Source organism: Humulus lupulus, chromosome 4 (genome assembly GCF_963169125.1).
Source record: "Humulus lupulus chromosome 4, drHumLupu1.1, whole genome shotgun sequence".
In the NCBI taxonomy this organism is placed as follows: Eukaryota; Viridiplantae; Streptophyta; class Magnoliopsida; order Rosales; family Cannabaceae; genus Humulus; species Humulus lupulus.
The window spans coordinates 18571328-18643416 of NC_084796.1; the positions used below are offsets into that span (position 1 = coordinate 18571328).

At 36.3% G+C, this 72089-nt stretch overlaps 4 protein-coding genes and 1 non-coding gene across 7 annotated transcripts; 2 read left to right on the forward strand and 3 right to left on the reverse strand.

Annotated features, from left to right (window-relative positions):
- Positions 1-27099: 27099 nt before the first annotated feature.
- LOC133830108 (adenylate kinase 4) lies at positions 27100-29734 on the forward strand. Its single transcript, XM_062260021.1, has 6 exons — positions 27100-27315; positions 28011-28156; positions 28267-28386; positions 28471-28638; positions 28859-28948; positions 29398-29734. Exons 1-6 carry the CDS (start codon positions 27210-27212, stop codon positions 29503-29505), a joined length of 738 nt encoding a protein of 245 aa, XP_062116005.1. The 5' UTR covers positions 27100-27209; the 3' UTR covers positions 29506-29734.
- Positions 29735-30678: 944 nt separating this feature from the next.
- LOC133830109 (beta-glucosidase 24-like) lies at positions 30679-36312 on the reverse strand. 3 transcript variants are annotated; one of them, XM_062260023.1, is made up of 14 exons: positions 34617-36312; positions 34332-34414; positions 34115-34181; positions 33965-34023; positions 33789-33864; positions 33421-33498; positions 33228-33315; positions 32882-33137; positions 32675-32793; positions 32145-32356; positions 32003-32034; positions 31815-31920; positions 31613-31721; positions 30679-31181 (listed from the first exon to the last, which is right to left on the reverse strand). In XM_062260023.1, the coding sequence occupies exons 1-14, from the start codon at positions 34702-34704 to the stop codon at positions 30803-30805; spliced, it is 1752 nt and encodes a 583-aa protein (XP_062116007.1). In that variant the 5' UTR covers positions 34705-36312; the 3' UTR covers positions 30679-30802. The 3 variants fall into 3 exon arrangements, with proteins under 3 accessions (XP_062116007.1, XP_062116006.1, XP_062116008.1); XM_062260022.1 differs by having other exon boundaries at positions 34332-34733; XM_062260024.1 differs by having other exon boundaries at positions 31058-31198; positions 34332-34733.
- LOC133833340 (U5 spliceosomal RNA) lies at positions 35123-35239 on the reverse strand. The gene has a single exon (XR_009892722.1). It is a non-coding gene; the product is annotated as a U5 spliceosomal RNA (small nuclear RNA).
- Positions 36313-36453: 141 nt separating the features above from the next.
- LOC133830110 (probable aspartyl aminopeptidase) lies at positions 36454-40747 on the reverse strand. Its single transcript, XM_062260026.1, has 11 exons — positions 40566-40747; positions 40240-40375; positions 39761-39839; positions 39427-39629; positions 39194-39260; positions 38659-38781; positions 38275-38430; positions 37629-37802; positions 37299-37373; positions 37080-37220; positions 36454-36864 (listed from the first exon to the last, which is right to left on the reverse strand). Exons 1-11 carry the CDS (start codon positions 40645-40647, stop codon positions 36643-36645), a joined length of 1458 nt encoding a protein of 485 aa, XP_062116010.1. The 5' UTR covers positions 40648-40747; the 3' UTR covers positions 36454-36642.
- A 3040-nt stretch (positions 40748-43787) lies between these two features.
- Positions 43788-44423, forward strand: LOC133831957 (uncharacterized). Its single transcript, XM_062262358.1, has 2 exons — positions 43788-44194; positions 44282-44423. Exons 1-2 carry the CDS (start codon positions 43860-43862, stop codon positions 44421-44423), a joined length of 477 nt encoding a protein of 158 aa, XP_062118342.1. The 5' UTR covers positions 43788-43859.
- The last annotated feature ends 27666 nt before the right edge of the window (positions 44424-72089 follow it).

Sequence of the window (72089 nt, forward strand, 5' to 3'; positions counted from 1 at the left end):
TCAATATTTACTATTTATTTTTCATTTATTACAATATTTAGTTATTAAGGGTCTGATTGGTTCGCGATTAGAAAACTGTATTTTTTAAAAATGAGATTGTAAAATGAAAATATGAATTTAGTGACTAAAATCATGTTTCTGAAAATGTGATTGGTTCAATGTCAGTAAGTTGTTTTTGAGTTTTAAAAAAATGAATCTGTGATTGGTATTAAATTTGAAAATATAACATAAACTGAATATGTGATTGGAACAACTGAATTTGAATATTATTTTAATTTTATATACATAGGTTGTATAATATTAAATTTTGATTTATCAATAATTTAATTAAGTAAAATTTAATTATATTAATAAATTAAAATTTAATAATAATTATTGATTAAATTCATAACAATATTGCATTGTCATCTATAAAAATACGCACAACTTATTTTTGAATTGTGCATAAATGTCATAAAATGTTCCATAAACACCTTATTACTAGTGGGAACATACTCAAGTCATAAAAATTGGCAAAAAATAAATAAATAAATACAAGCAATTATACAAAGAATAGGAGTAGAGAGAACAAACAAATCCTGATTTTGATTTTAAGTTTTTGGAGAAAAAATCACAAAACAGAGAAAACGCAAAATTATTGTTTTCTAAATTACAACACAAAATTAGAATTCTGATTAGGATATAGTTTTCAAAAACAATTTACCAATCAAATATTTTGGTAGGTCCCACAAATTTTAAGTTTTCAAAATCATAAAATCATTTCCAAATCAACTACCAATCACACCCTAAGTAACTAAACTCAAACCTAACGCGTGCCTTGCACACGCCTTTCTTTTACTAGTTTATTTATAAATAACAGTGGATCTATAATCAAGCACTCGTGGCATCTTAGGCATGGAGAATCCTTACTTTCCCTGACTCTTTACCTGCTCGAATCTTCAAAGCCAAATATTTTATTCATACACATTTCTTGAATGCTTCAGGTACTAATGTTGTCTTATATTTCTCATTTATATTATCTTATGCTTTTTTAGGTTCATAATTTGACTGTAATGTTATTGTGGGATCATTTTTTCAACTTTCTTTGTTAGGAATATGTAATATATTTATTTTGCCTATTTTATTCTCTATAACCTTACGATTGGAAGCGGAATATAATTACCTATGCGTGTTTGTTATTAGTATCTTCTCTATGATCAATTATGCCTTTATTTTTTGGTTTGTTTTTGTCTGTAGTTGGGCCATCTCTGAGCTATATTTGTGAAGTATCACTTGGGGAAGGACACTACTTATTAAGGGGTTGCGGAAGAAAATTGGCAATGGTGGAGACATATTGGTGTATAAGGATCCATGATTATGTAGGAGTTTTATGCCCTAATTAAAACCAAAATTCTTTGTAATCTCATTTTATTATCAACAAAAGAATAGAAATCATTTTTTAACTTGGTCAATCACTTTGCTCACATGTTTTATTTTCATGATTATTTAAATAATATAAACTTCTATTAAATCCCGAGCATATAGCTAATCTTATTTATAGTGACGGAATCACAATATAATATAAATATGATTATATGTTCAAAATACGTTAGTCCTGTGATTAGCCAGTGCACCAGATTTACACTGACTTGCCAATCTATGATATGATCTACTTACACATTACAGTATTATGTTATTTCCAGAACATTAGCAAAGTAGATAAGATCGGATGTATTTGTTACATCGGACTGGACCGATATTGACAGTTGATAAGATAAGTAAACATACCGTTATTATCTATTCTAGTCATATCATATAGTTGACCATAGGTCAATTCAATCTCAATTCTGAGTAGTTAGTATTCTAACTGATTGTATTATTTGAGTTCCTTGACTTGTTCGTTACCAGCTTACCTTACGGACGCCCATACTTACATCTTGGGAACTCAATAGCTAGTATAATTGAGTGGGAGTGTTAATCATAGATATGAACATCTATAGCTTCTAATGAAGAAGTGAAACGATGGTTTCCTTTTAGTTTGGTTCAAGGTGTTAAATGATAGAGATCTCATTTCAGTAATTAAATTAGTTTACTGAAATATCATTTACAAGGAACTAAGTGTTTTAAGGATAAAATACAATGAGGGGTAAAATGGTATTTTAGTCCTATATCATTGTAGACCATCTATAGAGGATTGAGTGACAATTATGGTTGTAACAATGGATAATTAATAGCATATATATATTTGTTATAGAGCGTTCTATGAATTCAAGAGTGCAATTCCGAGTCTATAGTGGAGTCACGAGAAATTAATAAGTTAGAAAATTTATTTGTTAGATTTATGATAACTTATTGAAGTTTGATTTCATAGGCCCATGATCCCCATTGTACCTTGGATTAAATCATCTAGAAAGTCTCAATTAATTGATTTAATTATCAATTAAAATTATCGAAGTTGACCATGTCAATTTTGGATAGTTTCACAGAGTTGTGTAATTTTAAAAAGAAAAGATAAATCATGGCAGATTTATTAATTAAGATAAATTGGTATCTAAATTAATAAATAATTTTAAATCAATGTTAAAATTATAAATAATTAATTTGATGAAGGATTTAAATAATTATTTAATTAATTAAATCAATAGAAAATAATACAGGCATTGATTTAAGTCCAATGGGCTTATAATCAAATGATAAATTTCACGGGCCTAAAGCCCATGATAATTTCGACTTAGGGCTTTAAAATGACTATTATTTTATTGATTTTTTAATTAAATTAAATGACCTAATTGAGTATATAAAAGGAGTGCTTAGAGAGAAGTCAAAACATAAATTTGATAAGTCACAAATCAAATTTTCTGATAGTTTTAGATTCTCTCAAAACACAAGTCTTTTTTCTAAGCCTCTTGATTAATTTCTCTTCTTCTCTCTGTATCTATCTTATGTGTTGAGAATTACCCACACTAGTCTAGGTGATTCTAAGGTTACATTGGAAGACTGTGAAGAAATTAGAAGAACGGTTCAGTTTCTTGATAATACTCTGCGACAGAAAGGATTCAAGAGTTAGAGAAACTAAATGAATGACTATTTAATTCCGCTGTGTATACTGTAAGTATTCTATTCATTGTTTCTCTTTGAATTCAATTTTAGAAACATGTTATAGGTTATCTCATATTAATCTATTTAATATTAGATATTCATGAAAATAAATAAAAATCATGTATAAGTTTCCTACAGACTACCTCGTCCTTTTTCATTTATGATTTCTTCTCCTTGCCTAACAAATCCTAATATGATGGTGAAAGAACTTTTCCATGAAACCAGTTATGGCTGGAATGTAATACCCTAATTTCTCATAAATTATCGAGAACACAGCGTTGGATCATAAACATTGTTGAACCCAAAAGAGGGTGTTTTAATATTTATACTCGCAAGTGCACGAATCGTTTCGGAATGTAATGTTCATGTAAGTACGAGATCGAACCCATGGGAGTTGACTAACATCAAAAGAAACTATTTCAAACAAAGCAAGAATATTCTAACCTAGTTCCAAATATTTGATGAGATTTTGTTTTAGAAAGATAAAAGACAAGTAATAAAAAGATTTAAGATTAAATAGAAAAATGTTTTTCAAATGAGATATGTAAAATAAGATTATTAAGATATTAGAATCCACAAAATGCAAGTTCAATAATATTTATAAGTATATTGATTCCCAAGTTTAGATATAGTTGAAATAAATCACACTATATTTTTTTCAAAATACATTTTCTATTCAAGCACAAGTTACTTTCAAAAAGGTAGGATTTTTCTTCACTTATATAAGATATAATTTCTAAGCATTAGTTGTGTTACAACCTAATGAAACTACAAAAAATCAAAGAGATTATGTTTAGGCAAAATATGATACTTATGCTCTAAGAATTAGATGTGAACAATTTAATGAAAAACATTTAATCAAATAATATCATATTTTTGCATAATGAAGAACTAAGTGTAATATGCTTTAACAATCAATAATAGATGAAAAATGCATATTTTTTTATAGAAAAATCCATAAACAATGTTGCACAAATGGGAAATCAACATACAACAAAAATACTATCTTGTTACATTTTGCTTCATCATCATCTTAATAATCTTGAAAAAGATTAGAAGTTCATAACTAGATTGAAATAAAAATTACAAAATAACATACTTGACATGCTCTTCAAAAGATGAAAATGGCAGAGAGAAAATAGTGAAAAGAAGAGAGAAAAATATGAAGTGTAGAAGAGGTTGAAAAGATGAAGAAGAGATCCCCAAATGGTCTTACAAGACTCTATTTATAGGCAAAATATGGAGATTAAATTAATCAAATTAAAATAAATAAATTGATTAATTTAATTGTGTTGGGAAGTGGTAGGATAAATAGAGTAAGTGTAAGGGTATTGGAAAGATGAAATGTTTGGTTGGATGGAAGATTAGTGAAAAACTAGGGTAAAAAAATGAATTAGGAATGTTTATTTAGGTAATAAAAAATAGGGAATAGTGAATTGATATTTGAGTGAAAAGAAAGAAAAAAAACATTGGGAAGAAAAATATGATATGCATCAGGCGTGGAAGGGTGCTGCTGGAGGAAGGGATGTGGGCTTCTGGCTGGGGCGTGGGCCTGGAAAAATGCTTGCTGAAGGCAAGTTGGGCTCGTGGGCCTGGTGGAAGGTTGATTGGGAGTGTGGTGTTGGCTGGAGAAGCTGCTGGCACGTTGAGGCGTGAGATGGCAGGCGGGTGGCAAGGGGCAGCTGTCGTGGGCTTGCTGCTGAAGGTGGGTGAATTGGGCCTGGAGGCGAGCCCAAGAGCTGATGGAGGAGAGTGGAGGAGCTGAGTGGAGGCACGGGTTGGGTTGGGAGAGAGGCTTCTGTGGACCCGTGAAAATGGCACTTTTAGCTCTTTTCTTTTCAGATTTGCCACTTTTTTCCTTTCTTTTCTTTATTTTTCAAGAGCATAAATTCCCTACAAAATAAATATAAAATAAATCATAATACAATATTTTCAACTATAAAATAAATCAATTTAATTCTTTGAAAATATTAATTATAACTTAATTTATATTTTACATTTAAGTTCAATAATACAACATTTTTTTACTACTAACTTAACAATAATAATTCAAATAATTAACTACAAAATTTTACAACAAAATAACTATAAAAACACACAAAAGTATATAAAATCATGATAAGATTAATAAATTCAAAATTACTTAAAAACTTAATAAATTACTTAAAAACTCAAGAATTAAGCAACAATTAGCACATAAAAAGTGGTAAAATAACTCTATTTTGTAGAGTTATCAAACATAAACATTGCTATTTTATTGAATGAAAGTTAAAATAAGTAAATGGATCCATGATTTTACAAAAATAAAATAATTGTCTTTAACATACTAAAATGAGCAACATTAAATAAAACTTTAAAAGAAACATGCTTTAATAAAAATAGGCCCACTTTATCTTCCTCGACTATATGGTCCCCACGAGTACATCATGAAGCTCCTAGGTCTCACTCGCCACCGGCCTTTCTATCTTTAATTGCCTGAATCAACAACATCATAAGGGGTGAGCTTCTAAGCCCAGTAAGGATTATACAACACAAGAGTCAGTCATATAATCATATAATCAAACATATCCTAAATTTCACAAGAGTCATAACAAAACTTATTTATACTAATCATATAACATCATAAAACCCTAGGTCATAACATAACCTAAGTCATAATCATAAATCATAATCTAAACCATAATTCATAGTCATAAGTCATAATCATAGGTCATAGGTCATAGGTCATAGGTCATAATAACAAGATAGATATAACAAAAAGATAAGTGCTTATACAAGGGTGACAATTAAACCCCAGACATAAGTCTGTCATACAAGTTTGGCAACCAAGCCTACCGGACATAAACTTAGGTTCGTCATACAAGTTTGGCAACTGAGCCTACCAGACATAAGTCAGTCATACATCATTGGACACCTTAGGTCCAGCCACACCTGTAATGCCCCGAATTCTCCGATATGGTTTAATGGCGGGATTAGTAGGCCGGGAGAGCCATAACTGTTTAATTACGCCATTAAATGATAATATGCATGTTTATATGAATTATATTATAATATGATGTTTTATGCATGCATGTGGGTCCACATTTGAGTATTATGATATTTTGATAATTTGGCCCGTTAAGGGTATAATTGTATATTTGGGTGTATATTGTGATTTGTGAATGAGATCCCATTATTATGGAGATATATTCGAGCTATTCGGCATGAGACGGTCCTATATAATGGATTAGCAGTTTTGTCATAATGGGGTCAATTATTGGGTAATAGGAATGTTATTTGATGATAAATTGGGAGTATTTGAGATCAGGAGTCGGAATAAAGCGAGGATCGAGGCATAGCGATCCTAGGAAAGATTAGAAGCTTCTTGACCGAAGGATTTGACGAGAAACAACCTAATCGAAGGTAATCTAAGTTTAAAGTTTTGAGTTTTTAGAGTTTCTAAGCTTTGAATTGGACTTTGCGAATCGTTGAGTTTTTGGTCCGTTTGAACCTTGGATTTTGATGGTTTTGGACCATTGGGAAGCTTGGGAACTTTGATTTGATGATTTGGGAATGTTTAGGTATGATTTTGGAGGCCTTGGGATGTTGGAAAATGAGTTTGGGCATGTTCTGGGTTGGGCATCGCGACCCTAGCTCGAAGAAGCAGGTGGCTGAGTTTGCCTTTGCTGGGCGCCGCGACCCTTGCTTCAGTGGTGGCTGGGGGCTGTGGCCCAAGGTGCCAGGGCCGCGGCTCTTGAGCAGGGTTGAGCCTGTTTGAGTGTTTTGGCCCCGGGAACATGGTTTTAGGCCTCGGGATCATTCCTACTACTTGGATTAGTTTGGATTGATGTCCTGGAGGCTAGATATTGGTTTGGAAACCTATGTTGATAATTTTTATTGATGGTATCCTATATTTGGTTATGACTAGGTGACCGCTAAAGGATTAAAGGTTGATCGTTCTCAAGGGTCGTTCTTTTAATCATTCTAGCTCGAATCTGAGGTAAGAAAACTGCACCCTGTGTATATATGACATGCATGATTGTTATTGAGGCATGTTGATTGATAAATGTGGACGTGGATTGCATATTAAATTCTAGTGAATGTTGTTTACTTGTATATGGCACTGACTAGTCAGGGACACTGACCTAAGAGTCAGAACGGCATAAGCGTCCTGAACGCAGGGCCGAATGAAGATTAGATCTAATTGATATCATCATTGAATGGCTCTAAGGCATTAATGTTGGACCGACCCTAAGGTCGATGAAACTTATAAGCGCTTGGCTAGTCTAAGACTAGTTACTCAGAGTCAGGGCCTAAGGCCCAGGTGACCGCTTGTCACATGGCCAAGGAACGATGTTCCAGGGTTATGACTCTATGGTCATGAGGAAGGTTATGTTGGTGACCAGTCACCATGAACCTATCCTGTTTAAGCTAATGAAAGGTTCACTTACCTGTTAAGCCCCGGTGACCCTAACGTCACAAGGCTGAAGGGAGCTATTCCTAATTTTAGTGAATTTTGCGACTATCACCTATCTGTTTTGGACTGATAGTCCTGAATGATTATTATGATCATTGTTGATATTATATCATGCCATATTGTGTTTTCTTGCTGGGCCTCGGCTCATGGGTGCTATGTGGTGCAGGTAAAGGGAAAGAAAAGCTCACCCAGCCTTGAGTGGAGAGCTTAGGTGGTGATGTGTACATATGCGGCCGCTTGACCACCACGGCCAAGGAGTTCTCAGAGGAACTAGGGGGTTTACCCTATTTTTGCCGCTTAGGTCGGCGGGGTTGTAAATTTGAAATAGTAGTGACCATTTTGTACCGTAAACAACTTGTTAATGTTTTGAATAGCTCATGAGCAGTTTATATACTTAATGAAATATATCCTTTCCTTTTATTGGTTTTTCCACCTTAGCCTGCTAATAACACTTAGAGCACGTTTTTAACCAAAGGACTCGGGTAGCGGGTCAAATTTCCGGTTCACCGTAACTGTTCTGGGGTAACCAGGGCGTTACAACTTGGTATCAGAGCGTGCCAAGGTTAGGGTTCCTGCAGACTGGCTAGGCATGTACACACATCACTGAAGTCAAGCTCGACTCATGGTTTGGTAACTATTTATGTAGTTATATGTATAACTGCTTAAATGTAGTATATAAGCTTTACTTGTATGCATGAGACACCATGTTAAACCTGTGCCCTGAAATATTATATCCTCAGCAACTCTGTGCTTATTAGTACTGAGATTGCTAGAACATACTTATTAGTATGGTTGTTTATGAACTATTATGTGATACATGCTGAGTGCTAAATGCTATAGACATGTATCTGCCTGTATATTGGTATGACTGTGGAATGTGATAATTGTCTGCTTGTTCTTGGACCGTAAGGCGGCAAGAGGTTTAGTTATTACTACCTGACTGGCCGTATTGATCATTATTTCAGCAAGGTATCAGTGATAGAATTATGAATCCAGGGCAGATAGACACTTCAGCTGGCCAGAGTGATTAGGGCTAGAATAATAATAACAGTCAGGGTCAAGAAAATGACTAGTCTCAGATTCCACAGCCAGCTCCTGTGAACTGGCAACAGATAATCAGTGATCTGCAGGCAACAGTGTTAAGTCAGGGAGAAGAGCTTCGTCTCCTGAAACAGCAGCAAGCACCTGTTGTGGCTAGTGTATCAGAGGCACCTCCTGTGTCGGTGCCAGCAGCAGAGCAGCTGCCTGAGGTAGGAAATAAATGGGAGCCTCTCTATGAAAGGTTCAGGAAGCAGCAACCTCCAGTATTTGAGGGCAGTGCTGATCCTGCCAAGGCTGAACAATGGATGAGTATGATTACCACTATCCTTGACTTAATGAGGGTAACTGGTAATGAGAGGGTGGTCTGTGCCACTTATATGTTTCGGGAGGATGCCCGGATTTGGTGGGAAGTGATTACCCAGACCAAGAATGTTAACGCCCTGAGTTGGGAGGAGTTTCAAACTCTGTTTAATGAGAAATATTATAATGATGCAATCAGGGCAGCTAAAGCTGAGGAGTTCATTAGGCTACTTCAGGGGAATTTGTCAGTCACTGAGTATGCCTTAAAGTTTGATCGTTTGGCAAAGTTTGCCATGGAATTGGTACCCACTGATGGGACTAGAAGGGAGATATTCCTTCAGGGGCTACAGCCCAGATTAGCCCGAGATGTACGTATCACCACTGTGGCTGGGGTTACTACCTATGCACAGGTGGTTGAGAAGGCACTCATAGCTGAGAGTGCAGAGAACAGGATCTGGCATGATAGTGTAGCAAGAAGGGAATTCAGGAGGCCAGGTTCTCCATTTGTGGGTTCAGGTAGGGGTGTTGGCCCCAGTGATCAGAAGAGGAAGGTTCCTGAGACCTTCCCAGTTCCAGGTCCTGATAGGCGGCCCCGTGGTATTTCTATGGGTCGTCCAGGTGGTGAAGCCTGGAAGTCTTATCCTGAGTGCCCCAGATGCAAGAGGCATCACTTGGGAGAGTGTAGGGCAAGGGTCTGCTTCTCATGTGGAGCAGTGGGTCATCTTAAAAAGGATTGACCTAAGGCAAGAAAAGAAGAACCCAGAAAAGCGGATAGCTCGGCCCCAGCTCGAGTGTTCGCATTGACTCAAGCAAAAGCTGAGGCTTCTCCCTTAGTTTTTACAGGTCAGCTTCTTAGTGCTGGAACCCCTTATAATGTATTGATTGATTCTGGTGCTACACATTCTTTTGTTGCTAGTAGTGTTATTGATAGATTGTGTAGACCTTGTGATTTTTATGCTGTGGGGTTTGGAACTTTGTTACCGACAGGAGAGTTAGTGGTATCCAGGAGATGGGTCAAATCTTTGCCAGTGACAGTGGAAGGCAGAGAGTTTTAAGTGGATTTAATAGAGTAGGTTATGACTGACTTTGATATGATATTGGGTATGGATTGGTTGGCAAAGTATGGTGCAACCATTGATTGCAGAAGGAAGATGGTCACCTTTGAGCCTGAAGGTGAGGATCCTTTTGTGTTTGTTGGTGTTGTGCATGGACCTTGCATTCCTATGATTTCTGTATTGAGGGCTAGGGATTTATTGCAAGGAGGTTGCATTGGATTCTTAGCCGGTGTGGTTGATACCACCCAGGTCGTGCCAGTGAGACCAGAAGATACCAGGTTAGTTTGTGAATTTCTGGATGTGTTTCCAGAAGATTTTCCAGGGTTGCCACCGCATAGAGAAATGGAGTTCGTTATAGAACTGGCACCAGGGATGGAGCCAGTGTCTAGAGCACCTTACAGAATGGCCCCAGCTGAGTTGAAAGAATTAAAAGTACAGTTGCAAGAACTGTTGGATTTAGGTTTTATCAGACCTAGTTTCTCACCTTGGGGTGCGTCAGTTCTGTTTGTAAAGAAGAATGATGGTTCTTTGAGGATGTGTATTGATTACAGAGAACTGAATAAGTTGACAATTAAGAACAAGTATCCTTTGCCAAGGATAGATGATTTGTTCGATCAATTTCAAGGTAAAAAGGTATTCTCAAAGATCGACCTTCGTTCTGGTTATCTTCAGTTGAGGGTCAAGGAAGGAGACATACCGAAGACTGCTTTTCGTACCAGGTATGGGCATTATGAGTTCCTAGTTATGTCATTTGGATTGACTAATGCCCCTGCTGCTTTTATGGATCCGATGAACATAGTGTTCAAGGACTATCTAGACCAGTTTGTGATCGTCTTCATCGATGATATTCTGGTATATTCTCAGTCTGAGTCAGAACATGAGCAGCATTTGAGGTTGGTTCTACAGAGACTGAGGGAACACAGACTGTCTGCTAAGTTCAAGAAATGTGAGTTCTGGTTATCTCAGGTATCCTTTCTTGGGAACATTGTCGGTAAGGAGGGGATTAAAGTAGATCAGCGAAGATTGAAGCGGTCAGAGATTAGCCAAGGCCAAAGAATGCTTCTGAGGTTAGAAGTTTCCTTGGATTGACAGGTTATTATAGGCGGTTCGTGGAAGGGTTCTCAAAGATTGCTACTGCATTGACTGAGCTGACACGCAAGAGTCAGAAATTTGTGTGGTCATATAAGTGTGAGGACAACTTCCAAGAACTGAAGCAGAGGTTGATTACAGCTTCGATTCTGAGTCTTCCGACAGATCAAGAGAAGTTTGTGATTTATTGTGATGCTTCTCATCAGGGTTTGGGCTGTGTTTTGATGCAATCAGAGAAGGTAATTGCTTATGCTTCTCGGCAGTTGAAGGAGTATGAAAAGAGATATCCTACCCATTATTTGGAGTTAGCAGCTGTGGTTTTTTCTTTGAAGATATGGAGACACTATCTCTATGGAGAAAAGTGTGAGATTTATACAGACCACAAAAGCCTGAAATACTTCTTCACCCAGAAAGATTTAAATATGAGACAAAGGCGTTGGCTGGAGTTAATAAAAGATTATGATTGTGAGATTTTGTATCATCCAGGAAAAGCCAACGTGGTAGCGGATGCTTTAAGTCGGAAGGGTCCAGGACATATTCATGGTATGAGGCTGATAGCCAGAGAGTTAGCAGATGATATGACCAGAGCTGGTATAGGTTTGTTGGTGGGCCAGTTGGCTAATATTACGCTACAGTCTACGCTGTTGGAGAGAATTAAAGAGGGTCAGTTGAGTGATCCACAGCTGATCAAGATCAGAGAGGATGTTCTAGCTGGAGCATCCAGAGATTACACAGTGTCTGAGCTTGGCTTGTTGAGATACAAGGGGCGGATATCTGTTCTGCTAGACACTGCTTTGAGGCGAGAGATTCTGGATGAATCACATACTACACCTTACTCTTTTCATCCAGGCACCACGAAGATGTATCAGGATGTGAGATCTTTGTATTGGTGGCCGGGGATGAAGAGAGATGTAGTTGAATATGTGGCTAAGTGCTTGACATGTCAGCAGGTCAAGGCTGAGCATCAGAGGCCGGCAGGGTTATTGCAGCCTCTGGATATCCCAGAGTGGAAGTGGGAAGACATCACGATGGATTTCGTGGTGGGCTTACCCAGGACTGTTGGTCAGCATGATTCCATTTGGGTGATAGTGGATCGCTACACCAAGTCAGCTCACTTTCTGCCAGTGAGGACTACCTATACAGTTGACCAGTATGCATATCTCTATGTGAGAGAGATCGTGCGCCTCCATGGAGCTCCTAGGTCAATCGTGTCAGATCGGGACCCTACTTTTACTTCCAAGTTCTGGGGAAGTTTGCAGAAAGCCATGGGAACACAATTGAAGTTCAGTACTGCTTATCATTCTCAGACAGATGGGCAATCTGAGAGGACGATCCAGATATTAGAAGACATGCTGAGAGCATGTGTGCTGGACTTTGATGGGTCTTGGAGTAAGTATCTGCCTTTGATAGAGTTCTCTTACAACAACAGTTATCAGTCTACCATTGGAGTTGCACCTTATGAGATGTTGTATGGTAGGAAGTGCAGATCTCCCATTCATTGGGACGAGACAGGTGAAAGGAGATACTTAGGTCCTGAGGCAGTTCAGAGGACCAGTGAGGCCATTGAGAAGATTAGAGCTCGGATGCTCGCTTCTCAGAGTAGACAGAAGAGCTATGCAGATCCCAAGCGTAGGAACGTGGAGTTCCAAGTGGGAGACTACGTCTTCCTTAGAGTCTCGCCATGGAAAGGGGTGAGAAATTTTGGGAAGAAGGGCAAGCTGAGTCCCAGATTTGTAGGTCCATTTGAGATCCTGGAGATGATTGGTCAGGTGGCTTACAGATTGGCTTTGCCTCCGGCATTGTCTGCCGTGCATAATGTATTTCATGTTTCAGCTCTTCGGAGGTATGTATCTGATGTGAGCCATATTTTGAGTTATGAAGATCTCGAGCTTGAGCTAGATCTCTCCATTGAGGAGCAGCCAGTTTAGATACTTGATAGAAAATATAAGGTCCTCAGGAATAAGACGATACCTTTGGTTAAGGTATAGTGGAGGAACAGTAAGGTCGAGGAAGCGAACTGGGAGCTGGAGTCAGATATGCAGAGTCAGTATCCCGAGTTGTTCAGGTAAATTTCGAGAACGAAATTTCTATAAGGAGGGGATAGTTGTAATGCCCCGAATTCTCCGATATGGTTTAATGGCGGGATTAGTAGGTTGGGATGGCCATAACTGTTTAATTACGCCATTAAATGATAATATGCATGTTTATATGAATTATATTATAATATGATGTTTTATGCATGCATGTGGGTCCATATTTGAGTATTATGATATTTTGATAATTTGGCCCGTTAAGGGTATAATTGTATATTTGGGTGCATGTTGTGATTTGTGAATGAGATCCCATTATTATGGAGATATATTAGAGCTATTCGACATGAGACGGTCCTATATAATTGTAACGCCCCAACTCCAGGGACCGCTACAGTGCACATTGCAAACAGTGCTAAACTCGCTAATCGAGTCGTTTGGCCATAAACGTGTAACTAAGCATGATTAGCGGTTTAGGGGTTAAAAACTTTAGTTAAGATATAATGTTTCACTAGAACGTTTACTGTATACATTGGGATCCCAAAAATATAATTTCAGAGTTTGTTACAAGAAAATGTTTACAACAGGCCGTTCTAAGCGGCAAAACAGGGTTCAGCCCTAGTTCCACTTTCAAACCTCGCCCAAGTATTGGTCGAGCAGCTGCATATGTACACGTCATCACCTAAGCTCTCCAACTCAAGGATGGTCCAACTTCCTTTTTCCTTTACCTGCACCACAAAGGACCCGTGAGCCGAAGCCCAGCAAGAAAACTCATATGCTCATAAACAGTCATATCATGATATCAAATCATATCTGGCATGCCTAGCATTCATAGCTCTATTCAGCATGCAAATGAATTCAAACAGATGCTAGGGTATCCAGGATAAGAAATCCTGGCCTTTTGATTGGAGGACTATCAAGTCAATCCTAATAAGATGAGTGTCGCAACACTTGAGGTTCTGATAAACCATGATGAGTGACTGACAAGCGAGTCACTAATTCAAATGGAAGGGTGGCTGTTGGGTAAGCCTCTAGCCTTCAATAGGTTCTGGTAAACCATACTGAGTGACTGACAAGCAAGTCACTAATTCAAATGGAAGGGTGGCTGTTGGGTAAGCCTCTAGCCTTCAAGCGCTTATAATGTTCATCGACCCTTGAGGTCGGTCTGGCATTAATGCTCTTTGAGTCATTCAATGCTAATAGTCGATTAGATCTAATCTCTGTTGGCTTGCGTGATACACGCTAAGGCCGTTCTGACTAATGAGTCAGCGCTATGTGACCAGTGTCCAGTACCACTGCCGAACCTGACTAATGAGTCACAGCTTCACAGTTGATACTAACACCTTTGCCAATTCTGACTGATGAGTCAGTGCAACGTGACCAGTGCCCAGTACCACTGCCGAACCTGACTAATGAGTCACAGCTTCACAGTTGATACTAGCACCTTTGCCAAATCTGACTAATTAGTCAGTACCATGCACAGGTAAGCAATGCTATCAATGTGTATCATATGCCAATTATCCAAGAATAGGGCATTCAGCATACTTACTAAATTGTTGCTAGCATAATTATGATCATGCACAGACACAGAGACTCAAGCTCTGACCAATCTCATATTCATTGTTCATGGCATGCCCTAATTACATGTTTCTTGTGCATCACATGCATCACGCCTAATCATCCAGCATGCCTCAATTATAACTGTTTACCGAGTTTTTCGGAAACGAATACAAACAGAATAATAAAAAGATAAGGACTGTAGAAGTGCTGAAATATAACTAAACAAACAGTGTTTTTACGTGGTTCAGGCGTTAACAAGCCCTAGTCCACGAGTCGATGTTATTATACTTGGAAAGGACTACAGTAAGATGGCTGGTGTACAAGAACTTCACACACTCACAGTGTTTCTCTCGGGTTCTCTTGAAGAAGATGAAGCTAGAGAGATTTTTGTAGAGTTTTTGCTATGTGATCTGTTGGCCGTCCCCCTTCTTGTAAAATGAAGGGGTCTTTATAGCTAGGGTTTTTCTCTACGTACATGAGTTTTAATTACTCCAGCCATAAATAGGGAATACAATTACTGTAGTAGCATGGCTACAAAACTCTATGTGGGTATATTTACATGAAAGTATGGGGAACACACAAAGTCAGCCGTCTTTTCCAAGTTGTCAGCGGAACAGTAGGCGAAAAGGTACCCTTAGGCGTGCTGGGATGTGTGCGGCTTTGACCTGTCGGGCGTGTCAGGCGGGATCCTGTGTCAGGTGGATATCATTCCAAATATGCCTCCTCCATGACTCGACCGCTTGGTGTTGTTCTGTGCGAGGCATGGAACCGTTTCCGCGAAGAACACTCGAAGAGCTTCTCCTGGAAGGAGCTTCCCCGAAGGATACCCCTTCGGGAGTCCGAGAGGGTTGACGGGTTTCCGTGTCGTGTTTGCTTGGAAGAGTAATCCGGACACTAAACAGGAGAGGTGAAGCCTTTCTGTCCATCCGCGAGCTCTGGTCACCTACCGTGAAAGACATCGATAATTCTGCTTCCCCGAGGACATCAATCTAAACGCTATCCGGAAATCTGGATAACAATAACCATATGCAAATGGGCAAGATTGCCAAGCATTCATTATGCTATCAATGTTTACATTTAAACATCCAACATGCATCAAACATAACCATGCATGTCACATATGGGGTGCAGTTTTCTTACCTTGGGTTCGAGCAAGAATTAATAAAAGAAACGACCTTTGAGAACGATCAGTCCTTTGGTCCTTTAACGGCTACCTGGTCATAACCAATTATGAGATTCCATCAATAAAAAGAATGATAAAAGGTTCCCAAACCAAAACCTAGCCTCCGAGACATCAAACACTACCCAACCGGGTACTAGGTTCGACCCCGAGGCCTAAGGCTTGAATCCCCAAGCTAAAAACACCATTTTTCCCAAAAAGACACTAAGGGCCGCGACCCTCCACAGCTGCGCCGCGGCGCGCCCCTCAAACAGAGGCTGCCTTCCCTGACAGGCACCTTGGGCCGGGGCTCACCTATGCAATTCAGCCAAAAACCAGCAATGCACCAGCTCGACCCCCCTGTGTTTTCCCTTGGAACCAGCCCTTCAAACCAACCCAAAACACCAACCTAACACCCAATTTAACACCTAAACTTTATCTACAACTCACCCTCATCAAAACCCAAGTAAAACATCAACCTAACTCCCTTTAATTCCAACTATCCACCAAATGATTACAAGTTGAAAACTCAAAGATAAAACAGAGTGTAACCAGAAAGTTAATGGATAAAATTTACCTCCAACCTGGAATTAAACCCTCTCCAATGGCTGAACCAAGTCTACAAACTCAGCCCCTTGATTTCCTAGCTTGAAATCTCAATTTGAGCTCAAAAACTCCAAAGAGGAAATGAGAGGAATGGATGTACGGGAAGGGAATTTCTTGCTCTGTTTTTGTTCTGTTTATACAGCCATCTAAAGCTTCACATATATCCAAACCAAATGACCTAAATACCCCTAGGTCATTTAAGGCTTCCAAAACCATTTCAAGGGTAAAATTGGTACTTTCCACTCATCTCGTTAATCGTAATTAACGCTTCCCAATTCCTGCTAATCTCAATATTCTCGAACACCAATAATTCACATCCTGTTACCCTTTAATGCCCGGTAACACCCTAATTATTAAAACACCCCGAGCCCCGAGCTTAAGCCTGTTATGACCAAACCGATAATTAACATTCCATGATCGTCTCATGCCGAATGGCTCGAACAAACCCACATTATAATGTGGTCTCAAGATATATCACCAACATGCATCCAAGTAAATAATTTACCCTCAATAGGCCAAATTACCATCACACCCCTGTAATTAAAAATATGAACTCACATGCATGCATTTCACATCATATTATAATATAATCAACATAAACATGCATATAATCATTAAATACCATAATAAATCAATTATGGCCCTCCCGACCTCCTAATCAAGGTCCTAAACCTTATTAGGAAATTTGAGGCATTACAACTATCCCCTCCTTACAGAAATTTCGTCCTCGAAATTTATCTGAACAGCTCGGAATATCAATTCCGCACAACTGATTCCAATTTCCCAGGTCGTTCACTTGACCTCACTGTTTTTGCAACATACCTTAAATCAAGGTATACTTTGTTCCCAGATTCTCATAACTCAACTCATAAGTTCTTTCAACCCATGTCCACTGCATGGAAATACATAACACCATGTACAACTGTCAGAACCAAAACTATGGCCCAACAAAAGGTAATCTGACTAGTCCTATCCAGGACCCAAACTGTCATACTAATCTAGGCTCAACTTGCCTTTACTCATCACCCCTTCCATGGTGATTCTTTAGGAAGACACAACTTCCTACTTTGAATTCCATGTTCCTGCTTTTCAACTCAGTAAAACTTTTCCATTTACTCTGAGAAGTGAGCATCCAAGCTCCAACCTCTATTAATCTCAATGGTCCCCTGAACCATCTCATGATCCAGATAAAACCTCTCACCTATCTCACTCTAATGTACGGGTGACGAACATGTTCTACCATACCTTATCTCATAAGGTACCTTTTCAACTCCGGACAATTCTCTCTCCGCTTATGATCAACCTGAGAGCAATGAACTGTACTAAATTCCATCTATACATTCATCGCCTTCCCCTCACCCTTCCATAACCTGGAAGTAACAATAAAGTCTTCATCTAATAAGATAGACCTTTAATTCTCAAGAAGGCACATTATCTCTTTCACATAGAGATCTGAATACTGGTCCACAATAGTCTTAATCAATAATGCTGACCCACTTTCCTGGATAGCCCCACCGCGAAACCCATCACGATGTTTTCTTATTTCCATTATAAAACACTCAAAGGCTGCAATGACCTTACCGATTCCTGATACCTTGTCTTGACCTGCTAACAGGTTAAGAACTTTATCACGCATTCCATTATGCCCCTCTCTTTCCCAGGCCATCACCATAAAGCTTTCATACACTAGTACACTGACATGATGCCTGGATGAAGAGAAAAAGAAAGATAAGAACATGAGATTCATCCTAATCGAAGGTAATCTAAGTTTAAAGTTTTGAGTTTTTAGAGTTTCTAAGCTTTGAATTGGACTTTGCGAATCGTTGAGTTTTTGGTTCGTTTGAACCTTGGGTTTTGATGGTTTTGGACCATTGGGAAGCTTGAGAACTTTGATTTGATGATTTGTGAATGTTTAGGTATGATTTTGGAGGCCTTGGGATGCTGGAGAACGAGTTTGGGCATGTTCTGGGTTGGGCGCCGCGACCCTGTTTTTGGAGAGCCGCGGCCCTAGCTCGAAGAAGTAGGTGGCTGAGTTTGCCTTTGCTGGGCGCCGCGACCCTTGCTTCAGTGGTGGCTGGGGGCTGTGGCCCAAGGTGCCAGGGCCGCGGCTCTTGAGCAGGGTTGAGCCTGTTTGAGTGTTTTGGCCCCGGGAACATGGTTTTAGGCCTCGGGATCATTCCTACTACTTGGATTAGTTTGGATTGATGTCCTGGAGGCTAGATATTGGTTTGGAAACCTATGTTGATAATTTTTATTGATGGTATCCTATATTTGGTTATGACTAGGTGACCGCTAAAGGACTAAAGGTTGATCGTTCTCAAGGGTCGTTCTTTTAATCATTCTAGCTCGAATCTGAGGTAAGAAAACTGCACCCTGTGTATATATGACATGCGTGATTGTTATTGAGGCATGTTGATTGATAAATGTTGACGTGGATTGCATATTAAATGCTAGTGAATGTTGTTTACTTGTATATGGCACTGACTAGTCAGGGACACTGACCTAAGAGTCAGAAACGGCATAAGCGTCCTGAACGCAGGGCCGAATGAAGATTAGATCTAATCGATATCATCATTGAATGGCTCTAAGGCATTAATGTTGGACTGACCCTAAGGTCGATGAAACTTATAAGCGCTTGGCTAGTCTAAGACTAGTTACTCAGAGTCAGGGCCTAAGGCCCAGGTGACCGCTTGTCACATGGCTAAGGAACGATGTGCCAGGGTTATGACTCTATGGTCATGAGGAAGGTTATGTTGGTGACTAGTCACCATGCACCTATCCTGTTTAAGCTAATGAAAGGTTCACTTACCTGTTAAGCCCCGATGACCCTATCGTCACAAAGCTGAAGGGAGCTATTCCCAATTTTAGTGACTTTTGCGACTTTCACCTATCTATTTTGGACTGATAGTCCTGAATGATTATTATGATCATTGTTGATATTATATCATGCCATATTGTGTTTTCTTACTGGGCCTCGGCTCATGGGTGCTATGTGGTGCAGGTAAAGGGAAAGAAAAGCTCACCCAGCCTTGAGTGGAGAGCTTAGGTGGTGATGTGTACATATGCGGCCGCTTGACCACCACGGCCAAGGAGTTCTCAGAGGAACTAGGGGGTTTACCCTATTTTTGCCGCTTAGGTCAGCGGGGTTGTAAATTTGAAATAGTAGTGACCATTTTGTACCGTAAACAACTTGTAAATGTTTTGAATAGCTCATGAGCAGTTTATATATTTAATGAAATATATCATTTCCTTTTTATTGGTTTTTCCACCTTAGCCTGCTAATAACACTTAGAGCACGTTTTTAACCAAAGGACTTGGGTAGCGGGTCAAATTTCTGGTTCACCATAACTGTTCTGGGGTAACCAAGGCATTACAACACCTACTCCTTTATTGTACCTGAAATGTTAGGTCATACAAAACATAAACTGGGTCATAAACTAAACTACCTAATTTTCCTTACCTTGAGTGTGGAAAGAAAAAGAAAGCGAAGAGATTGCTTGCTATAGAAAACGTCCAATCAACCTTAAATACAACATAAGATATTTATATCAAAGCCTTATAATAAAACTATACTTTCTAGAATTTTCTAAACCTCATAAAGTCATACCTTCAACCTAGAACCAAAATGATGAAATCCTGAGTTTTCTCTCTAATGTCTATCTCCAACAACAACACCAAGAGTTTGGGTACTTGGGGTAGATTTTGGCTATATATTGGCTTGATGGGGTTCAATATTTCGGCTATAATAAGATTTAGAAAGGCAATAGTGTTTAAGGAAAAATAAAGAAAATAGAAGAAAAAGATCTCGAAGGACTAGTGTTTCGACTATGGCTATGTAGAGTGTTTATGGCAAAATGGAGAGAGCTTTTGCGATTATGGGTTTCAAAATTATGAGAGGTTTTTGAGAGATTTTGAGTGTGAGAAAAATGGTGAAGGGTAAGTCTCTATTTATAGGCTTCAAACCCCAACTCCCTTCCTTGATTTTCTCCACACTATTCAACTTAAATTTTAAAAATCAAACCTTCCATCCACTATATGGTTTTGTCCAGCCTAGTCTTACTCCCTTCTTGTTGCTACATCATCTCCAAGTATGCCACATAGTCTCTATTTGGTTCAAACTTTAGTCAAAGTCCAAACTACTATCCTATATCTCGTAACTCTGGACCCTTCTATAGTAAAATTAAGGTAACTAGAGTGGTAGGAGTTAGATTTAAACTATTTTTATACCGTTGGAAAGCTAATTCAATTATCTACAACTTTTTAGAAGTATTATTTTTTCTAAAATCATAATATAATTGGGTCAAAAATAGGTCCGAAGTTACAGCACCCTTAAGTTACGAAAACTTCATTTACTTATCTAACTCCTAGTTCAACCATCACACTACTATCTCTACTTAGTCATTTGACTGCTTAAATTAAATCTTTTAAATCCCCATTTATCTAACTCTTCTTGACACATAGTCACTTAATTCAAATAGATCTAATCTTGCCTGTCTTTAAAATTTAAAAAGAATCAAATCCTTCTTATTTTTGTGCCAAACCTAAGACTAAGCTATTTTGGTTTTCATTTTAATTCCAATACTTGGACTTAGTTTAATGCCACATGTTCACTTCTTAATCCATCAAATAACATGTGCATTTAATACTTAATAAAACTATACACTAATTTAATCATATGCTAAAATAATTATAATTACCTGATTAGTGCTCAAAAATGCAAATTTATTGGTTTTAAAGTGTAAAATAAATTAAGTTTTAATTAATATTTTTATGAATTTATTGTAATATATTTTACAATTGAAAATATTAATTTTAAATTTAATTTGTATTTAATTTTCAGGAGATAAATTGTATTTGGACACTAATAAAAAGGGAGAATAGAGAAATAGTTAAAACTGAAAAAGAAAATGAAGAAAGTGGCATTTTTGAAGAAATGAAGCTCAGGCCTGTTGGCCTAAGCCCAGCAACCCAAAGCTGCCAGCCCTCCACAGCCAGGTGTCGCCCTCCCCTTGCGCCGCGCGTCCTAACTCCTTACCCGCCACCTGTCCACAGCCATTCCCATCTCCCTTCAGCTCCTCCTTTCAGTCGTTCCACCACGTGACTAGTTCTACCCCAGCAAAGCATCAATATCATCTGCCACCAGCCCAACCTCTCACGCCCAAGTAGCCAGCTTCTCCCCAACAAAGGCCCAGCAGGCCCAAACGTGAACACGCTTCAACCTCCCCAGCTCCACGGCTCCAGCAAGCCCAATCCGAAACCTTCCCAGTAGCTTGCCTACGTGGCACTCCCTCATTGGCTGAAAATTGGTCAAAACCCTCTTGTGTCACCAGCCATGTTTTGTGGGTATTGGGCTTTGTAAATTGCTATTTTGAGCTTTAAAGATCATGTTTTTGTGGTATTTTAGAAAATGAGCATTTTGACTATACACAAAAATAGCTAGGGTAATATTAATAATAAGATTTGATTTTTCAAAATCATATTTTATTATTAATATTTCAGATTTATTTTGTAAACTTCATTTTGTTGTTTAATTTCTTTTTAGTCATTTTCTCCTTCTATAAATAGAGACTCTTTCTTCACAATAGGTATGTAATTTTTAGAGTAAATAAACTATAGCAAAATTTCTACTCACTTTCTTCTTATATTTTCTTCTTAGAATTTTGTGAGAATCACGAGCATAATGACCTAATCTTCCTAGGAAGGTTAGGGATGATTCATATGCTAGTGATGTTATTTTGCTACTTCGATTTACTATGTTCTTAATGTAAAATATTTGAGTTATTTATGTTCTTTCATCTCCATCTCTATTTTGTTATCTTTATTTACTTATGCTAATAGTATATAGGATTAGTCTTGCTCTTTCTATGTGCTTCTAATTAGTAAAAGTAATATTGATACATAATTTTATGTCTAATCTTTTATTGCATTATTGCCCTTGGGTATTTTGTCATTTTTAGATTTTTCATAAGATTAACATTGTGCTTTTAAAGTAAAGAACTTTATAACTCAAATGGACTTTTGTTAGAAAATATATATGGACTTTAATGTTAGATTTTCCAAGTAAATGTTGGGATGTGAACTATTTACTTGTGTATTTTTGTAAATCAAGTAACCAAGTAACTAAACAAGCATATGGATGATTCTTGAAACCTTTCCTTTTCTCAAACTCTTGATTACATCTTACATTTATTTCACTTATCTCATTTTATCACTTTATCAAAAAGACAATACCAAAATATCAAACCTCTTTTCACTTACAATTTTATTTATTTCTTGTTACTAACTTTTTGCGTTATTTTCTACTAATCTTTTGATTTTAGGTTACCTCCTTGTGGATCGACCGCCCGATTATACTACAACCACCGCTTAATGGTTGTCACGATTTGGGCGTTAAACATTACCCAAACTATAATTATTTATAAGTCATAAAATCATAACTTAAATAATTTAAACTTAAAGCAATCTTTATTCCACAACTCAAGTCATAACTAAACCTAGCCTAAGATCATATTTAAGGAGCTTATAAGAAAGTAATAAACTTCATTATTACATGGAATGTAACTCTTTTGCAAGAACTGTTCAATATGGCGGATCAACAATGTATCTTATCTATTCCATTACGAAGGGAACCTTGTGTTGATTTTTGGATGTGGCACTTTACTGATAACAGAATTTACTCGGTAAAGAGTGGCTATTTCTTAGCTACTCAATTGGATTATTTCTATCATGCCCCTTCGAAGGAAGTATTTTTGGTATGGAGGAAAAAGTTTTGGAAGTTAAATTTACCCAAAAAGGTTTTGAGCGTCATTTGGAGGGGTTTCCATGAATTGCTCCTAACCAGTGTAGGATTGCAGAAGAGGAAAGTGTTAAAGCATTCCAACTGTCCAGTATATGGCTACTCTTTGGACTCTAACAGTCATGCTATTTTTTGGTGTCGTGGGGTGAAAAAGATTTGGAAATTGTTGAATTTCTCACTCTTGCGTAATCTCTACATGGATGTCTCCTTTAAGAAAATTATTTTAAAGCCTTTTGAGGTACTTTCTCAAGCATAATTTGAACTCTTCCTTTATTCTACTTGGTATGTCTGGGGGAACGAAATCAAATAACTCATGGTCGTGCTCCTTGCCCTCCTTATGTGGTTGTTTTGCGAATCCATTCACTCTTTGAAGATTATAAATAGTGTTCAAAATCTAATTCCATCATCGCTACAAAATCTTGTAACTCTGCTACTAGTTGGATAAATCCTCCTTTGGGACTTTCTAAATTGAATATTGATGCATCCTTAGATGAACAATCTAATACTATTGGTACTGGAGCAATCATTCGAAATTCAAATGGAGAAGTTGTCGCATGTTTATCCAAATCTCTATTTGGTATGCGTGTTTTTTCTAATAGTTCTACTTTGCTATTAACAACTGTAATAATTAGTATAGATAGAATTTTTCCAATATCATCATATTTCATTATAACTATCGCTAGCTTCGCATTATGACTGGTTATTGACTTAGTTACAACATACATATTCAGTAGATTTTTGTATGTCTTGAGTCTTCAATTTTCTTTTCTTGTTTATGGACGGTTAATTTTATTATACTGAAGGGATGTATATCCCTTCAGTATAGGATCAAGTTTTATGTTATTTACATTTCATTTTTATTTTTTGTCTATTTTTTTTTTATTATTACTTCTTTGGCTATAATTTTGCATGCTCTTATGGAGTGCTATAATGTTTTTTTGTAGGAATTTTTTCTATCATCCTGGCAGAAACAGTAGCAGTGACAATGACTTTGGATTGGTCTTTTCTGCTTGGGTTACCTTTACACTTCATAGAGACTGATTGTTTAGCTTTAGTCTCTGCTTACCTTAAGAGATCCTTGTATGCTAATGAGTTATGATCTTTGTTAGAGGATATAACAAGTCTATTATCTAGTGTTCATGAGGCATCCATAATTCATGTTCGTCGTTCGGCTAATAAGGCTGCTCATGAATTAGCTGCACATACACTCAGAGTTGATGGTGAACTTGCATGGTTTGATGATTTTCCATCATTACTATTTGATGTATTGTGTAACGTCCCAAATTACCTAATAAGGGTTAGGGCCTTGATTAGGGGGTCGAGATGACAAATTATGGAAATTATGTGATATATATGTGCATCATTATATGATTATGTGAGTTATATTATAATATGACTTAATATGCATGTTTAGGTGTATTAAATATGCATGTGATCCCATTTATGATTAAAAGGGCAATTTTCGTAATTTGGCTTGTTATGGGTATATTTAGCATATATGTGATATATGTGTGGGACCACATCATTATGTGGATGTATTTGGGCTACTTGGCACAAGATGATCCTAGGGAGCAAGCTAGTGGGAAAGTCACAACAGGACCCATACTTGACTCGGTGTGAGTCAAGGGGTATATTGGGTATTTAGTACATTACCGGGCTATTGGGTAATGTGAATAAATATTTGATGATATATTGGGAGTTAGTGAGATTAGGAGGGAATTATAAGGATTTTGACTATTTGGCCCCCAGGGACGTTTTGGGTACCCCAAGCATTGAGATTTACTTGAGGTTACTTAAGCTTGAAGTAACCTGACAGAATAAATAAAAGAACGTACAATTCTCTCTGTCTCTCTCTCTCCCGTTCTCTTATTTGGTGTTCGTGAGCATTTTTGAAGGAAAGTCAAGTTTTATGACTCGGATTCAAGCAAGGTTAGAGTCTTAACGATTCTAGGAAAGATTAGAAGCTTGTTAGCCAGAAGATTTAGTTGGGAAACGTCTTAATTGGAGGTAATCTAAGTTTTAAGTTTTAACTTTTTGAGCTTTGATTGGATTTTACGTTTTGATGAGTTTTTGAATTGATTGGAACTTGGGTTTTGATGGTTTTGGGCCATGGAGTTGATTGGGAACTTTGTTTTTGGGATTTGGATATGTTTGGATAGGTTTATGGAAGATTTTGAAATGAGGAAAACGAGAAAAATTGCAGGGTTCGAGGTTGGACTACGACCCTGTTCTTGGGGCGACGCAGCCCAAGCTTGATGAAGGAGAAGACCTGGTTGTGGGGCATTTAGGGCCGCATCACTTGATGGTCGCGCCGCGACATGAGGTGCAGGCAGAGAAGGGGCTGAGCCTCTGACTTGAGCCGGCCGCGGCTCAAAATGGGAAAAATGGCCAAAATGGGTTTTTAGTGATGGGAACTTAAACCTAAGGACTCAGGATCGATCCTACTACTCAATTTAGTGGGATTCGACGTCCTGGAGGCTAGGACTTGGTCGGGAAGCCTTTATTTACTCGTTTTTGACGAGATTCTATAATATGGTTGTGACTAGGTTATCGCTATGGGCTCGAAACTGGGATCGTGCTCGAGGGTCGTTCATTGGTAACCTGTGCTTGGGCTAAAGGTAAGAAAACTGCACCCAGTATATGATGCATGTGATACATGTGATTATGGCTTGGCCTGAATGTTGAATATAAAATTGATCAGAGCTTGGATCTTTGTAAATGTGCATGATTATGATTATGCTTGTGATTCTCGAATTGTTGAACAGGAACATGAATAGGGCATGAACGCCTGAGTATGTGCATGATTATGATGGTGCTTGTGATTGTTGATTAAGCATGTTGAATACTTTATATATGGATATTTGTTATATGATGAATGCCTGTTAGCATTATACAATTGAGAAAAACATTGACTTATGAGTCAAGGACAACAATAGCGCGTTGAGCGCTGGTCGATATGGTTTAGTTTAACCAGGAGCGCATCATACGCTTGACCGATCTATTGGTCGGAGAAAACTCAGCGCTAGGTACGTTGGGCAGCTCCAAGGCTGGTTATACAGAGGATAGGGCAGCGGGCCCCGGGGTGACTTATTAGTCTCATATCCTAGGGTTGGGCCCCAACATTGACTTATTAGTCAAGGACGACCTTAACACGCTGAGTGCTGGTCATAAAGCATTGACTTATTAGTCAAGGACGACATTAACACAGTGAGTGCTAGTTGTAAAGCATTAACCTATTAGTCAAGGACGACATTAACATGCTGAGTGCTAGTCGAAAAGCATTGACTTATCAGTCAATGACGACAATAGCGCACTGAGCGCTGGTCGATATGGTTTAGTCTAACTAGGAGCGCATCATACGCTTGACCGATTGATTGGTCGGGGAAAACTAAAGCGCCAGGTACGCTGGGCCAGCTCCATGGTGTAGGTAAAGAGAAAAGAGAGTTGGACCGTGCTTGAGTTGAAGAGCTTAGGTGACAATGTGTACATATGCGGCTGTTCGACTGCCACGACCGAGGGTTTAAAGAGGAACTATGGTCAAACCTTATTTTGCCGCTTAGATCGGCAAGTTGTAACTCTTTTATTGTAATTAACTTTTTAAATATATTTTAGGATCCTATGTATACGGTAAATAATTTAGTGAAATTTTTGTATCTTTGACCAAAATTTTAACCCTAAATCGTTAATCCCGTTTAGTTATACAGTTATGACCAAATTACTTATTTAACGAGTTTAACATTATTTAAAATACACAGTGTAACGATTCAAAAGTAGTAGAGCGTTATGAGCGGATGAGTAACCCAACCCCCTCTCCCAAAAATAATATTAATATAAAAAAAATTATTCGTACCTAAATACCCTTGAGTTACGACAGCAAATGAGGGTAAAATCGTCAATTTAATGAAATCTGGTAAATGCCGCTGCTTTGGTTAATTGGTTTGAAGCATTGGAGCCTCCGAACAAAGTAAAGAACCTTACCTTTCTCTCCTTCTGCCATACCCATAATAAACCCTAACTCTTTACCAGAGGCAGACCAGATATGGCGGCACAAGGCTTGGAAGACGTCCCTTCAGTCGATCTCATGACCGAGCTACTTCGACGTATGAAGTGCTCTACCAAACCCGACAAGCGCCTCATTCTTATCGGTAACAAAATGCCCCTTTTATGTTTATCTTCTGTTACTTCTCTTTAAGGGTTCATGTTTTGTTTTTGGAGTTTATAATGCATTCAGATCCGAAAATTCGCTGTGTTAGAGGTTTTAAGTTCGATTTTTTTTTGGTTTTTAATGCTTTTTCTTTGGTGTGATAGTTTTTTTGTTTTGACTTAGTTTTTTCTGTTTTAGTTGCATTTACGAAATTTTGCGAGAACTCAGAAAAATTTAGTACTAGAGAACATGGAAATTCAAAAGGATGTGTTTGGATCATGTATTTAGCTGAAGAAAATATGAGGGAGGGAAAATGCAAGTGAAAAAGACGAAGAAATCATTATTTTCCAAAATTCTTGTGATAATTCTAAGTCCTCCAAGCTTACACTAATGCTTTTCTTATAATGTCTCTACACTTTTTTTTCCCCAAAAGAAAATGAATTCCTCAGATTTGTCAATATTTGCCTCAAAATCTGGGTTTTAAACAGAGGGTAAGGGAAAAGCAGAAAAGGTTTGGACAATGATTTTCAATTGGGTGTTTGATCTTTTTAACGTTCATGCATGGAATTTGTAAGGTTGAATGCTGGTAACAGATGTCTTTGCCAGGTCCAAAGAATTGAAGTAGGTTTTTTTTTCTTTAGCAAAATGGTTCATACTGGTTTGCTATGCTTGATGGTGAAAAAATGTGCGTTGCAGGTCCACCTGGATCGGGAAAAGGTACTCAATCACCAATTATTAAGGACGAGTACTGTTTATGTCACTTGGCTACTGGTGATATGTTGAGAGCCGCAGTGGCTGCAAAGACTCCTCTTGGGGTGAAGGCTAAAGAGGCCATGGATAAGGTACATAAATATATATGCTGTTTTGCTTGCTTTATATTTATAGTTTGATTGTCTTTTTGTTTCTCTGTACTTTATTTTAATAATAGAAATATTGCTAAACTGTGCTTCAGGGAGAGCTTGTTTCTGATGACTTGGTTGTTGGCATCATCGATGATGCAATGAAGAAGCCTTCGTGCCAGAAAGGTTTCATTTTGGATGGATTTCCTAGGACTGTAGTCCAAGCGCAGAAGGTTCTACATTGTTTTGTATGAATGTTGTATGATTTTGTAAGTTTATGTGCTTCTGACTATGCATTGGTTTCTTTTTGTATTCAGCTCGATGAGATGCTGGAAAAGCAGGGCTCCAAAGTGGATAAGGTTCTTAACTTTGCAATTGATGATGCGATTTTGGAGGAGAGGATCACTGGTCGGTGGATACACCCCTCCAGTGGTCGGACCTATCACACTAAGTTTGCACCGCCCAAGGCCTTTGGCGTTGATGATGTAAGCAGCCTATTTTTCTCTTCCTTTTGTGGCTAGTTCTATGTTTGTTTTTTGGGTGCATAAAAGTGTCTTATATCATATATGTAAGGATATATGGTAATTGAACAGAAAATGATGCTATATGTAATAATCAATTTTACTTCCTAAAAACAAATTGTTCATCTTATAAATCAATATTCTCCATCTTATACTTGTGCTTCTCTTGCTGTTGCTGTACAAGGTCACTGGAGAACCTTTGATTCAACGTAAAGACGATACAGCAGCTGTACTGAAGTCAAGGCTGGAGGCGTTTCACAAGCAAACAGAACCGGTATGCTTTTTACTCATACTTCTTCGCTCTACTTTATTCTAAATCAACAGAATGACAGAAAATTTCAATTGCACATGATGTATAATCTTAATTCTAGTATTTTATTTGATGTTGGGTCCCGTGCTATGTTGATAACAAGCCATAAAAACAAATATTATTTTACGTTGGTTTCTTTTATGGGCTTTGTAAGAACTAAGTTCTTTGCTGTTGGTCTTATCTTCTTTGTTGAAGAGATAAGTTAAGGCAGTTGTGATCAATATATTGTTGTTATATGCTTGTTTTATTCCATTTCATTTCGATATGTTAACAATAAATTTCACATTTTCATGTTGTTTGTTTAGCAAATTCCCCCTCTCTATTTTGTGTGTACTTGATGTTTGTTGCTCTGCTGAATTTTTTCCCCTTTTTTATTTAGTTTTATGATGACATTATGATAATTGAAATTTCAGGTTATTGACTACTACGCCCAGAAGGGACTTGTGGCTAATCTTCCTGCAGAGAAACCCCCCAAGGAGGTCACAACTGAAGTTCAGAAAGTACTGTCTTCGAGTTCGTGAAGCAGAGAGTCTATACTATTTTTTTTTAGTTTTATAACTTTTGTGGATTCTTTCCCAAAAACTTTAGATTATAGCCCGTTTTATATCTTATATGCAATTGAATTGCTGACTTTTTGGGCTTATTTAATTGATTTTGGAGTTGCAAATTCCGGCTGCTGTTGTCAACTTTTTGAGGGTTAAAAATGAATACTAATTTGAAAATAAAATTCAACGAATTGTTGGTTAGTTACTATTTTCTCATATTTATTTTGGTTTTTCGTTGTTCAGTACTTTTTTGCATTTACATGTAATCAATTGCTGCTGTTACTTCTACTGTATTTGAGAAACAATAGACATGTCAAAGAAAGGGCAACTTGGGGAGAAGCCCATAGCAGAGTGGGGGGTGATTTAGGCACCGTTTGATTTAAAAGTAGAAGAGTTCAATGGATTGAGTGAGTTATAGAATGGTGGGTGGAGATATTCTTTAAAGATGATTATGGTTATTCTTTATATTGTTTGGTATTGGAAAGAAAGAAGGAATGATGTGTACAATGTTTAAATGTAAAATTATTAAATTATTTATATTAAAATATGTTTAATTGTTTTATAAGGCAAATTAGTAATTTAATCAAATTTTACGGATTTATTGTACGTGTCTCAATTTGATTTAGAGGCCATGGATTACCTTGACATGTAATTTTTTTTGGATGTCAGAAATTCCTTTACCTCGTAATATTAATACAGTTTCTTTATTATTCTATTTTTAGAGATTGAATGCCAAACAATAGATTTTGTCTGTCCTTCTGTCTTGCTCTCTAAAATTTCCACGTGCCAAACATAGTGTTAGGGACTTGACAAACCATTGATTTTGCCTCTCCTTTTAGCTCCTCTCTCTCTCCTTTTTTTCAAAATTTCCTTTTGCCAATTATAATGTTAGGGAGAAGTCTAAAAATTTGGCCAAGTATTGCTAAGGATTAGTCAGTAGTTTATAACCATTTGTGCATCCGTTTTTATCTTCTGATGATGACTTTACCAAAATAGACGTAGCATTAATTTTTGTGGGGGGCATATTTTCACTGCTACCATGATGGTAACTAACTACTCCTTTATCAACACAACAAACAAACACTTTTATTACCCATCTTCTTATCCAACTTTGAATATTGAGTATGCTTGGCTTTTACCTTGAATTCATTAGTTTGCTTCAAAAGCAATACCTTCATTTAATTTATTTTTTTTAAAATAAAATTGTAATGTACATTCACTGAATAAGCCTCTTGCTAACTAGAAAGACACTAGGCCTATGGTATGTTCCCTACTAGTGATGATATGGAATTTGGCTCCTCCTAAGATCTTCCTCCGTCTCACAGAAAGTAGGGAGCACGAACAAGGCGAAGAAGCCAATGAGGGTGCCGAGAATGGCGACGGCAGCCGTTGTAAGGGCACCACTAGGGGAGTCATTGTTGTCCTTGGTGGCGTTGCTAGCACACATGGAAGTTTGCTCTGATAGTGTTGTAAGTTGGGTTATATTGTCTTTGAGGAAGCAATGTAACCATTTAGCAGACTTCTTGGGAATGCATTTGTAGTCATCATTGTAATCAATGAAATACAACCCAAATCTTTGGGTATAGCCTTGTCTCCCTTCAAAGCTATCAAATAAAGACCAGTAGAAGTAGCCTTTCACATTCACTCCATTCCTATGTGAAACATAACACTGAACTAATTTACAATATTTATTGGTGTTTGCCAAAATATAGATATTTTTATCACGTATAATATATCTTATTATAATAGTTTTTTGTAAAATAGTATTTCGGACACTTTTGATATCCTGTCAAAAATATTACTTTGTAAAAAATTATCAAATGAAAATTATTTTACAAGTAGTAAAGCTAAAAAAAGAATAATAAATAAAAATAGACATCTTTACATGTCATTTTGTAAAACACTCTTCTTTTGATATATATTTTTTAACTAGATAAGATAAGGTGTCGAGTGTATCTAAAATACTATATTGTAAAGAATTATAAAAAAAAACTATTGTGTATAGTGACTAAAAAAATCATTTTGCCAATCACTCCTTAAGAAAAAGTCTAAGAACATTTTATCATATGCTTTTGTAACTTACTTCATTGCTTTATTGACATAGTACAAATGTTGAAAAATGAACATAATTCGATAATCATCATTGACATAGTCATCCAAATGGCGATCTGGAACAGTTGCCTCAGAAATTCCTTGAGACAAAAAGGGGTTTTAGTTACCATTTTACTTTAATTTTAAATACAATTGGAAACAAAGTGAGCAATTAATCAAAGATTTAATCTAACCATTTTCTGTAATGTAAATAGTGATATTTTGATACTTTTGCTTCATAAACTCCAATAGTTTCTGCAGCCCTTGAGGGTAACTATATATATAGTCATTCCCTGTAGCCTGCAAGGACATAAAATGATAACGCAAGTAAGTAAATGCATGAATTTATAATTGATGAAAAAATAATAGCACAAATTTATACCTTTGGACCAATTGGTATTCCATCTTTCTCAACTGCAAGTTTGAAACAATGATTTTCTCTTAATAAACATATCTTTAAGAAGAAGAGAAAAAACTCAATGTTGAAAAAGGTGTTCACTTATTTATGTTTACAATTTAGTTACCTGAAGCCTTTACTAAAAAGTCACCTAGGTAGTGGGTTGGTACCATGGGTTTTGCTTTAGTACCATATCTTGATGTATAGTAGTTCAAGCCAATAAAATCAACAGAACCCTTAACCAAGTTTTTCTCTTTTGTAGTGAAAGTGGGCAATCTCTCTTGGACTATCGTTCTCATTGTCATTGGATAATCTCCAAATAACAATGGTTCCACAAACCTAATCAAGTTACAATATCACCAAAGATTATTATCATTATTAGTTCAATAAAAGAGGTGTTTGATAAAATAGTTCTTTTTTCTTCTCCTCCTTCTTTCTTTTTTATAGTCACTTTGTACAATAACTTCATTGTGATAAATTTATACAAGGTGGCTTTCTAGACATATTAGACAATTTGTTTAAAATTTTCAAGACCTTGTCTGGAAACCATTTTATAAAAAATTATGAAAAGAAAATTATTTTACAAAATAACATTAAAAACTTATCTATTTTCACTAAATACTGTACGTTTTAATAAATAAGTACTAATGGACCTACCACCCAAGGAGGAAATCCACGTATCTTTCTGCGGCCGCTTTATCATCCGGCGATTCAGGATTTAAAGGTTCTATAAACTCTCCAACAAGGGTAATTCCAATTTGGCCACCTTGTTTAGCCTTTACAAAAAGGGAAAGAAGTGATGAGATTAATTAGAGACATATTGATATTGTTAATGAGCCATGAATGAATTTGAGTTGAGCTTACTTGATACTTGTGCTTATAGAGCTTAGCAGCTCTAGCATGAGCAATGATGAGGTTATGGCCAACAATGTAAGGTTCTGTGGATGAGTTACCAGCCTTGCATGGACCAATGGGTGGTGGCAATGAGCATCTACCAGGAGGACCTTTCCCCAAGTCATATCCAAGTGCAACCACAAATGGTTCATTTATTGTGATCCAATTTTTGACTCTGTCTCCATATGTTTTGAACAAAAGTTCACAGTAGTCCTTGAAATCATCCCTAAAAGACCAAAATGTAAAGCTTTATTTAAGCATGAATCAATGGAAGTAAATAAAGAAATGTAATATGTCAATAACGACCCAAACTTACACAATTGAACCATTCAAGAAACCTCCATATCTGTCTTCTAGAGCTTGTGGGGTGTCAAAGTGTAATATTGTCACAAAGGGTGTAATGCCTACATTTGGAACCATTTTGTTAGTGTTCCTAAATTAGGCTTTTACGCAAAAAAAAAAAAAAAAAAAAAAAAAAAAATCACCATTCAAATAAATAAATTTCTTACCATTTTTAATCAATTCATCAATCAGACTGTTGTAGTGATCAATACCCTCTTTGTTTACTCCACCTCTTAGTGAACCTTCTAAAAAATTTCAAGTTTCAAAAAATAAGTCTTTGTTTTACGGATGATGCTAAAGTACACCTTCGACACCACATTCATACTATTACAAATGTGGAATCCACATGATAATTTAATATTATGAAATTGATTTATATTAGTTTTTAATGCATAATTTATTGCCATTTAATATTATTAGATTCACTTGTATTAGTAGTGTATAATGCTCAACACCACGTGCCTATATAATAATATTGTTATTACTTTTTATATATGAATTTCATGATTTTTTATTTTTAGTTACAACAACTTACTTGGCAAAATTCGACTCCATGAGATGGAAAACCGGTAATAATTAGTTCCAAGATCCTTAATGTACTTTATATCTTCCTGTAAAAAATATATATATATATATATATATATTAATACTACTAAAATTCCAAAAAAAAAAAAAGCTTGGCCTGATTTCTTTTCCAACTTCTGTACAAACCTTGTATCTTTTATATGAATCTATAGCTACAGAAACGTTACTTCCATCTTCAATGTTACCTGTACATTTAAGAGAACTTAAAATTATGACTCTAAATCATTTTAAAATTAGAATTGGTAATTGGGATTGTTAATGCTGTGTTGTTGAAACCTGGGGTTGCAGCATAGGTGTCCCAAACACTTGGTGTTCTTCCACCTTCATCTGCTGATCCTTCTATCTGCATATCACAATCACATTTTTTTTTTAAAAAAAAAATTGTATATAACACTTTGCTTAATCATTTTCATAGAAAAAAAAAATTGGATTATATTTTTCGTTATTCCCTTAAAAATTGTTGCATCTTAAGTATAATTATGGTCTAAAATACCTGCCCAGCAGAAGTAGCAACTCCAAATGCAAAATCACTGGGAAAGTCAGATTTCTTAATGCCCATTTCTTCATTTTCAAGAGCTACATAACACAAGAAAAAGAAAATCAATTGTGTGAAGCAATATAGATGATCACCTAGTTCAACATCTCTATATATGAAAATTATATGGGAGAGCTTTTGCTCCAAGCTTTCAAAGTTCAATTTTGTTTTTTTCATAATTTTTTTGGTGCTCTATAGTAAAAGAGAAAACTAATTAAGAATGTTGAAAATGTGATAACAAACCTTGACAATCTCCAATGAGAAAAATAATGGTACAAATAGAAAGAACTCTATGCAAAGCTTTAATCCGTAGTAGTGACAAAGATACCATTGTAAACAACTTCTTCTCACTTCTTAACTCTAATTGTTTAATTGCTTCTAATTCTTTTAACAAAGAAAATATTTTCTTAAACAATCAACTTCTCAATTCGTTAATGGTAATATTTCTTTGAAACAAGGAGTTAGACAGACACAAACAGATGTGTATATATAAACATAAATATAGAAAAGCACATTGAATCCTTCTAATATCATGCTAATTATAGCAATTCCATTTTTCAATAAAAAAAGTACTAGTTATTAACAAGAACAACTAATATTGAATCATTGAACGTTAGAGAAACATTTTATACAAAACATATTTATATTTAGTAGGAAAACTTGTTTTAAAAAACTGTACAGCAAATTTGGAAAATAACAGTGAAAACATTTCTTATTAAAAAAAATTAAACTTGAAACTTAGTTATGGGATTTCTTAGAAAAGAGAATCCCTTAAAAAATTGGAGTATGTCGCTATAAGTGGAACGCACACGGTATTCTTTAGTAAAAGGCGGAAGAATAATTCGCTTTGTGCTTATCACGCGACTGCTTGGTTTGGTAATAAGAATCACAGTTGTTTATTTATAATCACATTCTTGATTTTGCTGTGTTTGGCCGATGTGGGACAATTCTAAGTAAAAAAACTTCTGGCAAATGAGATGAGATAATAGTGCCATGTTATTATTATGGAGAGAGAGAGGTACCATCTTTTAATCAAGCTTATATTACAATTATTATTTTATTTAATCACAGTAAGATTGAAATGAGAAAATACAATGTGGTCTTTATCTTAGCTTAAGTGGTTCCACACCTCCCATCCCCTTTGTAATAAAAATAAAATAAAGTGGAGTAATCATTTCCATCCAAAAAGCTTATTTTCTAGCCAAAGAGCATGTAACCAATGAGAAAAAAAAAGAAGCTAAAATATAGAGAAAAAAACTTCCAAAACGCAAGAAACCAATATTGAACCCAAAAAAAGTCCCTCCAATGTAGCTTGAGCCTCTGTTTAAAATGCCATCACTCCACCTAAAAAAAGATTAATAAGCTACCAACATATACATTCTCATGTATAATAATAATAATAATGAAGTAAATGCTTAAACTAATAGAAAGTTAGTATTAATTAATAATAATAAAAAATTTATAAATACATTAAAGAAAATTGAGAGATAAAATTCATTTATTAGTCTTTAATAATTTAAAAAAACCAAGTTTAAAAGTAATTAAAGTGCAAATATTAAGACTTTTTAAAAAAAAAAAAATAATAATGTCAACCAAAGTTTCTAATAAAGTTATACTAAAATAAAATAAGAACTGATAAGGCTTTATTTATAACTCAAGAAGTATAATAAGACATAAAAACCACATATTAGTCTTTAATTTTTTAAAAAGTAATTAAATTGAAAAAAAAAATTTAGTTGAAAATTAAACCTATTATCCATTTATCACATTTGACTTTGCCTTTGTTGAAATTAAAGATTATAGTTAGGAGAAGATAAATATTTTCAAGGGAAGGAGATTGGTTCAACAATGGGCTAGGCAATTAGCAAAATTGAAGAACGTACAAGCCATTTTGAAAGTTTAAGAGAAATAAATAACCGTCTTGGACTTGTATATTCTTTGATTTCTTTCGTTCTTCAACTGCATCTCTAGATTTTGGGTCCCAACTGTTTAAATAAGTTTCAGTTCTTTGCCCAAACTTGGTTTTGATGAGGGCAACTCCTATTTCTCCAAATAATTAAGCATTTTTAAATCTATAGTGTTACTCCAAAGAAAATCACGATCGATGAGCATAGATAAGAACAGAAAATTCCTTATCATAGTTATGTTCTATTGCATGGTAACATTGTATTTCCTGTCCATAACAACGTAAAACATGTTTTCCACCAATTATTAAAGTTAAGGCATCACAAGTACCACCATAAGATACTTCTGAAACATCCAAACAGACCTACATGTCCACTGTGATCTTCGAATCAATGTGAGAGAACTCTTGGAAATAAGCTTTGAAATGCTGATAAGAATGCCTCACGTCGTCAACAGCACACATTTCTCGGATGCTATGCATCGAAAGTTGCGGAGCACCAACATCAACTGTCCTTATTCCAACACCACTTGCAAGGATGGGACCAATGGTTGAACCACAACCCATGTCATTACGGACAACGAAATCCTGTGTTTCAAGTGATATAAAATCAAAAAACATGTTAATAGATCCGTTCTCACACACAACCCCATGTCTCAACTTGAAAATTCCAATTACTTTCTTCCCAACTTCCTTTTATTCCCGAGTGTTCTCTCAAGAGTGCATTTAGAAAGTGAAGTTTTACGTTAATAGAACTTGTAGCATGCAATTTTTCACACCCACAAGAAAGAAATAAAGCTGACCTGGGTAGGAATTTTATGCTTGGATGCTATCTCCCTGAATAGAAAGGAAGTGACTGAATTGGTTGCATAGCGTTGATTGGCATTGTTTTTTATTACAAGCCCGCCGTGCAACTTGGGCTGATGGTTGTCTTCATGTTTTTCCTATAAAGATAGCCTTATATAAACATTGTCCAAAATTTCAGCTTGAAGTAAATAAGAAAAAAAGAGATAAAAACATACCATATAATTAGGGTGCAGGGCATGTGCCATGTCAGCAGATACGAGAAAACTCTTTTGAATGGCCTTCTCGACCACCTGGAAGGAAAACGCCAATGCACAGAAAGGAAATACTTTAGATGAAAAACATAGTTACTGTGCGAAGATATTATGGCTATGCCAGGCTTCTAATCAAACATTACCAACAATTAATCATGGCAAGCCTTATTTATGGACATCAAACGTATTATACCAGAACATCACCAATTTAACATCACTCAATAGCTAATAACTTTAAAATGAAATATTAGAAAAATAATGATGAAATATGAAATGACATCAAGTGGATGTTACCTTAAAATCTGAGGTGAAGGAATTTGTAATCCGTGATAGGGCAGTTAACATGGCTGGAGAGCCTGCGCCTTGGGCTGAATCGGATCCCACCTCCTCATGATCAAACAAAGCCACCATTCTAACACCAGCCTCGTCCTCAAGGCTGCTATCATAAGAAGTTGCATCTATTAATGCCTGGAAGTACAAAGGCATTATTAGTTAATACTATTTACAATATGAAAAGACAATGAAAAGTAAGAATGTCAGTCAAGACGTTCAAGTAGGAGGCAGAAATGCAATATGTCCAAGTTCCATTCCAGGTTACAGTTAGTCAACTGCATGCATGGTTTTAGACCATCCAATGATAATTTCTCAGTAAGCCATAAAATCACAAATCAATATGACATTAATACCATGTTTATAGCAAAGTCATGTCACAGACCATTCAGATCTCATCAAGAATTAGAACCTAGATGTACTGCATCTGCATGAATCCAAAATATTTTACTTGGCAGACAAAGGGCGCATTATTATTATTTGTATATATATATTTATAGAAAAAGGCACATTGTATAGCCAAGAAACTTCAGGACGTATAGAAGCATAGCTGTGAACCTGTTACATGCATTTTGAAGTAAATTTAAAATAAAAGTTACAAACTTGTTACCTTAAGAGAACAAAATGACATGCACAGATTATCAAGCCGTCCTGAAAATATAAATTCCTTTGTGGCACCAGCTATTAAGCTTGGTTGAGTATCACAGGCTTGCAACTCAAAATCACAAATATCATCGGGCTTACACCCAAGCTGGCTTGCAAGAAGCTACAATGGAAAATAATAACATCACAATAATTACATTATACAAATAAAAAATAAATAACTATTCACTGCCTCTTTCATATAGTTTGTAACCTAACCAAACAAAAAACTTCAATTTTCTCTGTAAACCTTTCCCTGATTAACTACCCCCCACCCACACCCACACACATATATACATAGAGAGAGAGATCAAATATATTAAAAGAGAGAACTGTGCTTTCAGATGTTAACCTGAAGTAAAAGTGAGTGGTGCTTTGCATCTTCCAAGGTTGTTTTCTCATTAGATTTCTTTCCATCAGTCTGAGAATTACTTTCAACTGGACCATTACCAGCAACAACTTTATTGAGCTCTGCCTGCAAACATAAGCAAATAGATAAAATGATGTTAGCTGCTGAAGTAAGCCATGGAGTGAAAAAAGTTTGAGCCATCCTAATTTACAGTGAAATAACAAATTGCAATAAAAATTTCACTGGGGAACTAAATTATGTTTTCGACCAATCCAGATGAAGCACCGCATTTTCAAATATACGGGTTATGATAATTAAACTGTAACATCGTTATTGTTGTAAGTTAGTTCCAAATCTTCCAGGGTGGCTTTGTGTTCTAAGATAAACATTTCCATATTGTTTTGCTATTGGCAAATAGTTATCAATCAATGGTAAAGATAGAAGTGCTACTATTTGACCTTTAGAAAATATAAACTCAAATGTAAGACTGATATTCATATTAAACAGCACATATAAACGTGTGTAAGTCTAAATGTACCTTAATTGATGTTGCTAAGACAGGTAGAAGATGAGTCTGATTATTCACCTTAAAACCATCAGTACCCCTGACGCAAGACAACACATGGACAAACTCTTTATGAGATTATCTGCTCAAGGTGATGGAGAAAAATGGCATTGGTTTGTTCAAGATTACAACGAAAGTTTCAATCTTGATCATAAATCACTTGACAACAAAATATCTCATAAACAAATGTGAAATTTTAAGAGAACCTGTCTAAGTGAATTGCAAGGGTTGGGATCCGCATTATAGGTTCCTCAATTCTTAGAAGTTTATGTGAATATGAAACAACTCCACCTTCCTCTTCTCTTACTATCACTCTTCCCGCAAGTGTCAAGTCTCGATCAAACCATGTGTGCCACAAGCCACCTCCATATGTTTGGACACCAACTTCCAAATACCCCCCTTTAGTTACCTGGAAAAATCACAATATTACAAAATAAGGAAAGAAGGTTTTTGTTTTGTTTTTTTTTTCCTCTAGCGCAAATATTCCATCAAGTTGACATAGATAACTCTAAGGTTTAAAAAAGAAAAAAAGAGAATTACCTTGCTAACAGGTTTAAGTTTCAGACAAGGACTGTCAGTATGAGCCCCAATTATGTAAAATCCGTTCCCCGCAATGTACCTAGGCATAAACTCAAAAATCTTAACGAAAGTTTCAAAGAAAATATCAAATGCCTATACGAATTGTTTTACAATATCCCTTTTCAGTTGCCCACATTCTGTTTTCCTTTAGAGAAAACCAAATGTAAGATACCAATATAAAATACTTCAAGGATAATTTGAACATCCCACCAATTGTTATTATTATTACTATGAATAGAAGATGTAAACATTGTTCATCGAAGTAATCCATTCCATACCTAGTTATAGATTATAATCGTATCATAAATTTGCTTTCTCAACGACTAAATCCTTTTTTTACTCCAGCATAATAATGATTTTTTTACTCCATTTTCTTCTTAAATTGTATAACAACCACGGCTTAAACATGGAAAAAAAAAAGCTCAAAAAGAAGTTCGTACTTTTTACCAATGGCGAAGGCTACTATAGTGGAGTGATTCCTAGTAAAGAAATACTTCTTCCCTGCTTCCAGTTTCCAATCTTCTTTCTCCGAAACTTGCTCATACCCTACACTTCTCAGACGCTTCTTTGCCTCGTCTGAGAATCCGATTCACACAGCTCAGTCAAACGCAATACAAATACATATTCGACCAATAAACTTCAGCTAAATACAAGTATAATCAATAAGAAAACATTACTGATTCACAAAACTGGTTATAGGGCGGGAATTATGATATCCTTATGTTCTCGGGAAACAAACGGAATAAGGAGTGAGAAAGAAAAGTACCGACGGCATGGAAAGCAGTAGGTGAAGCGTTCAAGAAGTCAACAAGATCAGAGACCACAGGACTTCCTTCTTCCTTCGCCATGGCTGAATGTGGCAATGGAGATGAATATGGTGGCTATAGCGTTAAAGACTCGTTGAATTTGGTTCCTAACTTCCTTCTCTGTCGTTTATTCGGGCTTCCACCTTCGCTCCGCCTCCCTTTTATAGTAAGAGGATTGAGATCCTCTGCAATATTTCTATCTTAAGTTTCCCATTCTTCCAATCAAATCATGCCCATTAGTTTTATTTTCACTTTCCTTTACCTTAAAATTAATTACACATGGTAAATTTGATTTTTAATGCATAGTAGGGGTTTGTATTTAAAAAATATCCAATTAATATATGAATCTCATTTTGGTCCTATTAATTATCTTACTACCCAAAATACCCCTGACATTTGTTTCACACACACTCTCCGTATTTTCTCGGTCTCTCTCAAAATACCTTAGTCCCGAAGGAAAAAATCATTCAAACCCAATTGAATCCGTCAAAACCCAAACAAATTGGAGAAGCACTGTCTTCCACGACCACGAACAAGCATTTGTGGCTTGGATATTGTTGGAGTTGACGATCGGAGAAGACGAAGGAGAAGAACGTCGAGCAAACAGACCAAACTTTGAGGAAACAACCCCAAAGAAAGCGAATGTGAGGGATTTCCTTTTTAATCTGCAATATGTGTATGTGCTTGGTTTTTTTGTTGATTTTTGTTCATAGGATAGATCGAGGCTGGGGAATGAAGAAATCTGAGTTTTTTCGAGATTTTTTATGCACCTCGATAGAAATCGATAGGACTTGATAGTATATGTTAGGGTCTAGATTTGACTGTGCCTCGATAGGCCTTGATGGGACTCGATGATATTTTAGGCATATAGAAATTTTTAGCATATACCTCGATAGGACTCGGTGTTATTGGCCATATGGCTGATTTAGCCTTTGCCTCGATAGGAATCGATGATATGGTACATGGCTGATTTTAGCACCTGCCTCGATAGGACTCGATGCTATTGGCCATATGGCTAATGTAGCCTTTGCCTCGATAGGAATCGATAGGCCTCGATAGAACTCGATGATATAGGGTACATGGCTGATTTTAGCATCTGCCTCGATAGGACTCGATAGTAACAAGATGATATCATGCTTTGAGATTTTTAGCACCTGCCTCGATAGTAAATACCTCGATAGGACTCGATAGTTACCAGATTGTTTTACATTTTTAACATTTTTTAACATTTTTTTTGTTTTTTTAGATGCTTGAATTGATTGTGCTATTGGAGAAGCACTTTCCTGGTCGTGTCACTTATAGGGGTAGTGCTTACTTGGAAACTCTTATAGAGCACTTTAAGAGGCATGGGCTAATTGAACGGGCACAGGCATGCTCGTTGGGACAATTCTTCAAGGCTAAGTCTTTTAATTTTTCTGGGGTTTTGCTGCATCAGCTTATGTTGCGGAAAGTGGAAAGCAAGAAGGCTGAAGAGGGCCACTTCTACTTGGGCAACATTCTTTGCAAATTTGGGATTGCAGAGTTTGCCCTAGTCACCGGGCTAAATTTTGGGAACATCCCGTCCCCAGACGAGTTGAGAGAGCATCTTTCAAGTGATCGAATCATCCATGAATACTTTAATGGTGATTTGAAGGTTAGTTTCGGCCAATTGAAAGATGCTTTGAGGGCCTCGACAAACCCAGAAGATGCATTTAAGCTGAGTTTGTGCTATTTGATAGAGGGGGTACTGAATGCCCCAGAGAAGACAACGAAAATATGGGGTGATTCTCCGAGGATGGTTGAGGATCTTGATTACTTTTTCAAGTATCCATGGGGGAAGTTGTCATTTAAGAAGGTTATCAGAGGAGTTCAGAAGGACATGAAGAAGCAATTGAAACACTACGAGGGGAAGAAGAAAGAGAGTTCAAGCAAAAAACAGAAGGAGGCGAAGTATAGTTTCTATGGCTATGCACCCGCACTTCTTTACTGGGCTTTTGAGGCCATGCCAGCTCTCGGGAGTAAGTTCGGCGAGAACAGTGGGAACCAGATTCCGAGGATGCTTAGCTGGGATACGAAGACTGATATCATTATTTCGACAGCTCAGTTGGTTCCTATATTTGCCAACCGTCGAGTAAGTTCCATTTTATCTTGTTAAATGTCACAAATTAATTGATTAACGATTTATTTTATTAAAGTTTTTCTGACACATGTTATTCAACCATGCAGTTAGTGGTATTTTCCATGCTGAAGCCACGTCCCAGTGAGGTAGTCTACTACAATAGCCTCCCAGAAGTTAATTCTAGGTTATTCCCTGAGTTGGAATCAAATGTGGGGGAGACTGGGACTGCAGCGGAGGAAGTAGTAGTACCTGAGAAGGAGGCAGAGAAGTTGGCAAAAGTTGCAAAGGAAGCCTCCATTTTTTATGAGGATGTCTCGAGGGTTGAGGAGGGCACTTCACAAGCATGTGCACCTTCCTCTAGTTAGGTTGCCCAGCTTGATTATAAGCAATTGATGCAGAGGCTCAAGAGGGTTGAGGAGGGCCAGGCAACCTTACTTCAGAATCAGACTACGATCATGACTCAGTTGGTGCAGCTGCTTTCAGTGGTCTCAGGTCGATCCACCGATGTAAAATCAGATACAGAGTCTGATATCTTGCTTGCGGACTACGAACCCGGTGATCAACCTTCCACTCCACAGGCCCAGACATCTGTAGTTGCCAGTAATGCTGACAGTCCCAGTGTATGAGTACTACAGCCTGAGGAGGCAGCTGGCCTTAAAGTTGTCAGGAAGAAACGCAGACCCAAGCGTTTTGATGACTTCACCGACCCAACGAAGAGGATGAGACAAGATAAACAGGGGCTAGTTGCAGAACCTTTGAGGAAATGCGACCGCAGCAGGAGAAGAGCTTCCATAAGTGGATCATTGGGAAGATCGACAACAAGAGAGATCAGAACGTCCATACTGGGACGCACAGTGTGGCATGGTTCTTGCAGTTGCACACAGTCCAGACTTGGTTTTGGGATTCGGTATGTAAATTAAATTTATGTTTTCAATTCAATCTTAAAATATATTGATGGTACTAACGAATTTTCATGTTTTTTCAGCATATTGATGCCGCTTTGCACATGCTACGCCGCTGATGCCACTTTTATCATGTTGCATTTTGGCAGGATGCTGCGATCATGAACACCACCTTCCTCCAAGTGTGCCTAGGTCGTTGGAATCATTTCAGAGAATCTGGCACTAAGTATACATGGGATGACGATGTGCTGAAAATGTTGAAGGGCGGTGATAATCAATTCCTCGTATCATGGCAAAATATGAGTGAAGTATATTTTTCCTTGCACGTCGAGAAAGCCGCACATTGGATTGCCATTGAAGTCTCCATTCCAACATGGTGCATCAACATTTATGATTCCAACCATAGCGTGCTTAGTCCGACTTTGTTGGAGGAAGTGATCAAGCCTTGGTGCTTATTGTTGCCTTCATTGTTATGGTGTTCTAGCATGTTTGATGACCATGAGGACCTCCAGTCATCTCTACAGCAGAACACAAAGCCTTTTTCATATTGTCGTATTCCTCCTGAGGAGTGTCCTCAGACTAAGACAAGGTATTACCCTATTTAATTAGTGTATTTTGAAATCTGAATATTAAAGTTATTTTTATCTTCTAATGACACAAAATAGATTATATGCAGTGGGGATTATGGTATGTTTGCCATCAAACATATCGAGCATTTGGTTGCCAGGCTACCACTCGATACCGTTATCGATGAGAACATCCAGCATTTCAGGACCAAGTGGTGTGTGGACCTATTCTATCAGCATTTGTCCCTGTGATGCTCTTTACATTTTCCTGATACACCTCTTGTATAGTATATCATATAGTTAGTTTTATATATTATTTTTTATCAAACAATATTTTTTGAAAAAGTTATTAAATATAAAACTACTAAATTCACATAATGTATCTGTCTTGACAAAACTCAATGGGTCAAACCAAATCTGCCTCGATAGCTAAATAATAATAAATGCATATATTTAGATCAAAACCAAAAAAGTATTAGAAGAAGTACTCCATATAATAAATGCAGCAAAATCAATTGAATAATTACATAACACAAATTTTTAAATCCTAGCCTTACATGACTTCCTATTGTGCCCACTACCACCACATCTGCTACACTTACGTGGCTTGATGATCTTTTACCCGTCTGAAGCATAGCGATTTGTCTTTCGCCTACCCACTTTCTGCTTCCTGGGCCTTCCTACAGGGGTTTTCTCAACAGGGATGCCGACAACCGTATCTCTGATGTGATCAGGGATAACCCATTCATCCTCGTTCCCAACACGGTAAATAGTATCTTTATAAGTGTCCATCAATGCCTCGATTCTATAGTAAGGGGAACACAATGAGTAAATGTTTATGCTTCTTTTTCTGGCTGCAGCAAAAGCATGTACACGGGGTATCCCAATGGTTTGGAACATGCAACAAAAGCATGATTTTGTGGCCAAGTTCACCTCACCATCACCATTACCATCGACCACAAGAAATTCATGATGACCAAGGACTTGGACATCCAGGAAAATTGTTTTATCACCTATTTGCTTCAAATCCTTTTCCATCACAGGTGATAACACAGTTGTTGCTTTTGCAGCTCTTTCACGTCTATCTACAAACCAAGACTGAAGAGTGAATCTTATGAATTCAAGAAAAGTGGCGACTGGAAAACTCCTTGCCTCCTAGGTTTTATTGTTAGAGCTTTCTGCGTAGTTACTCGTCATGATATTGTATCGGTTACCAGGAAAATAAGTGCTACTCCACCTTTCAAAGCCAATTCCCTCTAGATATTGAGTAATGGGCGGATCAATTACCTTAATCTTGTTAAAGAACTTGTGAAATTCCGTTCTTCGAAATGCGTACGCTGCACACCCCGTGATGTCTTGCACGTGGTCACTTTTGAATTTTGCCACCACATTCATACAGATGTGATGGTAACATGCACTGTGATAGGCATCTAGGAACACAAGCTCCAAAGCATGATTAATGATTTTATGCCTGTTCGATACAAAAGCAAGGTTCTCAACATCCACTATGGCTTCCTTCAATTTTCTCATGAAATAAGTCCAAGAGTTATGGTTCTCACTGTCCACCAATGCACTTAACGCAATTGGAAACAACTGGTTGTTTGCATCCAACGCAACAACACAGAGCATGTGGCTACCATACTTATTCTTCAAGAATGTGCCATCCACACAAATTACAAGATGACAGTACTGGAAACCACGCCTAGAAACACTGAGGGAAAAGAAGCAATACAAGAAATGACCATCTTCTATTAAAAAATCAGTAATTGTACCTGGGTTCTTATGCTCCAACTGACACAGGTATCCAAGTAACTTGGAGTATGATTCCTCAGGTGTCCCTCTGACATACATAAGAGCCTTTTCTCTGCATCTCCACGCCTTCTCATAGCTTATTTCGACCCCAAAATGGTGCTTCATGTCCTCCCTTATGTTGTTTGCCATGTACCGAGTACCATCGGTAGAAAATTTCCTCTTGATTAGGTGCCTAACAACCCACGGCGATGCTTGACGGTGGTCCTTATCTCGAATTTCTTGTGAGCAAGTGTGTACTTCGTTGTATACAGTAATCTCGAACATTTCAGATCGCATTTTTTTCTTACCCCTCAATCTCCAACCACAATCAGGATCCTTGCACGTAATGTACCACACATCAGTCCCAGATTTCTTCACCATAAACTCAAAAATATTCTTCATCGCAAATATGGATGCTTTGGTTTTCAATTCAAGCTTGTTCTGAAAGAACTTGCCAAGGTGCAATTCTCCTGAAGCTTTGCTGGTTGAGGAATGATGTTGATGTGAGGCCTCTATATCCTCTTTGGTGAACATGGGAGCACTCCATGTTCTACGATCTTCACCTAAGTCCAATGGAGAACTCCATCTAAAATTATCATCGGTTCTACTTGGACCTGGATGACTACTGCTGGTCCCAGGTGTTTGCCGATCTTCTATTATGCCCTCCTCAGCTACCATAACATCTGAACTCTGTGTTGGCAAATCTACCCTAATATCTGGCCCACCAAGATCTGTTGTATCAACAACAGGATCGTCGTTGACATAAGGATTGTAACGCCCTACTACCTTAGAGCCGTTACTAGTGAAGTTTAAATGTGCAATCAACTCGTTAAACAAGGTTTTTAGAACAAAAGTGTGATTAAATAGAAGTCTAGGCTGTAATCTTTAAAAGTACCCTATTTCATTAAAAGTTCAAGAGTTTAATATTCAGGATCTCATAACGCAGTTTACAAAATATTTACAACTCAAAACAAGTTTATAAGTAAATAATCATCAAAACTAGGGTTTGTACAGCCATTTCTCAAAAAATATTCCCAACCAAAGCAGTCGGGCAGGCCAAACATGTACGCGCCGCCCCCACGCTCTCCGTACTCATGGCTGGTTGACTTTCTCTTTGCCCTTACCTGCAACACAGAGTACCCGTGATCCGAAGCCCAACAAGAAAACTCAAACAATATATAACATACGCATAATATACAGTCACTATAGCAGACAACTCATATCTAGTTAGACAGTCCATAAAATCTAACACATACACAGCCATGCCGTCCCAGAAGCGTTACCAAAGCCTGGGATCTTGGTCTATACCGTAAGGATATCCCATGTATCCATTGGGGTCTCACCCTAACCACGAGCACTCTATGTGCTAAGTGGTATTCCTAGCTCCACTGCCGTTCTCGGCCCCTCGCCATTCCCGGCCCTTCGCTGTTCAATCTGCTTTTACCATATTTAGCATTATCGAATAACAATCAGACATACAATCATTCATATTAAGCTACATCCTAGCAATAATACGGTTTAGGGCTGCGCCCTGCAACAATTCTATGGGCCCAAGCCCTGCTCTACGGGTGCTACAGTTTCCTTACCCGTATCCCGAGCTTTCAGATGCACCAAGATCACGAGCACGGTCCTCTAGCACGAGCCTCTCCGAAATCCTAGTCACAACACACATAAAACACTTTTATTACTAACCAATCCCAAAACCACTTCCCGGGACCAATCCCGTACTCTCGAGACCTCTAATTCCTTAAAACAAAACATTGGAGCCATCCCCCGAGTCCCCGAGCAAAATCCCTAAAAACACAATTTTTGGCTGTCAAAAATGGCCTAGGGCCGTGGCGCCCAGCGGCTTTCCCCCATCCTGATGCAACCTCGCGCCGCGGCGCCCAAGAACAGGGTCGCGGCGCTCCTTCGCGAACCCAGATTTCTGGGTTTTCTCTTGCGTTTTTCCCGAGCCAAAACCACTCCAAATCATCCCAAACAAGTACCTAAGCCCCAAAATCAATTCAAAACCCCAAATGAACCCTTTAACAACCTATAAACATCATAACCAAACTCAATTACACAATTACACCCAAAAGTCCACTCTTGAGCTCAAATTTCAGAAACCTAAACCATGGCTTCTAGGACTTAAACCATAGCTTGAAAAATATGAACCTTGCTTCTAAAATCTTAAACCACATCAGAAACTAAAATATAAACATGTTAGAACTCTTACCTCAATAAAGAATCTGGCTTGAACCCTTCTCAATTCCAGCCTCCAACCTCTTTCCCCTTGATTATCCTAGTTGAATTTCCAAGTGAAACTAGCCATATCCCCTTTAGATTTCCACACTCAATCTCTGTAAATTCAAACTTAAATACAGCAAAAACAGAGCACAAACTCTTACCTCTGAACAACCTTGGCCTAAGCTTGATCTTGGTCACTTCAAACCTCTTGATCCTCCTCCTAAGACCCAAATTCAGCTTCTTTCTTCTGCTTTTCTTTTGTTCTATCTCTAGGTCCCAAATTTTAGCATAAACCAACTATCACCAAGTGTTATACGTATATCCCTTTTTCCTTCTGCTGAAGGTTATCTATCTTGTCAAATGACCATTCTACCCTTCCTCAAATATCCCTTCCTAACTAAGCCTCAAGGACACCTTTGTCATTTCATATCTATACTACAATTCTACCATTTTCCCACCTGAACCTGTTACTCTCAGTGGTTACTAACAGTTACACAAGTTACCAAATTTCAAGTTACCATTAACTCACAAGAACCCAATTACAAAATCTCCAAAATACCCCTAGGCTCCTCCCGAGCCGGGTATTAAATCCCGTTATGACTTTTGAGTTATCTAGCCCGCTAGGACCGTCTCAGCACGTGCATCACATTAATATCACCACACCCATGTGGTACAAACCACAAAATATAATTATCACATTTATGCCCTCAACGGGCTAAAATTACCAATTTACCCCTATCATGCAAACGGGGCTCACATGCATATTTATATCACCTAAACATGTATTCTAATCACATATTCATTTAAATTCACACATTATCATATTAATTCACTTATTGCCCTCTAGGCACACTAATCAAGGTCCTAAATCTTATTAGCAACTTAGGGTGTTACAAGGATCGTAGCCATAGGGATCGTACTCCGCCGTGTCATGCAAATATGGCGGATCTCTAACCGGGATATCATCATGGACTATGACGTTTGGATTTGTCTCGAGAACAAATGTTCCAACCTCACCTTGAGTTCCTTTGAAACCATGGCATGGAGGAGAAATATTTTCTTCAAATCGAACTTCTTTATTAACGCTGGCAGAAACCAATGCATTTCTTATACCTCTCTTCTTAATCAATGTCACACATAGAGGAATCAGCTTCTCTACAGATTTCAATGCTAACCCAATGAATGCACACACATGCCTATCATTTTTTAATGCGGTAGGTCGGATTGTGATAGGCATGTGTACGGGACCTCAATTTTCAAGTCATGCACACATTTATCCACTTCAAGCTCATCGTACAGAATGTCAAGCAGTTGCTCATACGTCACACTCTTCTCCACGGGCAGAACTTGATTTTCAGCATCCCTGAAAATCCAATCCTTATTTTCCAATTCCCAAACACCATTGAATGCAACAAATATGGAAACAGACGAATCTGTATAAAAAAAACACAAAAATAGGTCAAAAATTAAAACTATAACATCAAACAGCATAAAATCGATTCATATCGATGCCAAACTATCAAACTATCGAGGTCAACCCATCGAGGCCCATCGAGTCCCATCGAGGCATACATTACATACATTAAGTTTTATGCCTCTATCGAGGTCCATCGAGGACCATTGAGTCTCATCGAGGTATCCATTGTTCCTAAAGTCTGAGGTTTTTATCGAGGTAGCCATTTTCCCCCTTATGTGAGGGTTTTATCGAGGTCCATCGAGGCTCATCGAGGCATATCGAGGTAGACAAATAATATAAATATATGAGGGTTTATCGAGGTCCATCGAGGACCATCAAGGCAGACAAAAAACCCAGAAAAAAAACCAAGAAAGGAACGAAAATTCATTCCGACAGTGAAAAATTACAATAAAACATGAAGGCATACACAGATTTGTTCGAAATAGCAAAAGCAATGTTGATAAACAAGTTTCCTCATTACATATAACAAATATATACTTACCCATACGATTTTTGATCCGAAATCCAAAACAAAGTCCTTGCCTTTAAAGGATTCACAACTTGCCCTGAAATAAGCTCGAAAATTTGTATAGATTAAGCTGCCTTATTTTTTTTGTGTACAAGAGCTTGAGAGAGAGAGAGGGAAAACGTGAGAGATAGAGGGGGAGAAGACAATGGGAGAAAAAGAGAGGGAAAATTATGATAGGGGCATTTTTGGGAATCCAAAGAATACTAGAATAAAAATGTGAGGTTTTTTCGCTTGGTATAATTTTATTATACAGTATCACTTAATGCATTAAAAGTTAAATTTCCCTTACACATGTAATGTAAGTACTAAGTAATTTAGTATTCGAAAAAAGAAGTATTTTTGAACTTTTTATTTTCCCTCAAAACCCAAAATACATAATGAAAATAATAAGGGTTCTTAAAATAAAATAGACTCCAAAATAATTTTGTTTGACATTTTTTTTTTTGCAAATTACAATGAGTAAGGATTCACATAAAATAATGAATACAAATTAAATTTATAAAACAACCAAAATGAAACTTGCACGTGATTAGAAATCTCTGTCCAAATTCACTATTTCAAGCTCTTGGAGTTGCTTGAGGCTTTAATAACTCAGGAATGAGAATTATGATTCAACAAATCTTGAAACTTACACAAATCAAACAATTTAGATAATTTTTTTGGAGAAATCGGTGATTTTACTGAGCAAGAGGGAGATGAAAAGTATGATCAAAGCCTTAGAACTCTTAAAACCCCTATATATATAGTATTGTCACAGTTATAGGCATCAACCAATACGATTACACCATTTTAAAATAAGGGAGTTTTGAGCCAAAAACACACCTTTCTCATCTAGGGAGCCGCGACATTTCTCCAAGAAGGTTGTGACATGTTGTGACTTGGGAAATATATCGCCCTATAAGTGGGGATATGTCACCACTTGCAAGCAGCTCAGTGAGCTGTAGGGCTACATATCGTCAAAAGGGATGCAACATATCGCTATACTTGTTGCTCAATGTACTCATTTTCATCCTTAAACTACTCTAAAAATTATCAAACTTTTTAGGGTGTTTAGATATCTTATTGTATCACTTTACACCTAAAAAAGAATTTTAGATGCTTACAATAAAAACTTATAATTCCACATTAACTTGTGTGAAGTCGTAACCATACATTATTTTACACCAACTTGCGTAAGACAATTTACATGACACTTGCCTCATTTATTATTCTTGAGTTTTATGCAACAACCTTTGTCATCATTCATTAAATTTGTCTTTGACCAAAACAATGGGCAACAATAAGATTTAAAATTGAAAAATAATATATTAAAAAATACCAATAATTTCAAATCTATAAAGAACATAAAATAAGGTAATTGTAGTAAAAGTACCAACACAGAGTTGGAATTATGTACTAATTTAAATATTTTGAGTGTAATAGTACATTCTTTTAATGAAAAAAATGTGGTTATTAGTACCATTCCATTAAGTGGTACTTTATGTGTGTTACTCGTATTTTTGAAAACTTCTCACGTGTGGTATTCTCAGAGGCACGTGCCCATCTTTGAACACATGTCACATTCAGGATGGATGATTTAGCCATCAGCGAGTAACCCGTCACATGGCTATCCACATCCCCAAGCATGCAATTAATGCTACTCGCATCCTAGTATTATTGGAACCCGACTAGTTTTTTGGGTCCCAGAAGCTTGCATCCAAGATATTTTCCCAAGTGGCCATACTCCGAATTCCATAGAATGAATGACCACTCGGGCCTAGCATGACTTGCAAAAGAAGTCATGACCATGCAAATAAAGACAAAAAGGGCATGGGGACCACTACTTGACCCAAAAGCATGCATGCCCATCTAACACTGACAACATGGTGGTTGCAAAGGAGAAAGTGGTTGTTTACTCTGTACAATCGAAAATTTGACATGTCATAATAACATAATCACAATTAGGAAGTGGAATTGCATAGCTTGACATTGTTCACCACTTCCCAAGATGTGGTCGTACTCTGTACAGACGAAGCCTCCCGATCAACATCAAATAGGCTACTTCGAAACATGAGTAGGCTAACTTACTTGCTAAGCATGGGGAACATAGTGTATTTTTCATACTTAATCTATTTTTCCTGATTTCCTTCCTGTAAATCATGTTATTAGGAAAAACCATATAATTAGCTCTCATTAAAGTGCCCTAAGCGTCCATAGCCTCCTATAAATAGGGTTTAAATCTCATTGTAAAGACACTACACACCTTGAGCAAGCCAAAATGCTGCCAAATTTTACCTTCAAAGAGAAATTAAGCTTTGCAATTTCGTAGTCAATAATATTGCCTCGTGGACTAAGTCTAATTAACAATCGGACCATGTGAAAATCACATTGTTCTTTAGTTCTTAGCATCTTAATCCTCTCTTATTTCTCGTTAGATCATTTTTAAAAATTTGTAAATAAATTTTAAATTTTAAAATTATGTTCAAAATTAATTTTAATTAATGAAAAAGCTAAAAGAAAACTGAATCTTAAAAATCTAATTAACAAAATATCTCCAAAAACTTCAACAACAAAAAAAAAGAAAAAAGAAAAAAGAAGCCAATATCTCTAACCCCAAAAACCAACCTATTATCTTATTCTTCCTCAAGTCCCAAAAAAATCAAAATTCTAAAAATTAAGTCCATCATCTTTTTCTTCATCAACCCTAACTCGAAAATTAAAACCCCTAAAATTAAGTTCATTTTAATCTCATTCCTCGACTCAATTAATCATTAACACTAAAATCAAGCTTATCTTATTCTCATTCCTCATCTTAATCAACCTTACCTCAAAATCAAGCTTATCATCTTTTTCTTCACCAAACCCTAGCCCCTAAATCAAAATCCCAAAATCAAGCTCATGCCCACCAATTTGCTTGTTTGTGATGGTTATAGGTGTGAACAATTGTTGGATATTTGTGGCTTATACACTCTAAATCAACAATGAATAATAGTAATAAACTCAATAATACAAACTTTAGAGACCAATTAAGAATCACATTCATAGTATAAAGGAAAATCTTAAAATTCAAAGATTAAAGTAAGATATAGAAAATAATGTAAAATAGAGAGTGGAATTACACCTCCTAGATGTTAGGAGTGTGTCCTAAAAGCATGTAAAGACATTTGTTTTTTCTGTGAATAAATAAATACAATGGTTTATTATTATTGTCATATTTAGATTGTTAAATTATTGTTTGAATAATTTTGTAAATATCATAAAAATTCCATATTCATTATTGAGGGTGTGATCTTGTATTAGTACGAGAGAATTAAGATCACATGAATGAATAAAAATAGTTAACAACAACAAATTAAAGTTATGGAATTCTTTAATTGGAGTTGTAAGTACGGTTTACTAAGTATCATAATGATACAAATAATCTAGATTCGGATTATTGATGTGGAAAGACATCTCGGTAAATGTGCTTTATATAATATGATTATATATGACATGGACCGATATGAATTAAAGTCTTTATCCAAAAACCATTTAACAATAAAGACTTGTAATTCATATCATAACAGATGATCATTTATAGATCAACCTAAATCCTGAGTGTTCATGAACTCCTGTTCATGTTTATTAAATCTCTTGATTCACTCGTTAATGTCTCTTCAAAGAATGAGGCTAATGACTTTTGTTTTGGAGATTTAATATCATGGATGGCTGGGAACATGTATCAACAATACGGAATCTAATATTTCCTAACGGATCATATATTAGTTCCCTTAAGGGTTAATTCTGGAACTGAATGATTTTGAGCTCAAATCTATAATTAGATTATAGATTAATTATTCACTAGTGAATTAATGGTACTTAAGGAATAAGAAGTAAATTAGAAAGGTTAAATGGAAATTCTTCCATTCTAATTTATGAACTAATTAATTAGAGGGTTGAACTATTGCAAGATGGTTATATCTATGGGCGACTTAAGAAAAAGATTTCTGTAAAAGTATATCTATAACATAAAGAGTGCAATTCTGAATTTATAGTGGAGTTATATCAGAATTAATAAATTAACTATTATAATTAAAGAGTTTAATTATTTAGTTTCAATTTATTGGAGCTTAATGTTATAGGTCCATGGTCCCCGAAATGGCTCAAACAATCACTGTCAAAGGCAAATACAAAAATGGGCAAAAAAAAAAGGACTTATGTGATAAGTAAAATATTTTTCTATGTATCAAACATAATTATTGATTAATTATGTGTAATTAATTAATTATTTGATTTAACAAAAATATAATTAATTTTGAATTAATTTATTTTTTGGGATTTTTGGTATTTAAATAATAATAAAATTGGGAAAAATCACATGCCTGCACATGCATGTGGTAAACGTGTGGCGCAGTGCACAGGCACTGTGCTACACACATAAGAGAGAGACTTGGTCTCTTGATTCCACAATTTTAGTTATTTAAATATTAAATAAATAATGAGATATTTTGATTTGATTTAAATATTATTATTTAAACAAAAATCTGATAACTGATCAGTTATTTTGAATTTGTTTAAAATAACAAATATTTTAATATATTGGATATTATTAAATATTGGATATCAGTTTTCACAGAACGTAAGTTTTCAGGGATAGAAAAATATCTAGAATTCTCTCAGAGAAAAAGATGAGCGACAAAAACAAAGGTCATTGTTCTTCACAAAACCTAGGTCCAAACTTTATCAGATCTCATTTGTTGAGAATATCTGATAAATAGTTATTGCCTATTATTTGTACAGCGAGCCCACACTCGTTCTTTGGGTGACTGAGAACATTTTGGAAGATCTTGGTGTGAGATCTCAAGGATTCAGCCATACGAAAATATAGCAGCAAGGAAGGACCTGAGGTAATGTTTCTATTCTTGTCCTTGATTCAATATATATATGAGTGTGAAGAAGTAGATCTAGAAATCTTATGAGATTAATCTGACAATTTGATTGTTGTTCCGCTGCGCATAATCTCTGATTTGATCAATAAAAACCAACACTAGATAAATGGAATCCTCACATAAAACATAATAGAACTATCAAAGGTGAAAACACAAAATATAATGAGAAACTCAAAAATGAAATCAAAATCGTTTATTTGAGATAGTTAGGGTTTTAGAGAGATACATCATTTGAATTGAACAATTGAGTCTTCAAACTTTGGAGAACATCAAAAGGCTTGTACACAAAGAGTATCGCTATCCAAAATCTCTATTACAAGCCTTTCCAAAGTTGCTTGAAGCTTCACCAAGATGGAATGAGAAGTGAGATTTTACAAGCCTTTAAAACTCACACAAGTCAAACAATTCTTGGAGAAAATGAGTGTTCTTAGAAAGCTAGAGAGAGGGGTTAGAGACAGAGAGAGTTGAAAAGTATGATCGAGGCTTTTCAACTTTAATAACCCTTATTTATAGTTTAGGCACTGTCATTATGCTTAACCAATAGGAAACAACATTTTAAACACATATTTTTTTGAGCCAAAACACACTTTAATTTAATGTGTCAGGCGACATGTCGCCATATAGGTTGCGACATGTCGCCATCCACTGCCTAAGGTGTCAAAAAATACCCTTAAATACCTCCAATTGACTCAAAGTTGTTAGGGTACGTTTATACATCTCATTGTATTATTTTAGACCCACGAAAGTTAATTATAGATGACTACAATAACAACTCATATTTTTACTTTAACTTAAGTGAAACTGTTAAGTGTTTTGCAACACATTGTGTAAAACAACTTAACCACTATATTTAATCAATCTCAACCAAAAACATATGTATAATTGTTGCCTTCAATGCCCAAAATAAGATTGTTTCCTTGTTTTGCCACGAACTCCAAGAATCACAACTATGAAGTCTCTATTAAGGCAAAAACAAAAGCCGAAAAGCCTTGCATCTCAACTTCTCAATTATGAGCAATGTTTTTATGGTCTTGGTCATTTCAATCAACTTAGTTTTGGAAATTATTAGCTTCTCTCAAAGGTCAAAGAGTTATTATGAGATTTTTTCACTCAAGTTCAAAGCTTTTTGGGGTTTCTAAGATTCAAATCTGGATTTGAGTATTTGAATATGGGTTGGAACAAATTTTGTCAAGGAGATGATTTTTTTTTCATGAAATTTAATCTTATGCCACGTGTTTTACTACAATATCCACTTACATTCTTTTGGTTTCAATAATATCAGACCATTGTGTTTTGCTTTAAAACACACTCATATTCTTATGGTTTCCATGATACTAAATTACACTCTTGTGTTTTACCAAATTGTACAAAATACCTCCTTAAGCTTATTTTTAGTCAAAATTAATTTTAATAAAACAATAATGCCCTCCATTTATTTACTTTTTTTTTTTAATATTATCAAACATTTTAAAAAAGTTTTTTACTTAAATAAACATAAATATTTTTACTAATATTTGAAGAAATATTTCTTAACAAATAATTTATTTAAAACACTTTATACTAATATTTTGTTTTACTAAAATAAACCTTTTATATATTTTTAAAAAAAAAATCAAAATATAAAAATAATTTCAAGTAAATAAAAAGTTAGCATTATTGTCTTAGTAAAATTAATTTTGACAAAAAAATTGTTCAAGTATGTATTTTGTATTGTTAGATAAAATACAAGTACAAATAGAGGTGCTCAAAATCAAAACCAATTCAATTGCAAAATATTGGATATTCAATTACAATTGGATTAGATTGGATTTGAAAATATGGATGTTAATTGGATTCCATCGGCTAGCGGATGACACTATGAAAATCCAATTAGGAGTTGATCCAATCCAACTTTTATTAAAAAATATATTTTTTAGTTATATTATTAATATATATATATATAATTGTGTTAGTGTTTATTGGTTGTCATTGTTAGAAAATAGGCATGTGATATTGCGTAAAAATAAAATAAATAACATAAACATATATTGAGAGAAGTAGAGATGAAGAGAGTGTTGGGAAAACTTATACAAGATCTTATTTATTTTCATGTAGATCTTATATTAAACAAATTAATATAAGAAAACCTGGAACATGTTTCTAAAATTGAATTCAAACAGAAATAATGATAAGAACACTTACATTATACACAGCGGAATGACTTAGTCCTTCCTTCAGTTTCTCTAACCCTTGTATCCTTCCTATCGCAGGGTATCACCAAGAAACTGAACCGATCTTCAATTTTCTTCACAACCTTCCAAATTATCCTTAGAATCACCTAGACTAGAGTGAGAAATTTTCAACACTTGAGATAGATACAGAGAGAATAAGATAAAAGAATATTGAGGCTTAGAAAATGACTTATGTTTGTAGAGAGAATCCAAAACCTAGAGCATCAAGACTATATCTTCTGATCTTCTAAAAAACTTATGTTTTCATCTCTCACTTAGCATTCATTTTATAGGCTCAATTAGGTCATTTATTTAATTAAAAAATCAATAAAATAATAGCCAATTATATGTCCTAGGTCGAAATTATCATGGGCTTTAGGCCCGTGAAATTTCTCATTTAATTATAAGCCCATTGACTTAAAATTAATGCATGTATTATTTTCTATTGATTAATTAATTAAATAATTATTTAAATCCTTTATCAAATTAATTATTTATAATCTGAACTTTTATTTAAAATTATTTATTAATTTAGATACCAATTTATCTTAATTAATAAATATGCTCTTATTTCTCTTTTCTTATATAAATTACATAACTCTGTGAAACTATCCAAAATTGACCTCGTCAACTTTGATAATTCTAATTGATAATTATATTAATTAATTGAGACTATCTAGATGATTTTATCCAAGGTACAGTGGGGACCATGGGCCTATGAAATCAAGCTCCAATAAGTTATCATAAATTTAACAAATAAATTTACCAACTTATTAATTCCTCGTGACTCCACTAAAGACTCAGAATTGCACTCTTGAATTCATAGAGCGCTCTATAAGCAATATAGATACGTTATTTATTATCCATTGTTACAACCATAATTGTCACTCAATCCTCTATAGACGGTCTACAATGAGATGAGACTAAAATATCGTTTTACCCCTCATTGTATTTTATCCTTAAAACACTTAGTTCCTTGTAAATGATATTTCAGTAAACTAATATTAATTACTGAAATGAGATCTCTATCATTTAAAACCTAGAACCAAACTAAAAGGAAACCATCGTTTCACTTCTTCATCAGAAGCTATAGATGCTCATATCTATGATTAACACTCCCACTCAATTATACTAGCTACCGAGTTCCCAAGATGTAAGTATGAGCTAGTCCGTAGGGAAAGCTGGTAATGAACAAGTCAAAGAACTCAAATAATACAATTAGTTAGAATACTAACCACTCAGACTTGAGATTGAATTGACATATGGTCAACTATATGATATGACTAGAATAAATAATAATTGTATGTTTACTTATCCTATCTACTGTCAATATCGGTCCAGTCCGATGTAACAAATACATCTGATCTTATCTACTTTGCTAATGTTCTGAAAAGAACATAACACAGCGATGTGTAAGTAGATCATATCGTAGATTGGAAAGTCAGTGTAAATCCTGTGCATTGACTATTCTTAGGACTAACTTATATTTGAACATATAATCATATTTATATTCCACTGTGATTACGACACTATACATACGATTAGCTATATGCTCAGGATTTAATAGAAGTTTATATTAAACAAATAATCATGAAAATAAAACATGTGAGCAAAGTGACTGACCAAGTCAAAATATGATTTCTATTCTTTTATTGATAATAAATGAGATTACAAAGAAATTGAGTTTTAATTAAGGCAAAAAACCCCAACAGAGAGTACAAGTATATTAAAATAAAATAAAGCCCATGTATTATAAATAACCTGTTTCTGTCGAACCAAGTCTAGCGTACCACATTATCTCCTTAAAATAATTACGTTCCTCACCGGGTTCTAAAGGATTGCTAACGATGTTTGTCTCTCAGGATAAAACGAACTATGAGCAGCAACTAAGCACCTTGCTTATGTTATGATTGGTTAAATACATAATGAAATTGGTTAGGCACGAAGATGTGCAAAAACCATAACGGTTTCACTAAAGTCAACATGTGAGAGTTGACTTTTGGTATATGCATTTATAAATCATATTTTTGGGTCCAAAGTATTTCTTTGGAGTATATAAGAGTACCCAAAAAATTTGGGAGCATTTGGAGATGGTTTGAGGCAAGTTTTGGGAAGCCAAGTTAGGTCCATCTCTTGGACCTGAAAAGGCCATACAAGCGACGCATCTCCTGCATGGTAGCAATGCATTGCTTGCTAGGCGATGCATTGCCTGGATGCAGGCGACGCGTCGCCTAGGCGGTTCCGTACAATGACATGTTTTTTGCTCCAAAATTCAAATTAAAATGCTCTAATCTCATTGGTTGAGTCTAATGATGGTTCTTATACTATTTAAAGGGGTCATTTGAGTTAATTGGTGAATTGGTCACTCACTTCTCTCTCTCTCTAGCTCTCAAGATTACTAGTTTTCTCCAAGATTTTCATCAAGAAAGCTTGACTTGCATGATGATTCGAGACTTGTGAATCACAATCTCATTCCCTGTAGTAGATTCAAGAAATCTCAAGGATGAGGCTAGGAATAGGGGTGCGCAAGTGGCATGACAGTTGGGTGCCCAGCTGGTGCACTGCCATTAGGGTCCACTTGCAACCCTTGGGCTGCAAGAGTGGCCTTCATGGAAAGCATCATCTCTTATAGGGCGACGATGTTACCCTCTTGTGCATCGATCTTTTATTGTTGGGTGGCCACATGCTCACGGAGCATCACCACCTCCGGCGTCTCCTCCGCATCCATGGGTTGAGGATATTCTTCCTCATAGTACCCCTGGTCGACGTCGTCATCTTCGTCATCGTATTCGGCATCTTCGTCGTAATCCTCTACCTTCTCAGGTACGTCTTGTGGTGGCTGTTGACTGGGTTCCATCCTTTGACTCTGTTAGTAGGGAGTATATCATCTATAACGTTTCTTCGTGTAGTCACCATAGCTGTAAGTGTTCCAAATGCTTTCTTCAAGCTCTTAATGAAAGCACCAAAATGTTGACTGCATTTTTCTCTATCAACTTTAAAATGAGAGATTAAAGAAACAAGTGATACGAACACAAGGATTTTTACATGGTTCAGGTTATAAAAGAACCCTAGTCCACAAGTCTCTGGTATTAAGAGGATTGGAAGCTTGTGATGGCAAGCTCCAATGGTATATTCTCAGGCAGTGTTTAGATTGCTCTGAGTACATGGTGTTTTCTCTCTAAAAAAACAGATCCCTTTACAATGAGACCCCCAGCTATATTTATAGAGGCTGGGGTAATTAATACTAATCATTTGTCATTAATATACATTATTCTCGTTATTGGGGGATTAGTACCAACTCAATGCATTGAGCTGCATTTAATAGAGAGCACGACCCAAGTAAGATCCGTGAGGCCCACTGTAGAAAGGTACCTAATTTATGGGGAACATGCCCCTCGTACTGTCAGGGCATGCTATGCATATTTTCGTGTCAAATGGCATAGTGGGAGTGCAAATTCTCAAGTCGTACAATCGACAACACTGTAGGCGGATCACCCAAAAAGGTTGTCAGGTATTCCTCTGATGCTGCTAACCCGCATTGGCTGACACCTGGCTTATCCTTTAGATCCCGATGACAAGGTCCTCGGCCTGGAATATAATTGATGGTAAGAAACCCGTGGACTGCCAAGCAGCTCTCGGGACATAGCCTTAGGAAGACGTTCGTAGCTCTCGGGACATGGCCTTTGGGAGATGTCCGCGTCCTTCCTCTATCCGAGGGGAGTAATCTCCGACTGTAGGACCAACTCCCCGAGGATTGATCCTCGGGGCGTGGTCTCATCGATAGAAGTACACGTCCTGCCACATGTCCTACTCGGACGATCACATGTCTTTGGGTGAAAACACAAACAACAATATATATTTATAATGATTAAGATACTATCCGTAGAACAACCAATGAATTTGAGAACAAATAAATAAAAAATAAAAACTACTATTTTTTTAATTGAGGAAATCATATGAATTTTTGTTTTTCTCTTATTACTTGGGTAATAATAAATAAACAAAAAATTAAAAAATTATGATTTTTTTGTAAATAGTTATCTTCTAATTTACATTCCTCTTACATATGGAAATATAAAATAATTATTTTAATAGTTTGCATAATTAAAAAAAATGTAAAAAAAACATGACTGATATTTTCTTTATTCTAATTTTTATTTCCTATAAAAAAGTGACTTAAGTGATTTAATTATAATAGTATTATTGTAATAAAGTTAAAATATTATGATTAATTATTTTATAAGAACGGACATGTCTTAAAAGATGACACATATCACCAAATTAAAGAGAAAGTGCAAAAGAGAGTAGACTAGAGAGTCTCCTTAATAGTCCAATTTTCTAAATAATAGGGGTGATCCTCTATTAGGTTTATTAAATTAGAATTTACATGATTTCATTGGAAGGGCAGGAAAGGTGACACACGGATGAAACTAGGTGATCTCAATCCTTAAACTTACTTTTTGAAGAATATTGATTATACCTTGCGTTATCCCTTTTTGTCTAAAAAAAATTTATACCTTGCCTTAAATTTTTAATATAGTTTTTACAATGGAATAAAGGTTTAGAAACATTTTCTTTGAAAGAAAAAGAGGGAATTACTTGGAAAAAGAGTGAAGGATTCTGGCCCAACTTTAAAGAAGTTCACAAACTGTCATCTTTGATTTACTGTGGGCCCATTTAATTTGATATGGCATTGGTGATTTTGTGGTATTTAATTTTTCTTTATTTTTATGATTTTTTTATTTGAAATTTGGTGTTTATAGAATTTTATTTCTCATAAATTTGTAAAAAAATAGTATATCATATTTATAATAATAGTTATGCTTTTTTTATTTTATTTTAAAAGTAATTTTTTTTTCATTTTTCTTTCTATTTTTTCATTTTTTTCCATTATTTTTTGTGCCTTTTTTTCCTACAATTTCTTCTCTCTCTTTTCCCCCATTTTTTCATTTCTTTCCTACTTTTTTTTTCATTTTTATTAATTCCTCTTTTTTTTTTTTCATTTTTTCTTTCTCCTTTTTTCTTTTTTTTTTTTAAATTTCTCCTTCCATTTTTCTTCCTTTTTCCCACTTATTCTATTATCCTTCCATTTTCTCTTTTTTTTTTCCACATATATATTATATGTTTTAATATCACATAATTATATTATTATTATTGTATTTTTTTTATAGTCTTTTCAATTATATGTAAAAGAAATTCATTTTTACGTTATTTTTTTATGTTAGGTTAAGTAACTGGTTACCTGATAGATTATCTTTCACACACACATACACACATATATAAATATATTTTTTCCAAATCTAATTGTTCCCATCATGGTAATCTATTACCTATATTATAAGTAATCCATTATCATCGGGATAACTTGTACCTTCTTAGAGGTAGCTCATTATCTATGTTATATATTTTATATTTTAATATCACATAATTATATTATTATTTATTATTGTATTATTTTTACAATCTTTTCGATTATATGTAAAAGAAATTCATTTTTACGTTGCTTTTTATGTTAGGTTAAGTAATTGGTTACCTGGTGGATTATCTTTCACATATATTTTTATATATATATATATATTTCCAAATCTAATTGTTCCCATCATGGTAACCTGTTACCAATATTATAAGAAATCAGTTATCATTGGGATAACTTGTACCTTCTTAGGGTAACTCGTTACCTATATTATAAGGAACATGTTACCATCAGATAACTTATTAGCATTTTAGAGGTAACCGGCTACCTATATTATAAGTAACAAGTTACTATTAGGATAACAATATCTTAGGGTTAACTTGTTACCTATATTATAGTAACTGATTACCATATACTTAAATTTAGCCTTATATATCCTAGATATATATCTAGATAACATTCCACAAACTCATGCATGATGTTTGCTATGAACTCATTATTAGATCTCTTAACCTGAAAGATATTGTACATATGTTAATAAAATACAAAATATAACTCCTCAATAAAATATTCAAAAGAGTTCATTACATGATGCAGAAATCAATTTACCTTCGAGAGGCCTCTGTATAATTTTTGATCAATCTGTATGTGTTTTTCTTAAGGTGTACATTCATACTTCATAAGATTAACATTGATGATATTTGACTATTTTGCTCTTGCAAAAATTTTAACGCCATTGGTTGGAGGTCCAATCAAAGTCCTTGAGTAGCAATCTTGTAAAACTCCTACAACTTCATCTTTGCATTATTATAAAGAGCTGAAACTATATCTATATTGTTAAAAGCCCCAACTAACCCATATATGCACCCAACAACCTCTTCAATTCAATTGTTTCCACTTCCACCCATTAAAAAAAGAAACAATAAAAGGAATAAAAGAAAAAGATATCTAATCTAGACTAAAAAAATTACAGTACAAAAAAGTAAAAAAAAATTAAATAAAATAATGCGTAAGTAAAAAAAAAAAGAAAAGAAAAGTGAAAAAAATAATTCTAAAAAATAGAAAATAAATTATAAACATAGTATATAACTAAAAATAAAATTAAAATATAAAATAAAACAATTATGTAACATAAAAAAAATAATAAAAAGTGATTCTAAAAAATATTATATAAAAAACAAATAAGGATAAAAATAAAAGGAAATTACAAAACTTGCGTCCCAATTTAAAAAAAAAATTAATTAATAACAAAAGTATGGCGTAAACATAAATTTATACAAAAATATAAGAAAAATAAAACTCATAAACATAAGATTTTACAAAAACAAACTATAAAATAAGAACTTTAAAAAACTTCTATATTTTTGTAATCAATGAAAAAAAAAGTCATAAATTATGTAACTTCCACTTTTGTGAATGTGGTGAATGGACACATGACCCATTTTAAGATTTTATCATGATTTTTTTTAGAAATATACATTCCTTACTATTTTTTTTATAATTTAATTACAAAAATCACCTACAAAATTTTATTTACAAAAATACATTTCCAAGTCATAAAAAAATAACGGATTCTAAAAGTAATATACCTTAATTTGAAACTTTCTTGAAATCACATTTTTCATGGTTTAAAAAAGTAACATTTTGGTTACTTCAAATGTTAATACATTACCAATTAGTTACTTTTTTTCATGATTTTTTTTATTTTTATAACATATTATTTTATATACATTTTAGTTACCTCCAATACTTATTTTTTGAAACTTTTTTATCTTAAGACACTGATTAGTCATTTTGAAGTTATATTATTGTGTCTAATTACTTAAGATACTTTTACGTTGCCGATTAGTAATTTTTTAGAAACTAACGAGTTACAATAAAATATAACAAATTACTATATAGCTTATTATGAAAAGTTACTTTTAGTATACTAATAATTTTTTTTTATATTATATTTAAAAGTTACAAAACAATATCCTAAAAAATCTATTTTAAAAAAGTAACTTGGAATATTTTTAAATAAATTTAAGTTGTTTAGAATACAATATAGTATCTTTTAAATGTAAAATAAGAACACAAATTTTAATATATTAAATTTTGATCAAGTTTAAAATTTAGTTATTTTTTGGTCAACACAATATAAAAAAGAAACTAAAATGTTGCTTTTTATTCTGGTCATCTTCTCTGGGGCCGGCCAAAAAATATACGCTTCCCACATATCAAAATGATCATCTTGAAGAGTAAGTCGCGATGATACCACTTTTGAGCCCAACCGACTAGCGGTGTGGCCGTAATTTTTTTTAAAATTAAAGATAAGAGAGAAAATGTAAGAAATTAATAAAAAAAAGATTATAGTAGATAGAGAGAGGGGCCCGTACCATGAAAAAATACAAAAAGCAAAAAAAAAAAAAGTACAAAAAAGTGGTATAAAAATAGTGAAAAAGTAACTAATTAGTAACTTATTAACATTTTAAGTAACCAAAAAGTTACTTTTTTAAATCCAGAAATACGAGAAAACTGGGATTTCGGTAATATTTTAAATTCATGTATATTACTTTTAGAATCTGATATTTTTTAGTAACGTAGCAAAGTATTTTTGTAAATAAAATTTTGTAGGTGATGTTTATAATTATTTTATATTATAGGTATATAATTCTAAAGATCATTTTTTAAGTATAACATAAAACACGTGATTGACAATTTAAGTGCAACTTCAACATAAAATTAAGAATTTTTGTCACATTTTAAAAAAAGTAATTATGAATAAATTAAAATAATGTTTTTCTTCGTTTTTAAAAAAAATCAGATTTAATTTTTATTTTCTTTGGATTTTATGTATGTTAAATATCGTATTAGCTTAAAACAAATCATATTTAATTAAAATTCTAAAAAAAGTGTTTAAATTTTATCAGATTTAATTTTTGGTTTTTTTAAACAATTTCAATTAAGTCTTTTAGAAATATGATTTTAAATAATTAATTAATTTTATAAGTGTGGATGCCAAAAATCCACAAGAAAAAATATATGGTCCCGTGTTGAAATAAGTTGAAATAAATAAGAGTCTGTGAACATGAAAGAATTGACCCAACAAGCAACGTGTGGACGCCAAAATCTTCCCATTCTTAAAGAACCATCATTACATGTCCCCCAAGGCATTAGACAAGCATAGGAAACAAAAGAGTACAATCCGGCACCAAGCGCACCCCGCGCGAGGTCACCTAACACCTTACTCAAAGTATCATGCTCCATGGACAAGCCGACTTGCACCAAGGAAACGTAGCACCAACGGAGGTGGCCTCTCGTGGGGGTTGTGGCCTCGCGTCGATGGAAACACCTCGTGAAGGACGTTGCCTCACACCAAAGGTGAGCCTCGCGCCAGGAGGGCACCTCGCACCAGGAGGGATTCGACCTCGCGCTAGGAGGGCCTCATGCCTGGAAGAGTGTCTCGCGCCAGGAGGTGCCTCGCATCAGGAGGGCGCCTCACGATTGGAGGGTGCCTCGCACCAGGAAGGCTCCTCGCGCCTGGAAGGGTGTCTCGCGCCAGGAGCGTCTCGCTCATGGAGACCGCCGGGCAATGGTCTCGCGAAGTGAGACCGTCGTCTCACGCATGGGCATCATGTCTTATCGCATGGGCAACATGCCTCGTTGAAGAGGCTTTATCTCTCTCCCTGAGATAAGCGTCACCAACGGGGCACTTCTTTCCTTGTGGGTCTCACGAGATGCAGAGTCAAGGACGTCTTCAACATGCGTTCGAGGAAGGTTAGGGAAGACCTCACAACGATTCAGTATGAAGTCAGAAGAGGTATGGAATGCACTTACAAACCAAGATGAGTTAGAGTACGAACACAATGTCCATGCCAGAAAAGTAATGGTAGTACTAGAATGGTACACGCCTATGACGTTCGTACCCGAAAGTAGTGGAGGTACGACACGGTACCAAGGCAAGAGTACTTTTGCAGACCCCTGACATATACTGGAGCCGACCACCACTACCACTTGCAGCCTGGATATGCAGCTCCTTGTCTCTTTGGGACCACAATGTACCAAGAGCCATTAGAGCTCACCTATAAATAGAGCCTCACTTCATCATTGAAAGGAGTTGAAAATTCATTGTATACTCAAGTTATTAAGCAATATACGAGTTTTTACTCCACTGTTGATTTGCACTTATCTTTCCTTAAGTCTATTCTAAGTTCTTACTTAGTTATTCTCTTACTAAACTTTGAGTTTTCCGACCTAACATAGTTGACGAGTTCTCACCGTCAACTGTTTGGCGGCGGCTGTGGGAAGAACAACTAACAAACAATAGTTCTTCCATTAATTTCAGTAAGAAAACATGCCAAGGCGTTCAAAATGCTTACAAGACCACCAAGAAGCGGAGGTTCACCTAGACGAAACCCAGCTAAGGGTGTCCAAGAAGGATCCTCTTCGCCGATGAATGGAGGTGCGACGGATCTGCCCAGAGACAATGGCGAAGAGGAAGAAGTTTCATCCCCTGCCATTCATCTTACACCGGACTCTATAGCACATACAACCGCTCCAACAAAGGGTTGTACAACTCACCCTCCACCACCGCCACCGGTGGCCCGAAGTCCGAACCATCAGGACCCAGGTCCCTCCAAACAAAGACATGGTAAATGCTAATGAGTACACTCAGTGAGTTCTAGTTCTCAACCTCATCGTTACGAAGAGGAAATTTGTGACCTGCACTTGAAAAACCAAAGTTTGCAGGCTGCCGTGGAGAACATGCAAGAGGTACTCAACGACCTGTTACACGAAAACTCTAATGCTCCCCTCTCTAAGCATAAAGAGAGGGAACATGTACATGGGGAAACCACCATGCCCGTGGATGATGGAAAAATGCAACTCTCCATTAGTCATACCCCTCTCCCAGGACGCAAGGAAGATTCTACACCAACGGAGCAACCTGTCGTGAACCCCACCTACGAGAGGTGCGAACCCAAGACAACCTCTAAAATAGGCTCACCCGACCTGAGGGATGAACTTAACCAAACAGGGTCCGAAGTGAAAACCACACCCTCTGCAGCTCCCCTGATGGACACAACCAAAGCAAGGATTCACCCTAAGAACCCACGGGACTCCTTAAATAAAAAGAAAAAGGAATTAAACACTGAAATGCAAATCACTCGAAGCAAGATTATCACTGCACCTGGGGGGCATAGAGATGATGAAGAATTTGAACGTGAGTCGCCCTTCGCAAGGGAGATCCAGGTTGAGAAACTCCCCACTAGCTTCAAAGCGCCTCACATGACTCTGTACGAGGGTACTACGAACCCAAAATATCACTTAGACACCTTCAATAACCTGATGAAGTTAAGGAGGGTCAACAGTAGAGCAAAATGCCATTGCTTTGTCGTTACCCTCAAATGGGCGGCGTATAAGTAGTTCAAGAGGTTAAGGCTAGGAACAATCAGGTCGTGACAACAATTCTCTAGTGAATGTCTTCAGCAACACAACGCGGTTCATGACTATTTTATGCGAGTACTAGCCTCGCTAACATAAAACAAGGCGAAAGTGAAAGCCTGAAAAGCTATATCCACAGATTCAATATGGAAGAAACTAAGATGGGAAGTACGACTAAAGCAGAGCTCAAGATGGCAATCACAGCTGGAGTTCATCCTGGAAGCAAGTTATGGGATAACATGCTCAAGAGAGAGATTACAAACTTAGACGACTTCTTCGAAAGAGCCCAAAAGTATATATGTGTGGAAGAGGGCCATAAGAACTGGCATGATGAGGGAAGCAAACCTTCCTCCAACCACCCTTCTACCAATACGTCTAAAGATTTTGCATAGAAGAGATCATTGGGATAGATGAGTCACTGATCAAGTTGAAGACTGGAAGAGGTCTACAAGAAGGCTTCAAGGAAGAAGCTAGCGGGATTCATCAAGGATAACCTCTGATAAGACTCCTTTTATCTGAGTCGCTTAGGAAAAAAAGAAGTCAACGCAATTGGCCCCCATAAAGATTCAAAGAGGTTGCCAAGCTAACTCTAGAGATGTAATAGGACAATGGCATTATGCTACCCTTGCACGTTGTCTACTATTAATAATGTCAAGCACCTATCTTATATATTACATCTTTTGTTTCCAAGGACACTTATATGATGCACATATTACCATTGTTAGTTGAAATTATCAAAGCATATCGGAGAGATCGAAAAACAAAGTGCTTGGCAAGATAGACCCCATCAACCACTTAGGAGGTGTCCAACCTCGCAAGCCTCAACAGGCACCTAGTGTAATGCCCTGAATTTCCTAATAAGGGTTAGGACCTTGGTTAGGAGGCCAGGAGGGCCATAGTTGAGTTATGATGCTATCTAATGGTCATATGCATGTTTATGTGAATTATATTATTATATGATGGTAAATGCGTGCATATGGGTGTATTTATAATTATAAGGGTATTTTGGTAATTTGGCCGCTGTGGGCGTAATTGTGCATTTTGGGTGCATGGTTGTGATTAATTAATATAGCCACATTATAAGGTGGATTGGTTTGAGCTATTCGACATGAGATGATCATGAAATGTAAGTGTTCGATCTAGTCATAACGGGCTTAAGTTCGGGGCTCGGGGTGAGTCTTGGGGTCGTTTTGATGATTAGAACATTACCGGGAATTAAAGGGTAATGGGATATGATTTATTGGCATTTGAGAATATTGAGAATAGCGGGAATTGGAGAGTGTTAATTATAATTAACGAGATAGGCGGGAAAGGACGGTTTTGCCCTTGGGGTGGCTTTAGGAACCTTAAGTGACCTAGGGTATTTAGGTCATTTGGATTGGATTTATATTGACTTCAAGGCTGTAGAATTTCAGAAAAAAAACAGAGCATCATCCTCATCTCCTTCTTTCTCTCCCGTGCATCTTTTTCTCTTTAGAGTTTTGAGCTCAAATTGAGGAGTTAAGCTAGGAGATCAAAGGTGGGAGCTTAAGGACGTGATTCAGCCATTGAGGGGGATTCAAAATCAAGTTTAAGGTAAGTTACAACCATGAATTTTATGGTATACTCTGTTTTGGGTTTAAGTTTTGGTATATGAATTCTTTGTGGAAAGTTTGGATTAATGGAAGTTTTAATTGATGTTTAACTTGGGTTTTGATGAAGGTGAGTTGTAGATGATGTTTAGTGGTTGAATTGGGTGTTAAGTTGAGGTTTGGAATTGGTTTGAGGGTTTGGTTTCGAGGAAAAACGCAGGGGAAGGCAAGCTGGTGCTTGCTGGTTTTGGTAAAGGGCCGCGGCATGGCTATGGTGAGCCGCGGCCTACGTGCGTTTCTGTGAGGGAAATGGTTCTGTCAGAGGGGTGAGCCGCGGCCCATCAGGGCATTTTTGGCCAGAAATGGGTTTTTGACTTGGGGATGCTAGCCATAGGCCTCGGGGTCGATCCAACTACCCGGTTAAGTGTGGATTGACGTCTCGGAGGCTAGATATTGGTTTGGGAACCTATGTTGATCGTTTTTATTGATGATATCCTATATTTGGTTATGACTTGGTGACCGCTAAAGGATTAAAGTTGATTGTTCTCAAGGGTCGTTCTTTAAATCATTCTAGCTCGAATCTGAGGTAAGAAAACTGCACCCTGTGTAAATGTGACATGCATGGCTATTATTGATGCATGTTGGCTAATTATTAAATGTGACATGCATGGCTATTATTGATGCACGTTGGTTGATTATTAAATGGGACATGCATGGCTATTATTGGTGCATGTTGGATTGTTAAATATAATGCATGTGATGCATAAGAAACATGTGATTAGGACATGCTTTGAGTACTGAGTATGATATTGTTCAGAGCTTGTGCCTCTAGGTTTGTGCATGGTCCTAATTGTACTAGTACCTGTTAAGTAAGCATGCTGAATACCTTGTTTATGGATATTGGACATGTGATATATGTTTGGTGGCATGGCTTACTTGTGTATGGTACTGACTTATTAGTCAGAATCAGCAACGGTGCTAGATCCATCTGTGAAGCTGTGATTTATTAGTCAAGTTCACAATGAGTTGAGCACTGGTCGTGTTTCACTGACCTGAGGGTCAGAAACGGCAAGAGCGTCGAGAACGCAGGGCCGAATGAAGATTAGATCAAATCGATATCAGCGTTGAATGACTCTATGGCATTAATGCTGGACCAACCCTAAAGTCGATGAACATATAAGCGCTTGACTAGTCTAAGACTAGCATTTAGAGCCAGGGCATAGGGCCCCGGTGACTGTCTGTGACATGGCTAGGGGACGTTGTTCCATAGTTACGACTCTAGAGTCGGGAGGAAGGTTATGTTGGTGACCAATCACCATGCACCTATCCTGTTGAAGCTAGTGAGATGCTCACTCGTTTGTTAAGCCTTGGTGATCCTATCATCACATGGATAAAGGGTGCTGTCCCCACATTTGTGACTTTTGTGATAGTCACCTATTTGCTTGGACTGTTGGTCCTGAACAATTAATACAATTATTGTTGATATTATATCATGTTGTATTGTGTTTTCTTGCTGGGCTTCGGCTCATGGGTGCTTTGTGGTGCAGGTAAAGGCAAAAGAAAGCTGGACCATCCTTGAGTTGGAGAGCTTAGGTGATGACGTGTACATATGCAGCTGCTCGTCCGCCACGGCCGAGGTTTAAAGTGGAACTAGGGTTAAACCCTGTTTTGCCGCATAGAACGGCCTGTTGTAAATATTTTCTTGTAGTAGACTCTAAAGTTATACTTTTGGGATCCCAGTATATATGTTAAACGTTCTAATGAAACGTTACATCTTATCCAAAGTTTTTAATCCCTAAACCTCTAATCATACTTAGTTACACGATTTTGGCCAAATGACTTGATTAGCGAGTTTAGCACTGTTTACAAGACACACCGTAACGGTCCCTGGAGTTGGGGCGTTACACCTAGCCATGTGCAAAATAGGTGCCTAGCCTCATGAGCCTCAACAGACACCTAGCCATGTACAAAATAGGTGCCTAGCCTCGCGAGCCTCAACATGCACCTATCCATATGCAAAATAGGTGCCTAGCCTTGCGAGCCTCAACAAGCACCCAGCCTTGTGAAAAATATGTGTCCAACCTCGCGAGCCTCAACAGGCATCTAGCCATGTGCAAAATAGGTGCCTAGCCTCGCGAGCCTCAATAGGTGTCTGGCCAAGTGCAAAACACATGTCTAGCCTTGTGAAATATATATAAAAGTACTTATAATGTATATATGTGTGAACGGTGAACCTTATAAGACAACATTTGAATCTATAAGGACTAGCTACCCTTATAGAATCTAAGGAAGTCAAAAGGTCCATCAAAAGTGACCTCTTCAAAAACACACCCACCCTACAAAAGAACCACGTCGCAGAAGACAAAAGGGGAGCCCAAAGAGATCCCT

Excerpts from the sequence above, each read along its gene's own strand:
- LOC133830108 (XM_062260021.1), top strand. The coding sequence starts at position 27,210 with ATGGCGGCACAAGGCTTGGAAGACGTCCCTTCAGTCGATCTCATGACC. Across the intron at positions 28,387-28,470 it reads CTGTAGTCCAAGCGCAGAAG|CTCGATGAGATGCTGGAAAA; the intron begins GTTCTACATTGT and ends TTTTGTATTCAG. Across the intron at positions 28,639-28,858 it reads AGGCCTTTGGCGTTGATGAT|GTCACTGGAGAACCTTTGAT; the intron begins GTAAGCAGCCTA and ends TTGCTGTACAAG.
- LOC133831957 (XM_062262358.1), top strand. The coding sequence starts at position 43,860 with ATGTTGAAGGGCGGTGATAATCAATTCCTCGTATCATGGCAAAATATG. Across the intron at positions 44,195-44,281 it reads TGTCCTCAGACTAAGACAAG|TGGGGATTATGGTATGTTTG; the intron begins GTATTACCCTAT and ends GATTATATGCAG.
- LOC133830110 (XM_062260026.1), bottom strand. The coding sequence starts at position 40,647 with ATGGCGAAGGAAGAAGGAAGTCCTGTGGTCTCTGATCTTGTTGACTTC. Across the intron at positions 39,261-39,426 it reads CTTGCAATTCACTTAGACAG|GGGTACTGATGGTTTTAAGG; the intron begins GTTCTCTTAAAA and ends GTCTTGCGTCAG. Across the intron at positions 37,221-37,298 it reads CCCTGCACCCTAATTATATG|GAAAAACATGAAGACAACCA; the intron begins GTATGTTTTTAT and ends CTATCTTTATAG.
- LOC133830109 (XM_062260022.1), bottom strand. The coding sequence starts at position 34,550 with ATGAAAAAAACAAAATTGAACTTTGAAAGCTTGGAGCAAAAGCTCTCC. Across the intron at positions 31,722-31,814 it reads TATTTACATTACAGAAAATG|GAATTTCTGAGGCAACTGTT; the intron begins GTTAGATTAAAT and ends TTTTGTCTCAAG. Across the intron at positions 31,182-31,612 it reads TATGTCAATAAAGCAATGAA|GAATGGAGTGAATGTGAAAG; the intron begins GTAAGTTACAAA and ends TGTTTCACATAG.